This window comes from Oryx dammah, unplaced genomic scaffold, assembly GCF_014754425.2.
Source record: "Oryx dammah isolate SB20612 unplaced genomic scaffold, SCBI_Odam_1.1 HiC_scaffold_15, whole genome shotgun sequence".
NCBI classification, from domain to species: Eukaryota; Metazoa; Chordata; class Mammalia; order Artiodactyla; family Bovidae; genus Oryx; species Oryx dammah.
Genome location: NW_024070199.1, coordinates 38966085 through 39035163, shown reverse-complemented (window position 1 = coordinate 39035163; position 69079 = coordinate 38966085). Strand labels below are relative to the sequence as shown.

General features: G+C 51.2%; 3 protein-coding genes across 5 annotated transcripts; 2 read left to right on the top strand and 1 right to left on the bottom strand.

Annotated features, from left to right (window-relative positions):
- Window positions 1-2965: 2965 nt before the first annotated feature.
- Window positions 2966-7038, top strand: FTH1 (ferritin heavy chain 1). The gene is made up of 4 exons (XM_040256001.1): window positions 2966-4657; window positions 6060-6206; window positions 6496-6621; window positions 6718-7038. The coding sequence occupies exons 1-4, from the start codon at window positions 4544-4546 to the stop codon at window positions 6874-6876; spliced, it is 546 nt and encodes a 181-aa protein (XP_040111935.1). The 5' UTR covers window positions 2966-4543; the 3' UTR covers window positions 6877-7038.
- Window positions 7039-7306: 268 nt separating this feature from the next.
- On the bottom strand, window positions 7307-16122 carry BEST1 (bestrophin 1). 2 transcript variants are annotated; one of them, XM_040256003.1, is made up of 10 exons: window positions 15953-16122; window positions 14455-14549; window positions 13744-13977; window positions 12987-13141; window positions 12524-12601; window positions 11885-12037; window positions 11580-11660; window positions 10964-11115; window positions 8489-9127; window positions 7307-7510 (listed from the first exon to the last, which is right to left on the bottom strand). In XM_040256003.1, the coding sequence occupies exons 1-10, from the start codon at window positions 16102-16104 to the stop codon at window positions 7492-7494; spliced, it is 1758 nt and encodes a 585-aa protein (XP_040111937.1). In that variant the 5' UTR covers window positions 16105-16122; the 3' UTR covers window positions 7307-7491. The 2 variants fall into 2 exon arrangements, with proteins under 2 accessions (XP_040111937.1, XP_040111936.1); XM_040256002.1 differs by having other exon boundaries at window positions 7307-9127.
- Window positions 16123-50103: 33981 nt separating this feature from the next.
- RAB3IL1 (RAB3A interacting protein like 1) lies at window positions 50104-68327 on the top strand. 2 transcript variants are annotated; one of them, XM_040255999.1, is made up of 11 exons: window positions 50105-50264; window positions 58426-58678; window positions 59029-59124; window positions 59210-59287; window positions 60183-60401; window positions 61729-61857; window positions 61953-62065; window positions 62353-62376; window positions 63712-63811; window positions 66428-66494; window positions 67341-68327. In XM_040255999.1, the coding sequence occupies exons 1-11, from the start codon at window positions 50254-50256 to the stop codon at window positions 67421-67423; spliced, it is 1173 nt and encodes a 390-aa protein (XP_040111933.1). In that variant the 5' UTR covers window positions 50105-50253; the 3' UTR covers window positions 67424-68327. The 2 variants fall into 2 exon arrangements, with proteins under 2 accessions (XP_040111934.1, XP_040111933.1); XM_040256000.1 differs by lacking the exon at window positions 62353-62376 and having other exon boundaries at window positions 50104-50264.
- Window positions 68328-69079: the final 752 nt, after the last annotated feature.

Here is a 69079-nt window from a genome sequence, read left to right as displayed (position 1 = left end):
CTGCATTTTATTTATGTTAATTATACCTTAATTTTTTAAAAATGAAAAATCACTCATTTTTGCAAAGAAAAGAATTTTGTTGGCTACCTGCTTGGTACCAGTCAGCTTCATATTCCTAGATTCAGAATATTTTTCTAGGTATGCCTCCTCAAAGATATAACTCCACATATTTTGAATTCATCAGGCTTTGGTGGGATCACACCCTTTGTTCTCTTTCCCTGGGTGCTTGGTCCAACTGAAAGAACTTCCTTGCAGCTACCTTAATCCGTTCAAGACATTTTACCAAACTATGTGACAGCCATGACCTTGATTTGGTCACTGCCAGGAGGATTCATCTTAATCAGCCTTTGTTACTCAAAGTATTTCTTGATTTTATTTTTTACTAATTGAAAAACAGAGATCTATCTTAAATACTACAAGTCCCAGAAAATTTGGAATTGCTTCTTTCCCCTTCACTCTTGCTTGCAGAGGCCAATTTGGATCTGAATTAATCTCTTTCCTGTAATTAAATGCACCTGATAACCAAGGCATTCTTGTAACCTTCTGCTTTGCAACCCTGTTACTATTTGAAGCTCTTTTGGGAACTTGAGTGTCATTGCTTTCTCTAGTTTGGCAGATTCTTTCTTTTCCGAAAACTTGGTCTTTTTGCTTTGGGTTCAATAGTTGGTCCTTCTTCCTCTGTCATCGTCATCGCCTCTCTGTGGAGGCTGGGGTGAGGTGCGGTGAGAGTGGGGGTGACCTCGGCCCCCCTATAGCCTAGAATATCCCACCATCCACGTCACCAAACCAGCCAGCCGCCCAGATTTTCATTTTTAAGTAGTCAAATCTGCCAACTGGCTTCTTTTTTATGACAGCCTCAGAACACTCCCTACGCCCAAGTTCTAAATGATAATCCTCTATATAGTCTTCTGGTAACGTTATAGGGTTTGTTTTGTTTTGTTTAAGGCTTGGATCTCTAATCAATCTAGAACATATTTTGAAATACTGAGTCATTTTCCCCCACATGACTATCAATTGTTTCAACATCATTTGAACCCATTCTTGCCCTCCCTCCCAATTGAAATGCCACTTTGCTGCTAAGTCGCTTCAGCCGTGTCTGACTCTGTGCGACCCCATAGACGGCAGCCCACCAGGCTTCGCTATTCCTGGGATTCTCCAGGCAAGAACACTGGGGTGGGTTGCCATTTCCTTCTCCAATGCATGAAAGTGAAAAGTGAAAGTGAAGTCGCTCAGTCCTGTCTGACTCAGCGACCCCATGGACTGCAGCCCACCAGGCTCCTCCGTCCATGGGATTTTCCAGGCAAGAGTACTGGAGTGGGGTGCCATCAATTCCCATTCCTATGAGGTAGGACCGTTTAGTAGTGTTGATCTACGCATCTCTTCCTGCTCCAGTACCAACTCGTTTATAGTATATTATACTACTTTTTTTATATATCAGGGAGGGCAAATCTAACCTTGTCACATTTCCCCCCTAAAATGCTTGTCAGCTTTTCTATACACTCTTCCGAATGAACTTTAGAATCATTTTGTCAAGGTTCCAAAAGACTACTGAGTTTTACAGAAGTGAAGTGAAGTGTAGTCGCTCAGTCGTGTCCAACCCCGTGGACTGTAGCTTACCAGGCTTCTCGGGTCTCCCGCATTGGAGGCAGACGCTTTAACCTCTGAGCCACCAGGGAAGCCCCTGAGTTTTACAGAAACTGGCCCTGAATTTATAGGTTTATTTGGGGGAGAATTGACAGCTTTGCAAAACTTAGGTTGGCTATCTAGAAACATGGTGTCTCTTCATTTATGAAGTTTTATCTTCTGTCCAGCAGTAAACATACATAGTTTTCTTCACATATTTGATAATTTTATTCCTAGGTACTTTGAGCTTTTGTTGCCACTATAAATGAAAGCAATGCTTTTCCTTCATTATGTTTTCTAACTGGTGGTGACTGTTACATAGGAAAACTCCATCTGGTGACTTAACCATACTCTTATCCTACTAGTTTTTCTGTTAATTCAGTATAAGTTTTCTTAAAATTAACACATTATTTCTCTGGACAGAAATCCTTTAGTGTCTCCATGTTCTTCAGGATAAAATTGAACCCCTTTTTACAGCACACCACCTTTCCTAACTTGGCCCCTATCCTACCCTTCCAGCCTTCTCCAACACTCTTGGACAGGCCATGTATTTCCACACCTTATACCCTTGAATATATAGAGGCTTCCCAGGTGGCTAAAGAAAAGGTAAAGAAAAAAAAGGTAAAGAAATTCGCCTGCCAACAAAGGATATTCTGGTTTGGGAAGCATCTGGATTGGGAAGATGCTCTGGAAAAGGAAATGGCAACCCACTCCAGTATTCTTGCCTGGGAAATCTCATAGAGGAGCCTGGCAAGCTACAGTCAGTCCATGGGGTCTCAAAAGAGTTGGTCACAGCTCAGCAACTCAACAACTGCTTGGAATTCTCTCCCCACCTCCCTCTTTACCTTTCCTTCAGACTTTGCTCCCGTGTCACTTTCTTAAGGAAGCTTTCCCTGACTTCTTATCCCAGACTGGGTAAAGCCCCCCTCGTCTGTAATCTCCTACTATCCTTCTGCTTACTTGTACCGGGCTCTTGTCCCATTGAAAACTTTTTCCCTGAAACTAGCGAATGATGGTAAAGCTGAAACTCCAGTACTTTGGCCACCTCATGCGAAGACTTGACTCATTGGAAAAGACTCTGATGCTGGGAGGGATTGGGGGCAGGAGGAAAAGGGATGACAGAGGATGAGATGGCTGGATGGCATCACCGACTTGATCAATGGACGTGAGTTTGAGTGAATTCCGGGAGTTGGTGATGGACAGGGAGGCCTGGCATGCTGCGGTTCACGGAGTCGTAGAGTCAGACACGACTGACTGAATTGAACTGAACATGTGTTCATTTTGAAATGAATACTCAAGAGAAACCCTTATAATTTAATCAGCAACTTAGTATTTTAGTAAACTTCTTTAAAAAACACTATGATGGAAACAGTTTGTGCTAATCTCTGCTGCATAGCAAAGTGATTCAGTTACAGAGATATATCTTTTTTATTTTTTTGTCTTTTTAATTTAAAAAAATTTTTTAAGGATTTTTAAAAAAAGTTTGGAGGTTAAACTTCTAGTTGCACGTTTGTTAATATCCTGCAAAATGTTCTTGGGTAGGTCCTCCAACCCTGTGTTTCAGAACCCGGAGGGTAGCCGACTGGGAGCAGGGGCTTGGTGGGGCTCCATTTCTGCCATCCACGAACTCACACCCACTCCATGCACAGCTGCAAGCCACACCCACTGCCCCCTCCCCCAGGGTCCCTGGCATCTGTCACGCAGTGCCATCAGCTTCTCTCCAAGGACAAGCCGGGGGTGGCTCCCTGTAAGGCCTCCTCAGCCGGAGGCTCCTGGGACTGGGGCCGATAAAACAGGCCATTTCAAAATGGCCTCGAGGTATCCTTTCAAGATCCAAGTGGCTTCGTCCCTTTTTTCTAACCCCGGCCTCTGTGTTTTAAGTTACCGGAGATTTTCCCACAGACCAGTGCACGGGGTCACAGGGTCGGACACAACTTAAAAACTGAACAACAGTGGCTTAGCCCCACCGTTCTCTCGGGAAGGCGGTCTCCGCCGTCTCTCAGGAAACACAGCCCGCCCAGTCTTTGTTGTATCAAATGCACGAGGAGCCATGTTTGCTTTGCGCAAAAGGCGGACAGGGTCGCCGGAGCCGAAAGCGGGCGGGGGGTGGGGGGCCGACCTGCGAAGGGCGTTGGACCCCCACCCCGCCTGCATTCGGCGCCTTTCTAGGCTTTGAGGAAGAGAAAGCGAGCCCCACTCACTCGGCCTCCCCGGGCCCACGGTCACCCTGCCAGGTTCCCTATTCGCATTAAAAGGTAACCACCTTGGGCTGTGGGGGTGGCAACTGCGGCTCTAGGGCTCGGAATTTTCAATGCCCTTGGCCAAGAGTCTCGGGGAGCCCTTTGGGACCTCGGATTCGCCCCGACGCCCCTGGGATCAGTGGCAGTTTCCCGTCGTTTCCTAGACCCCAGGACGCCATCGGAGTCAGGGCTCCGAGCTGGGCTTCCTGCCCCCCGCCCCACTTAGGTCTTCTCCAACCCCTTGAAACGTGCCCAACGCTGCAAACAACAAGCAGCTCCCTTCAGGGTCCCCAGGCCCCCCCATCGCCCCCCCCACCCCGCCTCTGTCCCTCCCCTCCCCCAGCCCAACATCCCAGCTGGTCGGAGCCGCGCTTGCACCGGAAGGGGCGGGGCTCGGCGGGCGGGCAGCGTGATTGGCCGCGGCGGGGCTGACGCCCGCTCCGGCTATAAGAGGCGGGCGACGGCCACCTGCGCCACAGTCTTCGCGGAGAGTCGCCGCGGTTTCCTGCTTCAACAGTGCTTGAACGGAACCCGGCTGCTCGTCCTCCCCCCTACCCCGGCCGGCCACTCAGAGCCAGCCCTCGTCACCACTTGACAGCGCCCTCCGACCGGCCCAACGTCCCCGCCGCCGCTCAGCCGTCGCCGCCGCCACCACCACCGCCCCTTTTCAGCCGCCCACCATGACGACCGCATCCCCCTCGCAGGTGCGCCAGAACTACCACCAGGACTCGGAGGCCGCCATCAACCGCCAGATCAACCTGGAGCTCTACGCCTCCTATGTCTACCTGTCCATGGTGAGCGCTGGCTGGCCGGCGGGCGCGGCCTCCCCGGGCGGCGGGGCGGGGTGGGGGTGGGGGTGTGGCTCCGGCTCCCGGGCGGGCCCTCGCGTCTCCAGCTAGCTTCCCGCCTCCAGTCTCCCGCCTCCTTGCGCCCTTCCTGGAAAATGGAGGTTGCTTCAAATCCCCGAGGACTTCTGCGCAGAAATTCTGAGCAGTTGTCTCCTGGGAGTGCTCCTCATAGGCCAAGGTAGCTTCTGCGCACCGTTTTTTGTTTAAAGGGAGCTGAGTTTCCTTACGGGGTTGCTACGCCTGCCACCAGTACGATCCTGCAGTTTGGAAAGTGGACTTTAGCATTTCCATCCCTTCTTGTGCCTCCGGCCACGTGATCAGGGGAGGAGGGGTGGGTTGGGTGGCGTTAGGAGGTTAAGCTCCCACCCTTCTGAGCGCGGCGGAGCCTTCTGGGTAATGGTGTCCAGCCAGCTCTGGGGGTTGGCGCGAAGTGGTTTATCTCTTGGGCCGAAGAACTGGCCGCACCTCTCTTCTCTGCTTATCTCTTAAGTCCCACTTAAATGGAAGCATATCTAGAAATCTCCCCTTCTGCCGACACTGGTGCTAAGTCACCCGTCCTTGCGCCCGGCTAGTTAATTTACCTTTTTTGTGTGTAAGGGTTGTGGCGTAATTGAACCCTTAGTTCTTGGATAAAGTCCACCAACAGTTACGGGGCCAGATATTTTTCCATGCAGTAATGCGTGGAATCGGTTTTCCAAAATCCTTGTTTTAGGCAGTGTGATAGGAGTTTTAGAATTGTCTTGACCGCCAGCGTTGTGCAAATCATCCAAGAATAGACATGTTGCAGATGGGTTTGGAACAGACCTGGATCTCTGTGACTGTCATTCCATTTTAGGAACACCTGAATACAGCAAGGATGTAAAACGGAATCAAATTTTTGTTTTCTACTGGTAATATATTTAGCATTAAATGTGCAGTAGCGGTTTCGGTAACTGTTACCTTGCCTACGTGGGATAATTTTAGAAATCCATCAGCCTGCTGTAAGCTGACAGCTCAAGTTTGAACAAGGATTGTTCAAAGAAAAGGCACTAATAGTGCAGGGTAAATACTCCAACGTCTCTTTGAGCAAATTTGACACTGGTTGTAAAAACTTTACTTTGCACAAACAGAAATGTTTAAAGAGTTCCATGGTAGAGACAGTTCCCATGATATTCTACAGGAAGCAAACTTCCAGTTTCAAGGACCAAGTTTGATTTTTGTGTGGCAGAGTAAAAATGAATTATTGTTCAATCCGGGAACACACCCTCCTCCAGTCTCCTTAGGCTCAGACCCTTGCTGGGTTTTCAGAAACCAGCTGACAGACTGCCTTCTTTGGGGACTGTCTAACATGTTCATGTTCTACTTTCAGTCGTACTATTTTGACCGTGATGATGTGGCTTTGAAGAACTTTGCCAAATACTTTCTTCACCAATCTCATGAGGAGAGGGAACATGCTGAGAGACTGATGAAGCTGCAGAACCAGCGAGGCGGCCGAATCTTCCTTCAGGATATCAAGGTAAACGAAAGATCCTTGGGTTGTCTTGGCAATCCTCACGTATCAGAAATCCCTGATGCCAGCAGTTGTCATTGTTAGATGAGACATTGGGCTTTAGTTCTTTGTGCTTTTTCAAGCTTAGCATTTAAGCTAAAGAGGGCCAGGATATTAAATTGGAAACCATTGTCAGGGGGACCTCGGCGCTCTTCGTTCTGCCAGTCGCAGTTGTTTGTTACACACTAGATGCTTGCTGGCTTGGCGTTCTTATGTAGAGGTTGCAGGTGCACTGACCTAAGCTCCTCTCGTTCAGAAACCAGACCGCGATGACTGGGAGAATGGGCTGAATGCAATGGAATGTGCGCTGTGCTTGGAAAGAAGTGTGAATCAATCACTACTGGAACTGCACAAACTGGCCACTGAAAAAAATGATCCCCATGTGAGTACACTGACACCTGGGAGTAGATGGAGGAAATAATTGCCTGAGGGGCTGGGGAGGCTTACCAATAACTTTCTTGCCTGTTCTCTTTTTTAGCTGTGTGATTTCATTGAGACTCATTACCTGAATGAGCAGGTGGAAGCCATCAAAGAATTGGGTGACCACATAACCAACCTGCGCAAGATGGGGGCGCCTGGATCGGGCATGGCAGAGTACCTCTTTGACAAGCACACCCTGGGACACAGTGAGAGCTAAGCCTCAGGCTGGCTTCCCACAGCCACACGGGTGACTTCCCTGGTCACCAAGGCAGTGCATGCATATTTGGGTTACCTTCATCTTTTCTATAAGTTGTAACAAAACATCTACTTAAGTTCTTTCTTTAGTACCATTCCTTCAAATAAAGTAATTTGGTACCCAGCTGTTGTCTCCTGAGTTTTTGGGATGGGGTGGAAAAGTATCTAGGTCATCTTAATTGAATGTGTAAGTACCACCATGGTTTAATCATGCTAATCAAAATGGAACACCAAGGAGGATTTGTATTTATTAAATTCCTTAGTTTGGGAAAGATGCCAAGGCTTGAGTGTATTGAATTCACACAGAACTTAAGGACTCCTGATTCTGAATTAGGTGTTATATGTTTCCAGCACCTCTAGCTTTAACAATTTATATGTACAAAAGGCATTTTAAGGCTTAAAGTAGAATTGCAACTACTGATTTTTGTTATCCATGAAGCTAACCATTTATTTCAGGCTGTCATAGAAACATACTCTTCGGTGTGGACAGCTGTATGCCTATGACTGGATCAGTGTCCTGCTGGTGTACACGCAGGTAGGACCAGGCTGGTGGAGCATCCCCTTTGGAGGAAGCAGGCTAGGAATGTGCTTCATCCCTAGTGAGAATTTGAGAAAGTTTACATGAGTATAGAAAGATACCTTCATTTCAGTACGATAGTAGCTGCAATAGGGCAAACATTGAGACATCTTAAATATTCACCAGTGAATAGTGTTGGAAGACAGCAGAGTCCTTCCTATCCAGCTCTATTATCCTCTCAACCAGCTGCAGTGATTTGTTAAATGTTCTCAAAGCTATGTATTATGACCACAGAAGAACTGCTTTGAGAATCCAGAAATGGGAAGTTACACTTCCTCTCACATGGTGATTGGGGGTGGGGTAGTGTGGATCTAACTGGGTGAGTGGATGTCCAGGAAATCTGGAATAAAGGGAAACCTCTGGTGGTATTGCAACAGCTTAAGGTTGACCTCAAAACAGGAAGAGCTCATCTAAGTTCAGAAGTCTTTAGTGAGGTCCCCAAAGCATAAGATGCCCCCACTTTATCTGCCATTTCCCAGGGTTGTGGATGGTATACTCAGAAGTGCTTCAGGACCCCTGTTAATGGTTAGGGGGCAGAGCTCATGTGACTTCCCAGCTAAGCCTGGGCAGTAAGTTGAATTCTTGGGCTACAGCTCAGAGTCCTGAATTCTGCCCCATGTGCGTGTTTGCCACCTCTGCTTAAAGTGAGTTGGGTCCACTGGTAGCATCTACCTGTCTAAACCTGGCCTCATGGCCCTTTGACATCATTCCTGTCAGTACCACCTCACCTTCCTATACCTGGGCCTCAGAGAAGTCCTGGTGATGCCAACCTCTTGGGTAAAGTAACCAAAAGTTGCCCAACACTTTTCCATGGGCCTGCTGTGGCAGCTAGGTGTGTATCCCAAGCCAGTGCTGGGCATAGGGCCAGCATGCCCTGGCCACCACAGGACCACAAGAGAATTGTGAACAAAAGGTGGGATTCAGAGCAAGGGAAGCTGGTGAGGGTCACCCCTGGGGAGTGGGGGGTTAGTGACGCTGGTTTGAGTAGAGGACAGACCTGTTTTCCAAGTCCCAATAAGGATCTCCATGATCTTTGAGTATAGTGTGTATGTTGCTTGTCGATTGTCCCAAATGTGGTTCTCTGAGATGTTCAGGGGCCTCTGACATGTCCATCAGGTTAAACTCGACAGTTTTCCTTCTCATGTGAATAACTTCTGGGTGCTCCGTCGAGGCCCCAGCATTCTCTGGGAGCAATTCAAAACTCTTCTTGGACCTGGGGGTTGCAGGCTGAAGGCTTTGATCTTTGACAGGGTCATCTATGCCTGAGATTCTGCGAAGACTTGAGGGTGCTGACTGTCCAGGTGGAAAGACCATAGGGGTGTGGCTGAGGGGTGTCTGTGGGGCACTGTGGTAGCCTGACCTTCCGTAGAGCACCACGGACTTGAAAACATCTTCCCCCTTCCAGGCCTTGCTGTCTTCCTGGTCACTAGTGTTCTGCCCGGCCCCTCCAAGGTTCTTGGGCTGGCTTTCATGTGAAAGGACTTCTTTCTTGGGCCACAGTAGTTTGGTCTTTGAGTTTGTCCTAGGGGACTGGCGGTCGTGGGATTGCAGCCCTAGGAAGCGGCCAATGATGCCAGTGTGAGCACCCTCTTGCTCTTCTAGATCTGGCTGAAACTCCATGTCTTCCTTATCCAGACTGGAAAGAAGCAGAAGACTCAGGAGTTAGTGGAGGGTCAATGGCCTGAAGCCTGATGTGACTTCTTTAACTTCCCATCTCCCTCCTGGCCCCAGGCCCAGAATACGGTCTTCCTCACCTCACCTTAGACTCGCCTCTCTGCTGATTCATCTTGTGCCTCTCAATCCCTCCTGGCTGAGCTCACCTCTTGTCCCTGTTAACATCCAAACTTCCCAGCCAGGAATTTAAGGACTTCCTCTTCAGCACCCACATTTTCCTTTTAAAACCCATTACTCCAGGCAATCAACTGCCAGTCGCCAGGTATGGGTAAAAACCTGACTTCCTGGGAACCCAAAGCCTTTACTCTGCAAGGGAAAACCTACCTACCCCAGAATGTGGCTGCCCTGGCCCATGTCCAGATTCTCCCCATGCTTCAGGGTCCAGCTCCTAGTCCAGCTGGAGGCCACCTCTCAGGTGGCCAAAGGTGATCTCTGTTCTACACTCTATCCCTTATCCAGGCAGCCAGTACTTTGTACCTTGTATCAGAGACTGGACCCTGGATTTGAGCTCCCTCACTAAACTGCTTCTTGTAGGCAAGTCTATGTGTTATTAGTCTGTTATCCACCTTCCCCAGCTGCTGGAGTACAGTCCATGGAGAACTCAGAGGCAACCTCCAGCAACATTTCTGACCTAAGCAAGCCTCCATCCTTAATCATTTGATCACTTATCCAAACCTTCCTTACACAAACTGGACTCTAGCTAATTCTAATGACAGCTTAATAGGATATTCGGTTCTTAGAGAACAGTGCTTTTAATCCTGTGGCAGAAAACCTTGATGGGATGGACCCTGAGATGCAGCAAACACTCTCCAAAGTGCCCCACCCCCCCGACACACACACTCTGTCATTCTGGGGAGACAGCTGTCTGGGGTGGCCCCTTGGCCCACTGTGGCCCAGGTACAACTCTAGAGGTTCTAACCAAATCAGGGAAACAGGACCCATGCAGGATGAAGTGTGGCTGCTGTGGATGACATGAGGCCTATATTCTGTAGCAAGAAGTCTACTCAGACGGTGCCTGTGATGACCCAACCTCCTGCTTGCTCCCTTGCACAGGGAACCCCACTCCCACTCTTCATTCCACCCCAGCTTATTAGAAAACAAGAGTTCTAAGCCAGACTCAGGAACCAGGCCCTGACATAGCTGCATCACTAACCACTGACTGCCCTTGAGTAAGTCTCTTCTCTCTCTGAGCCTCAGTTTCCAACTCGGGACACAGAGGGGTTTGATTGGAGGTACCTAAGGGCCCTTATAGCTTTAAGAGTCCTTACACAGCACAAGATAAGTGTTAAGGGTATGGAGTTGGAACCAGACATAGCTGGCTCACCGGTGCTGCTTGCTAGCTATGTGACCTTGGGTTGGGCAACTGATTTAAACTCTCTGAACCTGGACTTAATCATCTAAAAACTAGAGATAACAAACCAAGGTTAGTGGAACACCACCAAATAGCTTATATATATAAAGAGCATAGTACAATGCCCAGCACTTTGTAAGACACCCAATATGCATTAAGTGGCTTCCCTGGTGGCTCAGTGGCAAAGAGCCAGTGCAGGAGACATGGGTTCAATCCCTGGGTCTGGAAGATCCCCCTGGAGGAGGAAATGGCAATCCACTCCAGTATTCTTGCCTGGAAAATGCCATGGACAGAGGAGCTTGACGGGCCACAGTCCATGGGATCACAAAGAGTTGGGCATGACTGAGCAACTGAGCATGCACGTGTATTAACTGAAAGTTCTAAATTAAGCAGACACTTGCATGTGGGGTTTTACACCCACTGAAGTGGCTCCCTGGCACTTCCCACCTGATGTTGAAAGTGGAGCCAAAAAAGGAGGGTCGACGAGACTGGGCAGAAGCAGCTGTGTAGGGGGGATGCGGTTCTGGCTCATTCCAGTACATATCTCTCTCCATCGGCGGCAAGTCCTGGTGCATCTCGTCTACAGCCAACAGGGACACCTGGTCATGAGGGACAGAAGAAGTGCAACCGAAAGGTAAGCCCTAACTGACCATGAATTTGCCAGGTGACCCGGAGAGGTCACTGGTGGCTCAGATGGTAAAGAATCTGCCTGCAATGTGGGAGACCCAGGTTTGATCCCTGGGTTGGGACGATCCCCTGGAGAAGGGAATGGCAATCCACTCCAGTATTCTTGCCTGGAGAATTCCATGGACAGAGGAGCCTGGCGGGCTACAGTCCTTGGGGTTGCAGAGTCAGACACAAGTGAGCAACTAACAGTTTGGAGGGGTCACTTCTCTCTCTTTGGGCCTCAGATGCCCTTCTTCTGAAATGAAGAGACTGATGCTACCTATAGCCTCAAAAGTTAGACTGAGAATCCTGGGAGTGAATGGTTGGAGGGCAATTCACAGAACTGTGGGGCCCCCTCTCTGGGTCCAGGGGACAGGTTCTCTTCCTCCCCTCATACCTGCAAGCTCCTGTCGACAATCCAGTTGGTCTCAAAGTCATCGTCATCCTCTCCGAATGGGTTGATGAGCTGCTCTGCCACCTCAAGGGTAAATGAGGTTCCGGAAATCCTCAGGTAGAACCCCCTGCTGCCTTGCTCCCTTGCTCCCACCCTAAACGGGGGCTCCTGCCATTTCCACCCCTCCGTCCCCTCCATGATGTCCTTCCTGCCTGGCTACTGTCTCCAAAGCCACAATGTAGGGACCCTCCTCTCCTAGTTGGCTATGACCCTTGGGCCACAGCCAGCTTTGTCCCAGGGAGGCTCACTTTCAACCAGCCGGCATAAAAGAAGAACTGCAGGAACGTGAAGAGGGGTACAACAAGGTCCATCTCGTGGCCAGGGTAGGCCTTGGCTGGGTTCAGAAACTGCCGCCCAATCAGGCAAGCCAGGAAGAAGCTGTATACCGCCACGGTCACCACCTGGGAGGGAAGGGAGGGAGCGGCAGATATGGGCTGGGTGGGGACTGTGGGATCAGGCGGCTCCCTAGGCTGGGAGGACAGGCCTTGCCCTGATGTGCACACTCCTGTGATTTTGGGTCTCCGTGATCTCCTCTTTAAAATGGGGAGGGGATTCCCTGGCAGTCCAGTGGTTAGGATTCCAGGTTCTTACTGCTGCTGGGTTCATTCCTGGACAGGGAACTAATATCCCACAGTCCTCTCGGCACAGTCAAAAAAATTTTTTTTAGTTAATTAAATCAAATGGGGGTAATCACGTTGCCTCCATTGCCTGGACCAGGCAGGGGCCCGAACTCTTTGAACTTGGTGCTAAAAAGACCCTGCAGAGTCCATGCGTGACTCCCAGAGGAAGCTTCTTCTTCAGGCTCTAAGTGAGCCCTTCCCATCATAGGCTGCTCCCTGAGTCTTCTCAGTTTCCCAAAGGGGCAGCTTCACCAGTCCAGTCCTCACCTGAGTGTACACCAGTGGGATACTGATCCAGTCGTAGGCATACAGCTGTCCACACTGAGTACGCAAGGTGTTCATTTCCTAGGGGAGCAGGAAGAAGGGTTGGAGTCTTGACCACCACCTGCTCTCCAGGCTCAGCCCCCAGCTCGTCCCCAGATACCAGGGCATGGACCTCAGACCCTGGCTGTGTGGTCATGGACAGCTCACTTAACCTCTCTATGTCTCAGCCTCCTCAACTATCAAAAAGGAGCCAGGATCTTGGAGGTCCACTTTAGAGAGGGATGGGAGGGGAAATTGAAAAGGGCCACCTTGGGCTATGGAATCCTGTTGGAAGAGAGCTTACAGTCCCAAGGCAGGCTCTGGGAAGACCCTCAGGGGCTCAAGCCTTCTCTTTGTAGGAAACCTGTTCCTCATGGGGCAGGACCCTGCCCGCTCTGCAGCAGCCCCATCAATGTAATGGGCTCACGTTGAGCAGGCTCTGAAGCAGGATAGGGTCCCGAATTCGACCTCCAATCCATGCCTTTGTTGACAAGTTGGCAAACCACACCCAGGGCATCCAGAACGAGTTGTGTGGCAAGCTCAGTTTTTGCAAGTGTTTGTGTTCCAAGGGTGTCATGAAGCCTGCAGGAGAGAGTGGAGAAGACAGTGGGTAGGAGAAGCTGCAGAAGGGGTGGCTGGCCAGGCCCTGCCTGGTGGGGTCCAGAGTTCAAGACCAAGTCCCTGCTGAGCCCACAGGGACCTCAGAGCTTCTTTGCCATTCTCTCTCAACAAATAATCACTGAATTCTACTCTGTGATACTCTGGGCTGAAGACGTGAGAGGGATCTGTCTTATTAATCAGGATCTGGTCAGGCAAGCCAGAGACAGAGGTTGCTGACATACAGGCTGGACGCTGGACACCAGTAAGCCAAAGAGCAGACGGAGGTAGACTCTGCTTCCTCACTAGTTCCCGAAGCCCCGCTGGGGCCCTCAACCCTCACTCTTCGAAGCTTCATCCCTCCATGAGTCCTTAGCCCTGTCTCAAACCCCTGTCCTCTGAGAGTCGGGTTCCTGGCCTGTACCCACTTTCAGACCCCTGAGTCCGCCCCGCCCAATTCAGGTCCCCGCCTACCAGATCTCGACCCCATCCCACCCCTGGTCCCACCCAATCCTGAGCCCAGGGACCTCTGATTCCACCCATCTTCAGCTGCGGCTCCGCCCCTATCACCCTTTGGCCCCGCCCACCTGCTTTCACTAGGTGCTGCGGGCTGGGAAAGCGTTTGTAGACCGCAGCGCTGACGCTGCGCAGGATGAGCACGTTTCCTAGGTTGACATAGCGCATGAGCGTGCGCCGCAGCATCCGGCCTTGCTCGTCCTTGCCCTCAACGAAGGACGACACCAGGTTCATGAGGCGGTCGGGCCACGGTAGGTTCTCATACTGGTTCCACCAGCGGGTCACGACTAGCGTCACGTAGAAGCCTGGGCAGAGGGGTGTGGGGGGCGAGGGGCGAAGGCCCACGCTGCGGCCGAAGCCCAGCGAGGGCGATGCCTTGGTTTCTCCATCCTTCTAATTGGCTGAACCCAGCCCCAACCCTGCTGGAAGGCACTCGGGAAGGAGAGACCATCAGAGCCTTGTGTGAAAGCACGAGAGCCAGGAGTTCTCTCTGTGGCCCCACTGGCTTTCCCGGAAATCCACCAGATCCCTCCCCTCCTGCGTAAGGCTCCAGAGACTACTATAATGTCAGCACTACCCTCAGAAAGTGGGATCTCAAGTGCTCTTAGCCGGACATCCTTCCTAATGCCTAATGTCAGTCCCTCTGGCTGCAGGCTCTCCATTTCCCTGAACCACCGAGAGGCACTGACGTGCAACTGGCCTTCCCAGGAGCTCCTCGTGATCTGCCTGTCTGGAGCCTGGAGAAGCCACCGGGACCCCCACGCGCAGAAAGGGGGGCTCACCCAGCACGAAGGAGATGGGGATGAGCTGGATGTAGCTATCGCAATACAGAGTCAGCTTCTCAAAAATGACCTGCTGTTCTTCCGTGAGGGCCATCCTGGGGGAGGGAGGGGTTGGGGTAAAGATGTGTAGACACTAGGAGGAGATGGCTGAGACCTGTCCCAGGTCCAGCCAGTCCCGTGATAGCCTCATTTCCTCCCTGTCTCTCATTGGCCTGCCTGGGGCCCCTCCTCTGGCCTGAGCCAGGTCCCTCTTCTTTCTCCCACAGCCCCCAAACCCCAAAGGGGCCTCTACTCCATGCCTGGAGGAGAAACCCTCAGGGGGTTTTCTGTGAGGTCAAGGAAGGCAGGTCCTGCTGAAGGAGTCCGTTTTAGGCACTGCCAACCCTTTTAAAGGATCCAAAAGACAGTTGTTTGAAAGCAGGTTGAGAGACTTCCCTGGTGGTCCAGTGGCTAAGACTTCCACTCCCAATACAGGGGCCGGGGTTCGATCCCTGGTCAGGGAGCTAGATCCCACATGCCACAACTAAAGATATAGCATGCCACAACTAAGGCCCAGTGCAGCCAAATGAATAAAAATAATATATTAAAAAATGTTGAAATAAAGTGTTTTGTCTTTTAAAAAAATGTCTGGTGAGGGGATGAATCAGTAGAACACAGAGGGGGTTTTGGGGTTTAGGGCAATGAAATTATTCTGTACAACACTGTAATGGTGGATGCAAGTCATTACACATTTGTCCAAACCCATAGAGTGTATATCACCAAGGAGGAACCCTAACGTAAACTATGGACTTTGGGTGATAATGAGGTGTCAGTGTGAGTTCCTCTATTATCACAGACATCCCACTCTCTGGTAGGATGTTGATAGTGCGGAAGGCTGTGTGTGTGGCAGGAGGGGGTGGGGTACATGTGAATTCTCTGTACCTTCTGCTCAGTCTTGCTACTATCGTAAAACTGCTCTAAAAAATAAAGCCTAATTTTCTAAAGTATATTGGTGCCCTAGTAACAACCAAAGAAAACAAATGTGCTCTGTTATTAGTATAATCCTTATGAACTCGAGAAATTTATGTATTTGATATTTTTCAATTCATTGTCATCATTAATGCATTTTCATTAAAAATGCTATTATATATTCTGTAGTTTTATTGACCACAGAATATATTGCTATATTGCTTAAATAAACGTTTGTATTGGGGAAAACAAACAGCATGGTCTGTGAGAGAAACCATGTGGGGTTCAGGAGAACAGGCTAACTGGATGGGACCAGAGAAGGGCCCTCCCTGGGATGGAGGAAAGGGTTTCTGAGACGCTCCGATCTGTACTGCATTCCCCTCCCAGGCTGTCTCCTTTCTTCTCCCCAGCCCTCAGGTCCCCAGCCCCTGGCTCTAGGGCTTTTCCACAAGCTTAATGCAGCCTTATAGGTGTCTGTGCATTGGCCTCCTAGATCACCGAGGCCCTCAGAGCTCCAAGCCTTGGAGCTGTCCCCCCTGTTCCTCCGAACCTGTAAATGAAGCGGATGGTGTAGTAGCAGAGCAAAAAGATGAGAAACTCGCCGTAGAGCAGTTTGTAGATGCTGCCTCGCCAGCACAGCAGCAGGCGGGAGAAGGAGCCTAAACGGGCGTTGGCCACTTGGCTCGAGTAGGTGACAGTCATGGCCAGGCACTGGGCTGCAGCAGGTGGGCTTGGGTCCTGGTGGACAGACAGGGCGGGATGCTGGTGGGGGTGGGCAGGAGGGAGCAGGGACCTCTTCAGAGTCTGTCCAGGACTCATGAGTGACCCTTCCCTGCTCTGGGCCTCAGTTTTCTCATCTGGACTCTGGGAAGTACCCTCCAAGAAGCTAGGGAATTGAGCTCAGGCGCTGTCCTTAGCCTTGGCATGGAGGACACACGGAAGTCTGTACCCTTTAATTGTGCTACAAAGGCAGCAAAACAAGTGTCCAAAAACCTAAGTGTGGGCTCCTTCCTGTGTTCTAAGCCCATCATGTTCAGTGCCCACCCCCCCCAAGCTCTGCCAGCCACCCTGGAGTGAGAACTGGTAAGGGGCATGGTCAGCCTTGGCCACCACCCTGTCCCCAATGCCCAGAACAGAGCTTGGATGGTAGAGACATCACTGAATGGTGACCCCAGGGCCTTTCCACCTGCTGATCCTCGTTCCTGGGGGATGCTCTTCCTAATCTAACTGTACAGCCCACTCCCACTTTAGATCATTTCCTCAGAAAGGATGTCCCCAGCCACCCTACCTGGAAATAACACCCTAGTACCCCCAGCCCTCTCTTCTCCTCACCTTGCTCGATTTTTCTACATAACACTTATTGGTTACACTCGCAGTTATATTTTGCAGGCTATCTGCATGTTTACTGCTTATTCTCTCCTGGGAATGGAAGTTCTCATAGTTGGTGCTCAAAAAAAATTTTCTGAAGCAATGATTGGCCACCATCCCCTTACCTGTTATGGTGCAGCCGCACTGGCTGTCCCTGTGCCTGGTGTTCCCTAAGCTAGTTACTCCCACCTCAGGGCCTTTGCACAGACACACAGGTGCACATGTGCAGGGTCAGCCACCCCGGTGGCCCCCAGAGCCCCAGCCCAGCCTGCTGGGATAACCCCTTACTTACAGTTGCGGCTCCTGGCTGGTCAGGCGATCCCACAAAAGGTCTGGCCACAGGACTGTTGGGACTCTCTGGGTTCCTAGGGCCAGTGCCCCTGCCCACACTTAGGGGTTGGCACTGCCCACGTGTGTGTTATATGGTCACTTGACTCCCTAAGCCAGAGGCCCTCCACAAAGGAGCCCTTGTCTTGGCCCCCTCCTCGTAATCTCCCCTTAAACAGCAGGCATCACAGTCCAGCCAGGTCCTCTCTAATTCCTTCCGGAGGATGCGGGGTGGGGGTTGGGTTGAGACCAGGGCTGGAATTGAGGGCAACCCCTTCCACCTTGGGCCCTGATGATCCTGCCATTTCTTCTGGGCCCTAAATTGAGGGGTCTGTTTCTGATCCTTGAGGTCTTACGGGGAGAGCAAGATGTTGGGAAGAGGAGGCCTTGGGCCTTATCTCCAATGCCAGGAGCCGTCAAGAGAGGGGAGACTTTGCCCAGGCCCTGTGGGCTTGTGCAGCACTTTGGGTACCAGAAAGAACGCTGGACCAGTCAGAAGTTCTGGCTTCTAGCCCTGGCTCTGCCACCTGAGGAGGTGACCCTGGGTGGCCCTCTGCTCCTCCCTAGGCCTCAGTGTCCCTCTCTGAAAAGGATGGCGTTGCTTTAGAACTCCAGTCCCTCAGGGAGATGACAAAATTCTGCATATACTCATGAGGAGCTCTGATTGGCTGCTGGTGACATCATAGATTATTCGGGCTGTGATTGGCTGGCAGGGCCCAGTTGGTAGGTTGCTTTGGAACCATGGTAGGAGAAGGCGGGGCAAGGGGGCTGCTGTGTGGGGACAGGGCCTGGTGCGGGATGACACAGCAGTGCTCATGCTGTTGGCTCCCAGCCAGCCAGTGCAATAGGGGAGTGGTGCCCAGGTCCCCAAGGAAGGCTGGTTAATATCTCAACAGCTGGTTCTGCGCATTTTAATACACCAATCCATACGTGGGAACTCTAAGCCGCTGGAAGTGATGGGGTCTAGGAGGTATCTCCTCTTGTATTAAGTGAACGCTTGAAGCAGCAGTGGCTCTTGGTCTTCGGTGGCTGTAAGAATAATCTGGAATGTTTGTTAAATATGTGGCTTCTCAGGATCTTTCTCCAGAGCCTGATTCTGAGACCTGAGGGATGCTGTGTGTCTAACAAGCACTGGGGGAATTATCATGCCAGTGGGCTTCCAACCACACATTCCGAAGCCCTGATTTACAATGTGACCTTGAGCCTTGAAATAAACCCACTCCTTCCTGCCCCCTCCCTCTCTCCTTCACTTTCCCCTTCCCTCCCCACCCCCACACCCCGCCCCAGTGTTAACGCTGCTGAGACTGCAGGTGATTTTTGTGCACGGCATTCTGGCCTTTATAATTCTCTGCTTGGAAAAAGAAACAATTCCACAGCGACCTTGGGTGCTCTTCTAATCACAGCAAACAATCGTGCCATTACTATTATAAGGGAGTCTCTTCAGAGATCAGGGACCCTCTTCCAGGAGTATTTGCTGCATCTCTGCTGCCTGTGCTGTGGGAGACATCTTTCCCATCGCTGTCCTTAACTGAACTGGGGAAAGGGGCAGGTTTACCTGAGCCTCAATCTCCTCACCTGTGAAGTGGGACAATAATGCCAACCTCAGCAGCCAGGTGAGAGAATGTTGGATGTGAAAGAGAGTCCTTGTGTCTGTTAACTCTCCCTGGGAAACATCCACAAATCTCTGGCGCCTCTGCCCCGCCCTCCAGAGTCAGCTGGTCTGGGCGGGGTCCAGTGGGTGGTATTTTCCAAGTTCCCCAGGTGAGTCTAGTGTTTGCTGTGGGTTGAGGATCACTGCTTTGAGATAATTTTTTTCCTTCCTTGTATTCCCTCTTCTCCCACCAACACATGACAACACTCAAGAGGGAGAGCTTTCCATTCAGCACATGATTAATAAACATTTAAAAGTAAAATAGAAACATACGCCTGCCTCCACACTTGGCCTGAGGACGCTCTCTCGGTGCTGGAATAAATGGACCATTTTGCCTTTGTGCAATCAGGTTCCTGCCTCTAACTGTGGTGGCCACTGGAGGGCGCCCTTGACCAGCTGGCTTTGGCCCGGGAAGGCTGGTTCACTGGTCTGTGTGGATGGTGAAACTCGCGCTGGATGACACTTTCATCTCCTTGACCCTGACCAGCAGCCACAGAGCCAGGAGAGGCAGTCGGGAGACACTGGAGTCCTCCCTTCCTTTCCCTGAATCTCGGGTTCGTTGGCAGTGTGTCCCAGATCCCAGCAGGACCAGTTGACTGAGTTGCCCCAGGACACCCCGAGAGACACCCCATGAGCAGCTGCTCTTGGTCACACCCCACTCCTAAGACAGGCACACCCCAGGCATAAGTCATGGTCTTTCCCACCGGGTCCCAGTCATGTAAATGTCCCCAGCCAGGCAGACATGGCTTGGGCACACAGAAAGGCCACCATGAGCAGTGACTGACCCAAGCCATCCTCGACGAAGGTCCCAGGATCGGCCCCGGCAAGGATGGGGCCCAAACGCATCTGTGGCAGTCTCTTCTGCTTTCCTTTCCACAATCAGCCAACAAACCACTTCTGGAGCCAGAACTGAGCCTAATCCAATTCCTGCCTTCAGGAATTCATGACTGGACTTCCCTGGTGGCCCAGTGGTTAAGAATTCACCAGCCAATGCAAGGGGTATGAGTTCAATCCCTGGTCCAGGAAGATTCCCCATGCCACGGGGCAACTAAGCCTGAGTGCCACAACCACTGAGCCCACACAACCTAGAGCCCATGCTCTGCAACAAGAGAAGCCACCGCAATAAGAAACCCGTGCACCATGACAAAGAGTAGCCCCCGCTCCAGCAACTAGAGAAAGCCTGCATGCAGCAATGAAGACCCAGCACAGCCAAAAATAAACAAATGATTTTTAAAAAAATTCACGGTTAATAAAAACCAGGATAATGCTTAAATAGCTCTAACACAGAGGGACAAGGCCTAATATCTATGCCGTGTTCATGGAGCTCAGAGAAAGTTTTACAGAGATGAGAGCATTTGAGCTGGGTCTTGAAGTATGAGTAGGGGCTTGTCTGAGTTGAGAAGAATGAAAATGCATTACATATCAGGGGAACAGCCCATGAAAAGTCACAGAGGCATTACTGAGAATAGTTAAGTAAGGCATCGTTATCCAACTTGTACACAGAAAAGGACACTGAAGTTCAAAGCCTGCTTTGTCCAAGGTAGCATGGTTATAAAGAGCTAGGCTGGGATTGGAAACTGGGTCTTCTGATTTTAAATCCTGTGCCTTTTCCACCAACCTGTTGTCATCTTTCCAGTGGAGGTTGGTTTCTGAGCGGTGAGGTCTCACTGGTTAGGGTAGTGGGGTTGAAAAGAGGTCTGAGGGATGGGGGATGCACAGAGGGGCACACAGAGGGGGACTCTAACTGCAATAGAGATCATGCCTTCGAATCCCCCCAGCAGAGAGCCATCTCTGGGGGCAGACGTAGCAGAGCTGGGCAGATGCATGGAGATTCCAGAGGTGGAATGCCATGGCTTTCTCATCTAGGATCACCATGGCAACAGGAGCATCACAGAGGGCCTGCCACTGTGCCCTTCCAGGCCCTGTCTCAGCTGGGCAGGAAGGAGGGGACCCAGCTTGGCTGGGGGCACTGGCAGGGGGCCCTGAGGTGGGTCAGCCAGGCCTGGATGCTGCCTCCAGGCTCTGTGTAGGGCACCTGCCAGCCCATACCCCTCTCTTGGGCCAATCACTGTACGAACAGGGCAGAAGCCAACAAAGAAGAGGAGACACAGCTGGACAGGGGAGCGGAGGGATCCTGCCAGCCCGGGGCCTGGAAGCAAGACAGTTGACAACACCTCTACCCTGGAGCCAGCAGCCTTGATCCCTGAAGGGTCAAACAGACTCCACAGTCACAGATATGAACACATGAGCTCTGGCTACTGCAGGAAGACAACAGGGACCAGGAGAGGCAGAGAGGCTGGGACACACTCAGATCCAGCTTTACCAAGCCCAGTCCTGCCAATGACAATGGAATAGTGTGGAACAGGCCAGAGCCGGCTCAACTACTGATGTAAATCGAGAGGACTCATCACAGCCTTGGGGAGAACCCTGGGATCTCCAAGGTACCCCATCCCCATGGACTCTGTCCCCCTGAGGTCAGCCAGCTGAGGCACAGACCCCATCCACACTCCTCAACCCACCAGCTCAGGATTGAGGCTAATTGGCAGGGGAGGGGGAAGAGGAACCTCGCAGGGGGACTGCACTGGGTGTGAGAGCACAAGGTGCTGTTAGGCATTCCCCACGAGTCAGGAGCCTCAGTTTTCTCATCTGTCAAATGGGCATGTAAACAGTTTCACAGGCTGTAGACGAAGAAACCAAAGTGTAGAGGCAGAAACTGACTTGCCTTGAGTCATAGAGAATTAGAGTCAGAGCTGAGATGTATGGGCAGGTCAGAGAAGTGTGTCTCCACTGTTCCAGCAGATTCCTGAGGTTCAGCTCCGCAAGCAAGCACTAACTGTTGGCTGAAATTGGTGTTGTTATGGGCATTGTAGGAGGAAAAAAGAATAGGTCACGATGGTTTCTTCCGCGTCTTCAGCACTTACTGGGTGCCAGGCAGTGTGTGTGTGCGCTGTCCCCTCAGTTGTGTCCAACCCTTTGTGACCCCATGGACTGTATGAAGCCTTACCAGGCTCCTTTGTCCATGGGATTCTCTAGGCAAGAACACTGGAATGGGTTGCCATGCCCTGCTCCAGGGGGATCTTCCCAGTCAGTGCACTAAACACTTTTTAGCAATGATCTCAGCTCATCATCAGAACTGGGGAATAGGAAGCATTGTCCACCTGTGACAGGTGGATGTCAAGCCCAGAGAGAAGGTAAGTAACCTGCCTGTCTCCATTCAAACCCCAGCCTGGCTGGTCCCAAGCCCTTGCAGTAATGCCTGTGTAAGCTGCCTCCTATTTGGACCAGCCTGCTCTGAGTCTGTGTAAGGCTTTGAGGCAAGCCTTCCTCAGGAGGTGGCCAGACCCAAGAGCAGTGGGAGTGGATGACACAAGGGCAGGTAAGAGTAAGCCATGGGGACCATCAGGACCACTAAGCGAGCTGCCTTGAGTAGCCTTGACCGGCCTCAGACACAGGTTGCCTGGTAACCCCAGGTCCATTCCCTCTCCAACGCAGGCCAGGGCTCCAGAGTCAGCAAGTAAAACTACAGGACAGTCAGTGGCATATGAATTTTAGATAAACAGTGAATAACTTTTTAGTGTAAATATGTCCTGGGGGAAGGCATCTGGAAGCAATGGCCCTTTCTATGTTAGCATCTAGCTGCAGTGAATTGCTCCATCCGTCGCCCCCTCCTTCCTACTGTTGACTTCTGGAGCCTGGCTCCTCAAAGGAAGGAGGGGTTGTCTGCAGTCCAGGTGTAACAATATCATTTAGAAGTTTTATTATTTTTTTGAAGATATTTTTCTAGATGAGATTAACTTTTATTTATTTTTGGCTGTGCTGATTCTTTGCTGCTGTGTGGGTTTTTCTCTTATTACAGGGAGTTATTATTATTATCCACAAGGGAAGCCCAAGAATACTCAAGTGGGTAGCCTGTCCCTTCTCCAGCAGATCTTCCAGACCCAGGAATCGAACCAGGGTCTCACCTGCATTGCAGGCGGATTCTTTACCAACTGAGTTATCAGGGAAGCCCCTTATTACAGGGAGCAGCAGCTATTCTCTGGTTGTGGTGCACGGGCTTCTCATTGCAGTGACTTCACTTGTGGAGCACATGATCTAGGGCTTGTGGGCTTCAGGGGTCTCAGTTCCCAGGCTCTAGAGTGCAAGCTCAATAGTTGTGGCACACGGGCTTCGTTGCTCCATGGCATGTGGGATCTTCCCAGATCGGGAATCAAACCTGCGTCTCTTGCATTGGCAGACCGATTCTTTACCACTGAGCCACTAGGGAATCCCTGGAAGCTTTTTTCAGAAATGCAAACTCCCAGGCCCCATCCTAGACCTATTCAATTCGAATCAGTATTTGAACAGGGTCACAGGAGATCTGTGTGGACATGAAAGTGTGAGAGGCTAGCTTTGGACAACGACAAGAGAGATAAGGGAGATTTATTACTGTACTACATGCTTATTGTAAACAGGAAAATATAGAGCAGCAAAAACACAAAAATCGCCAAAGGTATCATTTTGATGTATTTCATTCGAGTCTTTTCAGCAGCTTTTAGTTGATTCAACCATTACTAGTATCTAATTCCAGAACATTTCTGTCATCCCTAATGGAAAGTTATTCTCATTACACAGTCACTTCCCATTCATTAGCAACCAATCCCTACCAACCATTAATCTGCTTTCTATCTCTGTGGATTTGCCTATTCTTGACATTTTATATAAATGGAATCATATAGCGCTTGTTCTTTTATGTTTGGCTTCTTTCACTTACCCTGGTGGCTCAGAGGGTAAAGCGTCTGCCTGCAATGCGGGAGACCTGGGTTCAGTCCCTGCGGTGGGAAGATCCCTGGAGAAGGAAATGGCAACCCACGCCAGTACTCTTGCCTGGAGAATCCCATGGATGGAGGATCCTGGTGGGCTACAGTCCACAGAGTCGCAGAGAGTCAGACACAACTTCACTTTTCACTTTTCACTCTCACTTTTCTTTCACTTGGTATAATGTTTTCAAGACTCATCCATTTTGTTGCATGGATCAGTACAGCCCTTTTTGGGTTGAGTGATATTTAACTGTATGGATGTTCCACAGTTTTTTTTACTCATTCATCACTTGATGGATATTTGAATGGTTCTGATTCTTTGTCTATTATGCATATTCATATACAAGCTTTTTCTTTTTACTTCTGTCTTCTATGGACCCAAGAGTGAAACTGATGGGTCATATGGCAATTCCATGGTTACCTTTTCAAGGAACTACCAAACTGTTTTCCATAGTGACTATGCCATTTTACACTCCTACCAGCACTGCATGAGGATTCTAACTTCCCCACATCCTCTCCAACACTTTATTTTTTGTTGTTGTTGTTTGGTCGCTAAGTTGTGTCCGATTTTTTGTGACCCCATGGACTGCAGTATGCCAAGGCTCCCCTGTCCTTCACTGTCTCCTGGAGTTTTCTCAGATTCATGTTGAGAAGTCGGTGATACTATCTAACCATCTCATCCTTTGTCTGCATTCTCCTTTTGCCTTCCATCTTTCCTAGCATCAGAGTCTTTTCCAAAGAGTTTACTCTTCACATCAGGTAGCCAAAGTATTGAAACTTCAGATCCAGCATCAGTCCTTCCAATGAATATTCAGGACTGATTTCCTTTAGGATTAATTGATTTCATCTCCTTGCTGTCCAAGGGACTCTCAAGAGTCTTTTCCAGCACCAAAATTCAAAAGCATCAATTCTTCAGTGCTCAACCTTCTTGATGGTCCAACTCTCACATCTGTACATGGCTACCAGACTACTGACTACTTTAGAAGAAATGTATATATACTAGTGGGTGTGCAGCGGTACCTTACTGTGGTTTTCGTTCACACTTCTTTAATGACAAATGACATTGAACATCTCATTCTCTCACTCTTGGTTGTCTTTTAACCTTCATGAGAGCTTCCTCTGATGCACAAAATTTTTAAAATTTTGAGCAAGTCTCAGTTCAGTTCAGTTCCTCAGTCGTGTCTGACTCTTTGTGACCCCATGGACTGCAGCACACCAGGCCTCCCTGTCCAATACCAACTCCCAGTGTTTACTCAAACTCATGTCCGTTGAGTTGGTGATGCCATTCAACCATCTCATCCTCTGTCATCCCCTTCTCCTCCTGCCTTCAATCTCTCCCAGCATCAGGGTCTTTTCAAATGAGTCAATTCTTCACACCAGGTGGCCAAAGTATTGGAGTTTCAGCTTCAGCATCAGTCCTTCCAATGAATATTCAGGACTGATCTCCTTTAGGATGGACTGGTTAGATCTCCTTGCTGTCCAAGGGACTCTCAAGAGCCTTCTCCAACACTACAGTTCAGAAGCATCAGTTCTTTGGTGCTCAGCTTTATAGTCCAACTCTCACAGCTATAAATGGCTACTGAAAAAACCATAGCTTTGACTAGATGGACCTTTGTTGGCAAAGTAATGCCTCTGGTTTCTAATATGCTGTCTAGGTTAGTCATAACTTTTCTTCCAAAGAGCAAGCATCTTTTCATTTCATCGCTGCAATCACCATCTGCAGTGATTTTGGACACCCCCAAAATAAAGTCTGTCACTGTTTCCACTGTTTCCCCATCTATTTCCCATGAAGTGATGGCACCAGATGTCATGATCTTAGTTTTCTGAATGTTGAGCTTTAAGCCAACTTTTTCACTCTTCTTTCATTTTCATCAAGAGGCTCTTTAGTTCTTCTTCACTTTCTGCCATAAGGGTGGTGTCATCTGCATATCTGAGGTTATTGATATTTCTCCTGGAAATCTTGATTCCAGCTTGTGCTTCATCCAGCCCAGCATTTCACATGATGTACTCTGCATAGAAGTTAAATAAGAGAGTGACAATATACAGCCTTGACGTACTCCTTTCCCGATTTGGAACCAGTCTGTTGTTCCATGTCCAGTTCTAACTGTTGCTTCCTGGCCTGCATACAGATTTCTCAAGAGGCAGGTCAGGTGGTCTGGTATTCCCATCTCTTTCAGAATTTTCCACAGTTTGTTGTGATCCACACAGTCAAAGGCTGTGGCATAGTCAATAAAACAGAAATAGATGTTTTTCTGGAACTCTCTTGTCTTTTCGATGATCCAGCTGATGTTGGCAATTTGATCTCTGGTTCCTCTGCCTTTTCTAAAAACAGCTTGAACATCTGGAAGTTCACGGTTCACATACTGTTGAAGCCTGGCTTGGAGAATTTTGAGCACTACTTTGCTAGCATGTGAGATGAGTGTAACTGTGTGGTAGTTTGAGCATTCTTTGGCATTGCCTTTCTTTGGGATTGGAATAAAAATTGACCTTTTCCAGTCCTGTGGCCATTGCTGAGTTTTTCAAATTTGCTGGCATATTGAGTAAAGCACTCTTTCACAGCGTCATCCTTTAGGATTTGAAATAGCTCAACTGGAATTCCATCACCTTTACTAGCTTTGTTCATAGTGATGCTTCTTAACGCCTACTTGACTTCACATTCCAGGATGTCTGGCTCTAGGTGAGTGATCATACCATCGTGATTATCTGGGTTATGATGATCTTTTTTGTACAGTTCTTCTGTGTATTCTTGCCACCTCTTCTTAATATCTTCTGCTTCTGTTAGGTCCAGACCATTTCTGTCCTTTATCGAGCCCATGTTTGCATGAAATGTTCCCTTGGTATCTCTAATTTTCTTGAAGAGATTTCTGGTCTTTCCCATTCTATTGTTTTCCTCTATTTCTTTGCATTGATCACTGAGGAAGGCTTTCTTATCTCTCCTTGCTATTCTTTGGAACTCTGCATTCAGATGGCTATATCTTTCCTTTTGTCCTTTGCCTTTCACTTCTCTTCTTTTCACAGCTATTTGTAAGGCCTCCTCAGACAACCATTTTGCGTTTTTGCATTTCTTTTTCTTGGGGATGGTCTTGATCCCTGTCTCCTGCACAATGTCACGAACCTCCATCCATAGCTCATCAGGCGGTCTGTCTATCAGATCTAGTCCCTTAAATCTATTTCTCACTTCCACTGTATAATCATAAGGGATTTGATTTAGGTCATACCTGAGTGGTCTAGTGGTTTTCCCTACTTTCTTCAATTTAAGTCTGAATTTGGCAATAAGGAATTCATGATCTGAGCCACAGTCAGCCCCTGGTCTTGTTTTTGCTGACTGTATAGAGCTTCTCCATCTTTGGCAGCAAAGAATATAATCAATCTGATTTCAGTATTGACCATCTTATGATGTCCATGTGTAGAGACTTCTCTTGTGTTGTTGGAAGAGGGTGTTTGCTATGACCAGTGCATTTTCTTTGCAAAACTGTTAGACTCTTCCCTGCTTCATTCCGTACTCCAAGGCCAAATTTGCCTGTTACTCCAGGTTATTTCTTGACTTCCTACTTTTGCATTCCAGTCCCCTATAATGAAAAGGACATCTTTTTTGGGTGTTAGTTCTAGAAGGTCTTGTAGGTCTTCATAGAACCATTCAACTTCAGCTTCTTCAGCATTACTGGTTGGGGCATAGACTTGAATTACTGTGATATTGAATGGTTTGCCTTGGAAATGAACAGAGATCATTCTGTTGCTTCTGAGATTGCATCCAAGTACTGCATTTTGGGCTCTTTGGTTGACTATGATGGCTACTCCGTTTCTTCTAAGGGATTCGTGAACACAGTAGCAGATATAATGGTCATCTGAGTTAAATTCACCCATTCTGGTCCATTTTAGTTCACTTATTCCTAAAATGTCGATGTTCACTCTTGCCATCTCCTGTTTGACCACTTCCAATTTGCCTTGATTCATGGATCTAACGTTCCAGGTTCCTATGCAATATTGCTGTTTATAGCATCGGACTTTGTTTCCATCACCAGTCACATCCACAACTGGGTGTTGTTTTTGCTTTGGCTCCGTCTCTTCAGTCTTTTTGGAGTTATTTCTCCACTGATCTCCAGCAGCATATTGGGCACCTACCGACCTGGGGAAGTCTGCTGCTGCTGCTAAGTCGTTTCAGTCGTGTCTGACTCTGTGCGACCCCATAGACGGCAGCCCACCAGGCTCCCCCGTCCCTGGGATTCTCCAGGCAAGAACACTGGAGTGGGTTGCCATTTCCTTCTCCAATGCATGAAAGTGAAAAGTGAAAGTGAAGTCACTCAGTCGTGTCTGACTAGTGGTGACCCCATGGACTGAAGCCTACCAGGCTCCTCTGTCCATGGGATTTTCCAGGCAAGAGTACTGGAGTGGGGTGTCATTGCCTTCTCCATGGGGAAGTCTAGTTTACCTATTTTTTCTTTTGTTGCTTGTGTGCTTGGTGTCGTGTCTAAGAAACCATTGCTAAATCCAAGATTATAAAAATTTACCCTTAGGGACTTTCCTGGCAGTCCAGTAGTTAAGACTTCATGCATCCACTGCAGAGGGTAAGGGTTCAACCCCTGGCTGGGGAAAAAAGCTGCAATCCCGCATCCCGCATGCCTCATGGTTCGGCCAAAAATTAATTCAAAGGACTTCCCTGGTGTCCCAGTGCTGCAACTACCGAGCCCAGGCACTATGGAACTCCTGCAGCACAACTAGAGACAAGCCCAGGCACTGCAAATGAAAGAGCCTGCATACTGCAGTGAAGATGCAGTGCAACCAAAAATAAATAAATTTTTTTCAAAAAAGAAAAATATGATTTAAAAAAATAAGAAAAAGAAAGACCCCCTGTACCACAAGTAAGGCCTGACACAGCCGAATTAATTAATTTCTTCATCTTATTAATATGGTATATTACATTGATTAATTTTCATATGTTGAACCACACTTGTTTTCCTGGGATTAGTATCAGTTGGTTATTTGGGGCAATATGGGGCTATGGGAAAAAAGGAGGTATTGTGGAATTATAAGAAACCATTAGTGGGAAAGTTTTGAAAACTGTAACACACTTTAGAATTTAAGGAATCTTTTGTTTAATTTAAAAAAAAAAGAGGGAAAATTTTTTTCTAGTATTTTGTTGAGGAGTTTTAAATCTATATTCATAAGGGATATTGGCTTATAAATTTCTTTCCTTATGAGGTCTTTGGCTTTAGTATCAAAGTAATACTGGCATAAACTAGGAAACACACTCCTTTATTTTTTTGGAAGAGTTTGAGAAGGATTGGTATTAATTCTTTTTTAAATGTTTGAGAGAATTCACCAATAAAGGAGTCTGATCCTATCCTTTTCTTTATTGGACTTTCTTTTTTTGGTTACTGATTTAATCTCTTCTTATAGGCTTCTTCCGATTTTTTATTTCTTCTTGAGTCAGTATTAGTAGTTTGTTTGTACCTAGGAATTTGTCCTTTTCATCTAGGTAATCTGATTTGTTGATAAATGATTATTCATAGTATTCTGTTATAATCCTTTTTATACTTTTACTATCCTTTTACTATCATCCATAAGGGTGATAGTAATGTACCTCTGTTTATTTCTGATCTTAGTGATTTGAGTTTTTTTTCCCTTGCTCTAACAAAAGTTTCATCAATTTTGTTGCTCTTTTCAAAGAAGTGCTTCTGTTTTCACTGGTTCTCTCTGCTGCTTTTCTATTCTGTATTTCCTTTCTTTCCACTCTAATCTTTATTATTTTCTTCCCTGGTAGTTCAGCTGGTAAAGAATCCACCTGCAATGCAGGAGACCCCAATTCAATTTCTGGGTCAGAAAGATCTGCTGGAGAAGGGATAAGCTACTCACTCCAGTATTCTTGGGCTTCCCTTGTGACTCAGCTGGGAAAGAATCCGCCTGCTGTGCAGGAGACCTGGGTTTGATTCCTGGGTTGGGAAGATCCCCTGGAGAAGGGAAAGGCTACCCACTCCAGTATTCCAGCTTAGAGAATTCAGTGCATGGGGGTCGCAAAGAGTCGGACACGACTGAGTGACTTTCACTTTCCTTTTGCTCACTTTGGTGTTGTTTTGTTCTTCCCTTTCTAGTTCCTTAACTTGGAAATTTAGGGCTGGACTTGAGTAAGAGATATGAGTTTGGAGACTCCATAGCCATCTTGCTGCCAAGAAGGAGCACCAATCTGAGAATATAGTCAAGCCAGGATGCGGACAAGAAAGACACTAGATCTTAAGGACAGCGCTTAGCCCCTGAATCCTCCACGTCTGAAGCAAGTTCTGTTGCCAGACATTCAGTTACATGATTCAGTAAATATTCCTTGTGCTCATAAAAAAATGTTGGAAGTTCAGATCATTGATCTGAAATCTTCTTCTTTTTAATATAGATGTTTATTTGGAGCTATAACTTTCCTCTGAGAACTGCTTTTACTGCAGTTCTTGTAAGTTTTGGTATGCTGAGTTTTCATTTATCCCATATAATTTCCCTTGTGATTTCATTTTTATCCATTGGGCATTTAAGAAAGGTTTTCTAGTTTGTTTTTTTTTTCTGTGCTGTGCAGCACATGAGACCTTCGATCAGGGATTGAACCCATACCCCCCGCTGTGAAAGTGTGAAGTCTTAACCGCTGGACCGCCAGGGTTGCAAAAGATATTAACAATAATTTCCACATATATTCCACAAAAGTTTCCATTTTCCTTCTTATTAATTTCTAGTTTAATTTCATGCTGGTCAGAGAAAATACTTCATATGAGTTCAGTATTTTTAAATTTACTGAGACTTGTTTTGTTTAATAAATATGGTCTCTTTGAGGGAATGTTTCTTGTGCTCTTGAAAAGAATGTGTATTCTGCTGTCTGGGGTAGAGTTAGGTCTATTTGCTTTGTAGCATTGTTCAAATCTTCTATTTTCTTGTTTATCTTTTGTATAGTACAGCTGACCCTTGGACAATGCTAGGGTTGGGGCACCAATTCTCCATGCAGTTTGTAAATATATAGTTGGGCCTCTGTAAAAGCAGAAACATCACTTTGCCAATGAAGGTCCATACAGACAAAGCTGTAGTTTTGCCGGCAGTCATGTATAGGTGTAAGAGCTGGACCATAAAGAAGGTCAGCACCAGCTCTGAGGACTGAGGCTTTTGAACTGTGGTGCTGGAGAAGACTCTTGAGAGTCCCTGGAACTGCAAGGAGATCAACCCTGAATATTCACTGGAAGGACTGATACTGAAGCTGAAACTCCAATATTTGGCCGCCTGATGCTGAGAGCAGACTCATTAGAAAAGTCCCTGTGTTGGGAAAGATTGAAGGCAGGAGGAGAAGGCGGCGACAGAAGATGAGATGGTTGGATGGCATCAATGACTCCATGGACATGAGTTTGAGCAAACTCTGGGAGATAGTGAAGGATAGGGAAGCCTGGTGTGCTGTGGTCCATGGGGTTGCAAAGAGTTGGACATGACTTCCAATTGAACCACAACAATTGTATCCACCGATAAAACCAACATATGTTGTGTAGTACCATAGTATGCATTTATTTTAAAAAGTCCACACACAGTGGACCCATGCACTACAAACCCATATTGTTTATGGATCAACTGTAGTCCTACCCATTATTGAAAGTGAAATACTGAAGTCTTTACTATTGTCGAACTATTTCTCCCTTTAATTCTGTCAAGTTTTGCCTCAGATATTTTGGGACTCTGAAATTAAATGAATATATGTTTATAATTATTACATTTTTTGGTAGATTGAGCCTTCTTTCTTTATATGATGCCTCTCATAATAATTTTGGCCTTAAAGTCTATTTTTTCTATTACAGTCACTTCATCTCTTTTTTTGTTGTTGTTGTTAGTCTCTGGAATATATTTTCCTTCATTTCACTTTCAACCTACTTGAGCTAAAGAAAGTCTTATAGACAGCATATTGTTAGATTATATGTGTTTTTATTTAATTAATTAATTTATTTGGCCATACCACACAGCTTGTGGGATTTCAGTTCCCTGACCAGGGATTGAACGCGGACCCTCAGTAGTGAAAGCACAAAGTCCTATCCACTGGACCAGCAGAAAGCTGTGTGGCCTTTCTCTAGTTGTGATGAACAGGGCTACTCTTCTTTGCTATGCATGGGTTTCTCATTTCAGTGGCTTCTCTTGTTGTGGAACCCAGGCTTGGTTGCACAGGCTTTAGTATTTGTGGAGCATGGGCTCGGTAGTTAAGGCACACAGGCTTACTTGCCCCCAAGGTATTTGTGATCTTCCTGGAGTAAGGATCGAACTCATGTCCTTTGCATTGATAGGTGGATTCTTAACCATTGAACCACTAGGGAAGTCCTGGGAATGTGTTCTTAATTCCTGAAGGATAGTTTCACAAAATACAGAATTCCTCATTAACCTTTTCACCCCTCCTTTCAAAACTTATCCCACTACCTTCTGACCTCTAAGGTTCCTGATGAAAAATATGAGTCCTATGGAGATTCCCTTGCATGTGATCAGTCACTTTTCTATTGCTGCTTTAAGGATTCTCTTTTTGGTTTGGGCCTTTTACCATGAATAGAGCCTAATCTGTGAAACATCACCAAGAATAGAAGGAGAGGTAGAAGAGAAATTGGGGAAAAGAATATTTGAAGGAAAAAATGGATGAAAATCTCAGTTCAATGCAAGATAAAATCTACACATCCAAGAAACTCAATTAACCCCTATTATGATAAACTCCAAACAGTTTATTTCCAGAGTTCAGATAAAACTGATTCTGACAGTTTTGCCAGTGTATTAGCTGTTTTTGTGAAGGAATGGACTCTTGGAGTTCCCTACTCCAATTTCACTGACATCCTCAGATTTTTATTTTTTTAAACACAGAATTTTTTAACATAATAATTATTTCATATATAAACTTTGCATTTTTCACTTAATATTATACAACAAGCATTTTTATTTGCCTGCATATTCTTCATATTATCCATTTTAATAGTTCATTTAGCAAATATTTATTGGATACCATAGACCTGATGGTCACTCTACAGAGACTGAGTATATAGCAATGAATAAAACAAGACTCTGGCTTTAAGGAGTTTACATTCTAGAAGGTAGAGAAATGGGAGTCACATAAATATCCATTCCTTTTTACTGCTGTATAATATTCCAGCATAAGAATATAACTTTGATAGGATGAAAAATATCCCTCCAGAGATATTGAGTCCTAATTCCAGAATGTTATCTTATATGGAATGTCTTTGCAGATATGATTAAGGTAAGGATTTTGGTATGTGGAGGTTATCAGGATTATCGGAGTGGGCCTTAAATGCAATCAAATGTGTCCTTCTAAGAGGGAGGAAGAGGGACTTCCCTGGTGGTCCAGTGGCTAAGAATCGACCTTGCAATGCAGGGGATGTGGGTTTGATCCCTGGTTGGGAGTCTAGGATCCCATCTGCCTTGGGGCAACTAAAGAAACCTCATTTGATGCAACTAACACCCAACCCAGCCAAATAAATAAAGAGGGAGTATGGGGGAATTTGACTTGTGCAGAAGAGGAAAAGGCAATGTGATAATGGGGGCAGAAATTGGAGTGAAGCCAACAAGTGCCTGCAGCCACTTCCAGAAGTTGCAAGAAATAAGGAACAGATTCTCCTCTAGACCCTCCAGAGAAACACAGACCTAGCAACATTTTGATTTTGGCCCACTCATGCTAATTTTGGAATTTCGGCCTCCAAAATGGTGAAAAATAAATTTCTGTTGCTTAAAACCACCTAGTTTGTGGTAATTTGTTACAGTTACCATAGAAACTAATACAGATTTCTGGAACTGAGAGTGGGGTGCTGCCTGCTGTAACAGACAACTAAACATGTGGAGATGGCCTTGGAATTGGATAATGGGTAGAGACTGGGAGAATTTTGAGAAGCAGGATAGAACAGAGCCTGTATTGCCTTGAACAGACTGTTGGTAGAAGGATGAATGTTGGAGGCTCTGCCAGTGCATGCTAAGTCACTTCACTCATGTCCAGCTCTTTGGCACCCCAAGGACTGTAGCCCCCCAGGCTCCTCTGTCCATGGGGATTCTCCAGGCAAAAATACTGGAGTAGGTTTCCATGCTCTCCTCCAGGGGATCTTCCCGACCCAGGGATTGAACCCATGTTTCTTATGTCTCCTGAATTGGCAGGCGGATTCTTTACAAAATGAGGGAAATGTAACTGCCAGCTGAAGGAGAGGTGATCTCTGCTATAGAGTAGCAAAAGTCTAGATGAATTGTGTCTTGCAGTGGTGGAAAGCAGCACTTTTAAGTGATGAACTTGAATTTTAGCTGAGGCCATCTTGAAGCAAAACTTTAAAGATGTGGCCTGGTTTCTTTTTGCTGGTTATAGTAAAATGTGACAAGGAAAAGATATTGAGAAGAGAACTGTTATGCAAAAAGGAACCAGTACATCATGATTTTCGGAAACTTGGAGCCTATCCAGGTTACAAAAAATGCTAAAATTAGGTGATTTACTGTTAGAAAACTGCTCTAGAGAGCAGGCCATAGAGATGGTTGGACAGCTTTCTGCTAGTGTTGAGAATATTAGGTTTATGACCCATGTATCCTCTCAATAATCTCAGCAGAAGTCAGAAATAAGAGATGATATTTTCCAGGAAAGATCTGTGGGGGACCCTTATTTAATGATGTGAGTCTCTGTGACATACAAAGGAGACATACGAGTCCTTGAAGAATGTTATACCAGCAGAAATGCTGCCAGCTTGAACTGAAAGGAACAATGAAATTAAAGGAAGGCTGTTGTACTCCCCAAATTCTACTGGCAGGAAATAGGTTTACAGGACCTATCAGCTTCAGGCATGCACTTACCATTAAGAAAAAGGAAGAATGACTCAAAAACAAGAGCCTCAGGCTGAGAAATCTGAGCCAAGGATGTCCTAAGCTTTGGGAAAAACGAATGAAATTTGCCCTTTGTCTCTTCCATTTCCTCTCTTTTGGAATAGGAATGCCTATAGCTGTTATACTGTGCCTGTCCCACTACTGTACTTTGGGAACAGACAACTTATTTCTTAGTTTCATATTTTCAGAGATGGAGAGGAATTTTCTCCCCACAATAGATCATACCCAGAGACTCACCTGTGCCTGGTTTAGATGATGAGATTAGGGATTTTGAACTGATTATATATCTAGAATTTGGACTTGAGTTGATATTTTGATGGGTTAAGACTTTTGAAGATGTTGAGATGGGGTAAATGTATTTTGCTTGTGTAAAACAAGAACTTTGGGGGCCAGAGGGCAGATTCTGCAAGAGTCATAAATGCCTCCCTTTCCCCAAAGATTCTAATTCCTGAAACTTATTAGTGTTACATTATGTGAAGTAACATATAACGAGTCTTTACAAATGTGATTCAGTTAAGGATCTTGAGAGGTGAAGATTATCTTGGGTTATCAAGGTGAACTCTAAATGCAATCACGTGTGTCAAAAGAGGGAGGAAGAAGGAGGCTTGACACAGACAAGAGAAGGCAACGAGAAGATGATGGAGAAATGGTGAGGTCACAAGAGAAGAAATGCCAGCCACGCCCATAAACTTTCAAACTGTGGAGCTGGAGAAAACTCTTGTGAGTCCCTTGGACAGCAAGGAGATCAAACCAGTCAATCCCAAAGGAAATCAACACCGAATATTCATCGGAAGGACTAAAACTCCAATACTTTGGCAACGTCATGCAAAGAGCAGACTCATTGGAAAAGACCTTGATGCTGGGAAAGATGGAGGGCAGGAGGAAAAGAGGGCAACAGAGGATGAGATGGTTGGATGGCATCACCGGCTCAATGGACATGAGTCTGAGCAAACTCCAGGAGATAGTGAAGGACAGAGGAGCCTGGGGTGCTGCAGTCCATGAGGTCGCAAAGAGTTGGACACGACTGAGCAACTGAACAACAACAGCCAGAAGCCAGAAGAAGCAAGGAGCAAGTTCTCCCCTACAACCTCCAGAGGAAGCACAGACCTACTGCCACCTTGATTTTGGTCCAGAGATACTAATTTTGGGCTTCCTGCATTCAGAATGGTGGAAGAACAAATTTCTGTTATTTTAAGCCTCTGGAGCTTGTTATAGTTGCTATAGGATGCTAATATGATAACACAATGCGTTTATCCAGTCTCTGCTCATTGGGCATTTGGATTGCTATTATGAACAGTCTTGTACTGATACATGTTTCCTGGTGCAAATGTGTTTGAGTTGTACCAGTTTACACTCCTATCAACACTATAGTTTCTGTGGATTCACATTTGTTCATCATTTGGTAGAATTAGATTTCTTCATTGTTACCAATCCTATTGAGTATAAGGTAGTGCTTCATTGTGATTTTGTTTGAATTTCCCTGATTACTGATGATTTGGCTTGAGTATCTTTTCAAAGTCTTATTGGCCATTTGTACCTCTTCCTTGAAAGGCACGTTCATGTCTTTCTTATTTTTCTAAGAAATGATTTTATGTATTGTCTTTTCGCTAGCTGTTACTTCTGGAATTTACATATTTTCATATTGCTAAATAACATGTGTATCCTGACAGCTTTTTATTGATTGTTTAATCAATCTTTTGACTTCTTATTTAATAGTGCTTGGTGTGTGCCTGCTCAGCCGTGTCTGACTCTTTGCAGCCCCGTGGACTGTAGCCCGCCAGGCTGCTCTGTCCATGGGATTCTCCAGGAAAGAACACTGAAGTAGGCTGACATTTCCTCTTCCAGGGGATCTTCCCGACCCAGGATGGAAACCACATCTCCGGCATCTCCTATGTTGGCTGGCGGATTCTTTACCACTAAGCCACCTGGGAAGCCCCCTTATTTAACAGAGAAGAATTTAATTCTTTGATATCACCATGGGTTAAAAAAAATAGCATTTAGATGAAGATTTGGCATTAATATTTTTATGCCTACTCAAATATTATTCAGAGCTGAGCACTAACACAATTATATTTAGTGCTGTTAGTTTTCCCTAAAGTTAGTAGTTGTCATTTAAAAATTTTTTTCAGATTTCTTTGTAGCTATTGCTAATTCTTCCTACACCTTTCACTATTTTCAATCACATCAGTTAATCTATCCATTCCAGTGATTTTTGCCTGGAGACATTATTCCTAGTGACCGTTTTTCACCTCTTCCTAGGCTGGTTACTCTCCATATTGGCCCATAGCCGTTGTCCTGGGATCTTGCTGTTGTCCTTGGAATAGTCTCACGCATTCTCCTGGTTGGAGTCCTTGTTTTCCTGTATCCTCTGTATTTCTTTCTTATGGCTTTACTCTTCTGTTTTAACGCCACATACCCTGTAAGAGTTCTTGAGTTCAAAGTGGTGGGACAGTGGCAGAAGGCATGCAATGACTACTTTTAACATACCAGTTTGGGATCTTCTTTCTTCCAGTTTGGTCTGATTGCCATCTTTGCTTTCACAAGATCCCGGCATCTGTCCTCAAGATCACCTGAAGATTCTCTTCCCTTCAGCCCTGTGCTGGCTTTCCAGTCTCCTGACCTATAGGATTTTTTTCTTGGTTTTCCCCTCATTTTATTGGAGTGCATCCTTCAGTGGTTTTTTCTTTTTTAAAAAATGCTTATTTGGCTGTGCCAGGTCGTCAGCACACAAGATGTTCAACCCTTCTTGCAGTATGTGGGCTCAGTTCCCTGATCAGGGATTGAACCTGGGACTGTGGAGTGTTAGCCACTGGACCACCAGGGAAGTCCCCTTCAGGGGTTCTTGAGAAAGAGTACGTGAAAGTTAAATTTTTTAAGACCTTGTATATGCAGAATGATAATTTAGTTGGCATAGAATTCTAAGTTGGAAGTAATATTCCTTCAGACTTTTGAGGGCTTCCCTGCTGGCTCAGATGATAAAGAATCGGCCTGCAATGTGGAGACCTGGGTTCGATTCCTGGGTTGGGAAGATCCCCTGGAGGAGGGAATGGCAATCCATTCCAATATCCGTGCCTGGAGAGTCCCCATGGACAGAGGAACCTGGCAGGCTACAGTCCATAGGGTTGCAAAGAGCCAGACACGACTGAGCGACTAAGCACGCATAGACTTTTGAAGGCATTTTTCTCCCTTGTTCCCTCGCTTCTGGTATTGCCATTGAGAAGTCAAAATCCATTCTGAGTCTAGGTTCTTTGTTGGGATTATTTTTGTGTTTCTGGAAATTTGTAGGATTTTCTTTTTGTCCTCAGTTTCCTGAAAATGTACACTGATGTATCTTAGTATTTTCATTGACTCTACTAGGCACAGTGTGGGCCTTTTTGAAAAATCATATACTTCAGTTTGGGAAATGATTTTAAATTATTCATTTCATTCTTTATCTCCATTTTCTTCTTTTCTGTCTTTTTGGAATCCTCGTAATGCAGATGTTGAGCTTCCTAAATTTCTCCCTGAATTTTCTAATATTTTCAACTTCTTTATTATTCAACTCTTCAGAATTTTTAATTTCTGCCATCATATTTTTAAAACACTATTAATTTCCAAGATTTCTTTTTGTTCTCTCAATGTTCATTTCTATAAATTTGTGTTCTTGTCTCATGAGTGCAATACCTTTTTCTTTCTCTGAGGGATATTAATGAAGGGTTTTGCTTTCTGTGTTTTTGTTTGTTTTGTTTTCCTTCTCAGAGTCTCTGTTTCTTACAAGTGCTTTCTTTTTGCTTTTTAGGTTTGATTTCCTTCATGTTGGAGGTTCTCCTTCATTGTCTAAGAGTTCTTGGCTGTCTGCTCATTATTAAGAATGAGAGCTTAAAAATTGACGGGAAGCTCTAAGCATGTTGACTTTGACCTTCCCAGTATGGTGTTCTGATGGGGCAGTTCATGGATAACACTAATCTTAGGGTCTTTAGTCCTCTTTTAGGTTGGCCTGAGTTCCAAGGGAAGGCTTATCCAACCTGCTGCCTGGAGGGTAAAAATCTGACTGCCACAGTTCTGACTGCCAGGTAAGCGAGGAGGATTGGGGAAGTGGGAGGTGGGGTATCAGTTTTCAACTTCTATGCAGTCACTTAATCCCGTTAGTCAGTTACTCATGCAGTGTCTCTGTTTTATCATCTCTAGAAAACAAATTTCCAGTCTTAGCTAGACGTAGAAAGGAGAATTTGCCCAGTGGCATGAAGTAAGGGAGGGGATACAGCCGCCTAATTGCTTCGCAATCAGCTTTGTTCTAGAGTTTCATGTTTTAGCCTTTACTACCAACGCTAGGGGGCTTCCCAGGTGGTGTTAGTGGTAAAGAAACCCACCTGCCAATGCAGGAGACTAAGAGAAGTGGATTTGATTCCTGCGTGGGGAAGATCCCCTGGAGGAGGGCAAGGCAACCCACTCTAGTATTCTTGCCTGGAGAATCCCATGGACAGAGGAGCCTGGTGGGCTATAGCTCATAGGGTTGCAAACAGTCAGACATGACTGAAGCGACTTAGTATGCACGCACGCATACATATCTAGACTTCCTCTCATCATTCAAAAATCTGTTTAGTTCTCTTTGATGATCTCTTGTTTATCTGAGGTTCATACACAACCTTTCTATTCTGTATGTAAGACCTCAATATCTGGAGTTCCATAGTATCTAACTCTGTTGCGTTGTTTCTTCTGATTCTCACTCTTAGCACTAGCCTCCTTCTGTGCTGGTGATCGCTGATCCTGAGCTCATTGCTTGATATTAACCAATAGATCCTTCATACTTAAAACTGGACACTTTCCTCCGAAGGGGATTTGCGTCTGCTTCTGCCAGGAGCCAGAGGGTGCCACCAACTTCAGTCCTCTTTGTCTGGGATCCAGCTCCCCTGCCTCTCCCGAGCCTCCTTACTTTAACTTTCTTTTGGGGTCAGGGAGTGGATTTTGGAGATCATGGAAGACAACAGGGCCTCAAGGAATCATGGCCTCTCTTTGCAGAATATTCTTCTGTAGCAAGAAAGTTCCTCACTGCTCTAAGTCCACCATATGAGAAGAAGCAGAAATCCTCCAATCCATTCCACACACATCCATAGGAGCCATCTTTTGGACTTGTAGATCTGATCACATCACACTCTTGCTTAAACCCTTTGATGACTCCCTTTTTTCCTGAAGTATAAAGCTTGAACTCCTTAGGAATTCCTTGGTGGTCTAGTGATTAGGACTCGGTGCTTTCACTGCCAGGGCCTGGGTTCAATCCTTGGTCAGGGAACTAAAATAACACAAACTCCTTGGTGAGGTCAATTAAAAAAAAAAAAAAAACACATAAAGTTTGAACTCCTTGCCCAGCTTACAAGGCCCTGTGTGATCTGGCGTCTGACTCCCTTACCAGATTCATCTCTTTTAATAGCCCTCACTCCCATTTGCAAACTCTTTCCCAAGCCCCAAGTCTAGGAGTTCTTCAATGTACTTTCCGTCTTTGTACCCGTCACATAGTGTCTAAAAAACTTAGATATGTGAATCACCCTACACACCATCCCCAAACTGTATACTCTGCTTGAGTGCAGAAACTTTATACATCCACTTATATCTCCCCAGTGTCCACCACAAGTGCTTATTAAATATTTGTTGAAGTGAATGAACACATTTACCAAGTTCCCAGTGTTTTTCTTTACTTTTCTTGGATGTAGACAGTTTTTAAAATTTTAAAGTTTATTTATTTATTTTTGGCTGCCCTGGGTCTTCGTTGCTTCGTGCGAGCTTTCTCAGTTGAAGCGAGTGGGGGCTACTCTTCGCTGCCGTGCTGGGGCTTCTCATTGCGGCGGCTTCTCTTGTTACGGAGCACAGCCTCTAGAGTGCGTGGGTCTCAGGAGTTGTCACGCAGACTCAGCAGTTGTGACACATGGGCTTAGTTGCTGTACAGTGTGGACAGTTTTTAAAGTCTTTATGGAATTTGCTACAATATTGCTTCTGTTTTCTGTTTTGTTTTGGTTTGGTTTTTTGGTTGCAAGGCATATGGGATCTTAGATCCCCGACAAGCGAGCCTGTGCCCAATACGTGGGGAGCTCAGAGTCTTAACCATAGGACCACCAGGGAAGTCTCAGATCATGAGCTTTTGGAACCAGACAAATTGGGATGAAAACCCTAGCTCCTCCCCTTGTTCACTATGGCCAAACCCTTTAACCTTTCCAGATCTTGGTTCCTCATCTTTAAAATGTGAAAGTTGCTCAGTCACATGCAACTCTTTGCAACCCCATGGACTGTAGCCCACCAGGCTCCTCTGTCCGTGGGATCTCCAGGCAAGAATGCTGGAGTGGGTTGCCATTTCCTTCTCTAGGATCTTCTTCTTCCCCACCCAGGGATCAAACCTGACTCTCCAGCATTGCAGGAAGATTCTTTACCATCTGAGCCACCAGGGAGTGCTCTTTAAAATGCAGAGAGAATGCAGTGAAAGGACTGCAAAGGTGGCTGCCAGGATGAGCTAAGTCTGATATCATGAAGTCAAAGATCCAAGCATAGTCCTCATCTTCAGCTCAGTCCAGTCGCTCAGTCGAGTCCGACTCTTTGTGACCCCATGAATCGCAGCACGCCGGGCCTCCCTGTCCATCACCAACTCCCGGAGCTCACTCAGACCCACGTCCGTCGAGTCAGTGATGCCATCCAGCCATCTCATCCTCTGTTGTCCCCTTCTTCTCCTGCCCCCCCATCCCTCCCAGCATCAAAGTCTTTTCCAATGAGTCAACTCTTCGCATGAGGTGGCCAAAGTACTGGAGTTTCAGCTTTAGCATCATTCCTTCCAAAGAAATCTCAGGGTTGATCTCCTTCAGAATGGACTGGTTGGATCTCCTTGCAGTCCAAGGGACTCTCAAGAGTCTTCTCCAACACCACAGTTCAAAAGCATCAATTCTTTGGCACTCAGCCTTCTTCACAGTCCAACTCTTACATCCATACATGACCACAGGAAAAACCATAGCCTTGACTAGACGGACCTTAGTTGGCAAAGTAATGTCTCTGCTTTTGAATATGCTATCTAGGTTGGTCATAACTTTTCTTCCAAGGAGCAAGCGTCTTTTAATTTCATGGCTGCAGTCACCATCTGCAGTGATTTTGGAGCCCCAAAAAATAAAGTCTGACACTGTTTCCACTGTTTCCCCTTCTACGATGGGGCCGGATGCCATGATCTTCATTTTCTGAATGTTGAGCTTTAAGCCAACTTTTTCACTCTTCTTTCATTTTCATCAAGAGGCTCCTTAGTTCTTCTTCACTTTCTGCCATAAGGGTGGTGTCATCTGCATATCTGAGGTTATTGATATGTCTCCCGGCAGTCTTGATTCCAGCTTGTGTTTCTTCCAGTCCAGCATTTCTCATGATGTAATCTGCATATAAGTTAAATAAGCAGGGTGACAATATACAGCCTCGATGTACTTCTTTCCCAATTTGGAACCAGTCTGTTGTTCCATGTCCAGTTTTAACTGTTGCTTCCTGACCTGCATACAGATTTCTCAAGAGGCAGGTCAGGTGGTCTGGTATTCCCATCTCTTTCAGAATTTTCCACAGTTTGTTGTGATCCACACAGTCAAAGGCTTTGGCAGTCAATAAAGCAGAAATAGATGTTTTTCTGGAACTTTCTTGCTTTTTCCATGATCCAGTGGATGTTGGCAATTTGATCTCTGGTTCCTCTGCCTTTTCTAAAACCAGCTTGTCCCCATCTTACATGCAGCCATTTCAGAAAGGAGTCACCAGCTGCCCTGGGGTCATACTCTCTCTCAATCATATTTGTCCATCAAGTTTGGTGGTAGTGGCGGTGATTTAGTCACTAAGTCATGTCTGACCCTTGCAAACCAGCATCTCCTGCATTGATTGCATGTGGATTCTTTACCGCTGAGCCAGCGGGAAAGCCCTCAAGGTTTGGCTGGTTTTAATTCCATTAGGTAGCCTGAGCTTTCCTGCTCTGGAGCATGGAGTGGGCAAACAGGTTCCACCTCAAGTAATCCAGCTCAGGCCTCCAGGCACTTTGGTAGGACTTGTGAATTTTAGTGGTTTTATCCCTGGGAAATGTTTAAGTCTCGAAAGAGACCCCCCACTCCAGTGCACTCTGCCCCTCACCATCAGCACCTGAGATGATGCTGGGTCAAGCAGAGCAAGGGCAATCCTCCCAATTTTAAGGTGGGTAAACTAGCTCAGACGGTAAAGCCTCTGTCTACAATGTGAGAGACCTGGGTTCGATCCCTGGGTTGGGAAGATTCCCTGGAGAAGGAAATGGCAACCCACTCCAATACTCTTGCCTTGAAAATCCCATGGACGGAGGAGCTTGGTGCAGGCTACTATATATGGGGTCACAAAGAGTCGGGCTCGACTGAGCGACTGAGCGACTTCACTTTCACTTTCAAACTGAGGTTCAGACTATCTTCCAGACAGTTGGGTCTAGAACTTGTGTGTCTTCTCAAGGGGCTCTGGGAGGCCTGGCCGGCTGCAGTGGGAGACCTGGGGGGAGGTCTAGCCCCAGGGCAGGAGGTGGCCCAGGAACCCTGGTTCTCAAGCCCTCCACCCCTTGATCACAATGGGTTAGTGCCACTCCCGGCTGATGGGGAGCTCTGTGTATTCTTCGTGAACCTACAGGACTGTGCTCAAGTAGGTTATTTTGCCTGTGTTGTTTGGGGAGAGCAAGGATGACAATTCACTGGCTGGGGTGTGTGTGTGTGCTGGGAGTTGGGGGTGAGGATGGGGATAATCTGGACAGTGAGAAGAGCAAGCTTAGGGTCAGGAGCCCTGGGTTCCAGCCCAGTTCTATACCCAGCATGTTGAGTCCCTTGGGACGAGTGCCTCTGCTGTTGGGCCCCAACTGCTCTGTTAAGTGGGAGTGGTGGTAGACGGACTGATCGTGGGGGATCAAAACGCTGTCCTGGTCCGGCCACTCCCTAAGCCCAGACTGTCCCCTGGGCCTGACTTCACCCAACTGGCCCCAGCAAACCTCTGACACCATTCTGCTCCCTCCACCCTCTGTCCTGTCCTTCCCCCAGGGGCCTGACTCCAGCTCACCACCACAACAGGGGGCTGGGCGGGCGGCGGTATTGGTTAGGCCTGGCCGAGGGGCCTCCAAGCCCACAAATGACCTCTTGAGCCTCTTTCTGGAGCCAGCATCCTCTCTTTCCCCTCCTCTTGAAATCTGAGCTCAGAGATCCGGGGAGGACTCTCCCTGCCAAATATTCCATCCAGTTGTCCAAACACTCTGCACAGCTGGCGGAGGGAGGGGCCAGAGCCCGGCTCTCAGGGAGCCCTTGGGCGGTTGTTTTCATGGAAATGGCTGCATTCTCACTTGGAGGGCCAGCCCGTGGGTTGTTTTAAGGGGGTTCACCAGGACCAAGAGGATCAAGAGCCCCCAACATGCCCTCCTGCTACACTGGAAAGAAGAAGTCAGGCAATGGTCTTCCCCTGGTGGGGAGGGTCCAGGTGCGTGTGGCCCTCTCACCCTGGGAGGTGACAGCGGGCGCTGGCAGCCTCGTGAGCGTCCCCTCGTGACTGGGCTTGGCGAGGTGGCCGGGGGAAGGGCAGGCGGTAATGACACCGAGAGAACAGCCCGAGAGCTGACTTTGGACAACAGCTTTTCCGGGCAAGCAGCCCCAGACCTGGCTGCCTTGTGGGTCTGACCCACCAGTGACCCGGGACGAGTCTCCGAGCCTCAGTTTCCTCACTTCCAACAGGAGAGGATTTTGGGCTTCTTCTGCCTCTGATTTTCCTAAGTCACAGCCAAGGACAAAGTCCTCATAGCTCCTCCCTGCAGTGCCAGCTGTGCCTAAAAGTCCAGAAAGTGGCAAGACTTTTCTCGACAATCCCCAGAACAACTCTGACTCAGTTTCCCCTCAGAGAGGATGGCAGAGCAGGACCATCGCCTGTATACTCTGTCACCAGCCAGGCTCAGCCCCTTCGTCCCCTGCCGTGTCAGGGTGATGGAGAGGCAACCCCCTCCCCTTCCTTCACACATCCTGTTTTTCATTAATTGTTTCCAGGTGGGCCCAGAGGTTGCCCTGCAGAGGAAGGTGGAGGCACAGGAGAATTTAGCAGGGGGATCAGTGAGGAGCAAAAACAGGAAGGGGTTGGGAGCAGGCCATGGAAAATTCATTGCCAGGAAAGAAAGGCCAGCATCTGGTTTGCATTAAGCTGAGAGAGCTTCGAAGCCCAGAGCTTGAGTGGGAGATATTGTTATCCATCCACAGGGCGGGCGGGGTGTGACTGCTAGTCAGGAACTGGCAGCTTCTCCCTGCAGGAACTCAGGGGCTAACAGGAAAGAAGAGGGGAAGCAAGGAAGAAGGCAACAGGAAACTCAGTCTCCACTGTGGCTGACATCTCATGAATGTTATCTTCTTCATTTTCTTGGCTGCACCATACAGCATGCAGTATCTTAGTTCCCCCACCAGGGATTGAACCCACCACCACCGCCCCCTGCCCCCCGCCCCCTGTAGTGGAAGCTTGATGTCTTAGCCACTGGACCACCAGGGAAGTTATCTGAATGTTATCTTATTTGATATTCACAACTTCACAGGGGAGAATTGTCCTCATTTTATAGCTATGAGAACTGAGTCCCAGAGACGTTAAGTGACTTGCCCAAGGTCACACAGCCAGGGAATGGCAGAACTCCAGATTAGAATTCAGGCCAAATGAGATAAGATGGAACATTCACACCATCACACGGGTGGATTGAGGCTGACTGTGTACCAGGCAAGAGGCCACTGAGGATTTAGTGATGAGTGGAGCCCAGCCTCTGCCCATGGGGTCACTCAGCTCGTGTGGGGGCATCTGATGGTGCTATGGGGCACTCGTCAGGACACCAGATGGACCATGTGACTGAGGGCTTCAATCCAGTGCCTGCAGAGGAAAAAGCAATCCAGAGGGGAAGGCTTCCTGGAGGAGGGGATATGAGCAAAAGAAAGAAGTTTATCAGAGAGGGGTGTGATGGAGTGGAGGCTGCAGAGAAGGGGATACTGTGAGGATAGTGGGAAGGAGGGGCATACGGGCCATGTCTAGGCAATAGCAGCTGGCCTGGTGTGCCTTAGAGGGTGATGGTTCATTTCATAGTTGGGGAAACAGAGGCACCGTGAGCCTACAGTGCCCAAACGTCTGGAAGTGGTTGAACCCCGTCTGTCTGACTCTAGGTCTGTCTTCCTCCTAACTGCTACATTGACTGGTCCCTTTTGTTGGTAGTTAAATCTGCCCACAATGCAGATGACACCACCCTTATGGCAGAAAGTGAAGCAGAACTAAAGAGCCTCTTGACAAAAGTGAAAGATGAGAGTGAAAAAGTTGGCTTAAAACTCAACATTCAAAAAACGAAGAACATGGCATCATCCGGTCCCATTACTTCATGGCAAATAGATGGGGAAACAATGAAAACAGTGACAGACTTTATTTTTTTTTTGGCTCCAAAATCACTGCAGATGGTGACTGCAGCCATGAAATGAAAAGACGCTTGCTCCTTGGAAGAAAAGCTATGACCAACCTAGATAGCATATTCAAAAGCAGAGACATTACTTTGCTGACTAAGGTCCGTGTAGTCAAGGCTATGGTTTTTCCAATAGTCATGTATGGATGTGAGAGTTGGACTATAAAGAAAGCTGAGCATCAAAGAATTGATGCTTTTGAACTGTGGTGTTGGAGAAGACTCTTGAGAGTCCCTTGGACTGCAAGGAGATCCAACCAGTCAATCCTAAAGGAGATCAGTCCTGTATATTCATTGGAAGGACCGATGCTGAAGCTGAAACTCCAATACTTTGGCCACCTGATGTGAAGAACTGACTCACTGGAAAAGACCCTGATGCTGGGAAAGATTGAAGGTGGGAGGAGAAGGGGATGACAGAGGATAAGATGGTTGGATGGCATCACCGACTTGATGGACATGAGTTTGAACAAGCTTCAGGAGATAGTGAAGGACAGGGAGGTCTGGCATGCTGCAGTCCATGGGGTCGCAAAGAGCTGGACACGACTGAGCAAATGAACTGAACTGAACTGAATGCAGTAAATCTGGGTTTGATCTCTGGGTTGGGAAGATCCCCTGGAGAAGGGAATGGCAACCCACTCCAGTATTCTCGCCTGGAGTATCCCATGGACTGAGGAGCCTGGTGGCAACAGTCCATGGGGTCACAACTGAGTGACTAACACACAAAAGTTTTAAGGGGATATTGAGGGCAGGGACCACAGGGAGGCCAGGGTGGCAGTGGTGTTACATGAGGCCATAGAGCCAGCCAGCGACAGGGCCAGGGCTGGACAAGCTCTTTCCAACTTGCCAACCTGGGCAGGGAGGGGACAGACTGCCCTAACCATGGGCCTTGGAAAAGCCTGAGGCCTTGGGCACGCTAGAGCAAGGCTCCCGCCCCCCTTTGAGGTATCTCATCTTCCCTGGGAGGAGAGCCCGGCATCGTCCGCTGCCCGCTGAGCCATGGGAGTTAATAATTACTGGGTTTAAGGAGATAGAGGCCTGTCAGAGAGACGCCTCCCTCACAGGCCGCTGCTCCTCAGAGATAGCAAAGGTTAGTGTGAGCCTCAGCCTGGGGGTGGGGAGAAGGCTCCTGCCACCTCCCTGCCTGGCTGACTCCAGAGGGACCCTGGGTCTGGCCCTCCAGCCATGGACCCTGCAGAGAAGCCTGCTGAGTGCCCAGCCCGAGGAAAATGTCCTGTGTTCCTGGCAGTGAGCTCAGGGACTGTCCGCTATGCTCCATCAGGTCTGGGCCCTGCACTCAAGGGGAACTTAGGAGAGCAGCCCTGGGACACAGACAGGTGAGCTAGAGACCTGGGGAAGGGGGAGTCTCACCACTCGGCAGGGGCCTTGGGGGAGGGGGAGAGGCGGGGCTCCAGACCGGGGCTGCTGCTAAGCCGCTTCAGTTGTGTCTGACTCTTCGCGACCCTATAGACTGTAGCCCGCCAGGCTCCTCTGTCCATGGGATTTTCCAGGCAAGAATACCGGAGTGGGTTGCCACGCCCTCCTCCAGGGGATCTTCCCGACCCGACCCGGGGAATGAACCCCCGTCTCTTACACTGGCAGGCGGGGTCTTTACCACTACTGCCACCTGGGAAGCATAGAACTAGGAAGAACTTCAGGAGCCTTCTACAAGGTCAGCCACCAGGGAGGGCCCTGATTTGTCTCCTCCGACTTGGTGGTTGTACAGATGTAGCATCTGAGGCTCAGAGAGGTCAAGACACTCATCTTTGGTCACACAGTGAACTGAAGTCTAGATCCAGGGCCTAGGTCATCCAGGCTGGCAAGTCTCTCCCAGATGGGGTCTGTGGTCAGGGCTGCCAGGCTGGGGATGGCAGGGGTGAGAGGGGGCGTTTGGGGAAGGTGGTGACTTGGGGGGCAGAGGACACACCTTTTATTTTCCTTCTCCACTAGCTGCCAGGCATCTAATGGGCTCCCCTTATTGCCCAACAGCATGGAGCTGCTGCTTCCAGAGAGCCCTCTGGTTTCTGGGCTGTCTTTTCAGGAAACTGGCATAAGGGGCCACAGCCCTTCCTTCCCTGGCTATGTGACATCCAGAAGGTTCCTTAAACTTCTCTGAGCCCATGGTTGTCAACCGAGGAGCATTTGTGGGAGGAGCTAGTGAGGCCTTGGGAGTCCTAAGCAGCTGCTTAGATCATGGGATATTTTTGGTTAGTAATTAGGGTCATGACAGTGACTCCTCACTTGTCCTTCAAAACCTCGCTCAAGGGTCTCCCTGGCTGAAGACTCTTCCCCTGGGGCTGTAGCCCTGGGCTGACACCCCTTCCATCCGTTATCTCCTACCAGTCTGGGTTACCAGGACTTGGACCAGGTCTTATCTCCTGCTGGGGCTTGTGAAGACTTGGAGGGTAAGCTCCCTGTCCTGAGCTCCTTTTGTGCTATTCTTCCCGCTCCCCCAAAGAGTGAGCAGAGCAAGGTCCAGGGAGACAGCAGTTGCTCAAGACTTATTTGGTGAAGGATTTGTCAACAAACATGACAACTGCTTTGGGCGAGACCCTGGGCTGGACTGCAGTGGGTGGAGAAACACAGACCCAAGGAGGTCGCTGCCCTTGAGAAACCACAGTTGTGGAAACAAATGTGCTACAGAATGAAGGAGAGAGATCTGGGCAGAATGAAAAGAAAGTCATGGAGGACTGCACACGTCAGGTTCACTGCACAAGGTGCCAGGGGGCGTGAGAGCAAGGCATCAAGTCTGGCTTGCCCTCCACTCACCAAGTCCTGTTCCTGTTCCTTCCTAGTCCTGCCCACCTAGGAAAGGAAGACTGCTCTCTCTCTTTTTTTCATTTTGGCCCAGCCAGACAACATGCAGGATCCTAGTTCCCGGACCAGGGATGAAACCCATGACCCCTGCAGTGGAAGTGCAGAGTCTTAACCACTGGGCCATTGTTCCAGTGGTCCATTGTTCTCTATTTTGAAGTAAGACACTATCCACTTTGCAAGGTGTGCCCTGGGCGTTGCAGTCCCCCCTATCTATCTTGCCACAATACTGGAGCCCCGGGAGGACATAGCCTGTGTCTATGCAGTTTCCTTTTGGATCCCCAGCCCATGGTTTGTGTTCAGAAGAGGTGGCTGAACACATTGTCGTCGTTCAGTCGCAAAGTAGTGTCCATCTCTGCAACTCTGTGAACTGTCGCACACCAGGCTTCCCTGTCCCTCACTGTCTCCCGGAGTTTCGATGCCATCCATCTCATCCTCTGTTGTGCCCTTCTCCTCTTGCCCTCAATCTATCTCAGCATCAGGGTCTTTTCCGCTGAGTCCAATGAGTTGAATGCATGCATGAACAACATGTGTGTCCCCAGATGAAGACCCAACAAAACTCAAGCCTGGGGCCCCGGCCCCAGCTCCAGGTCTAAGGGTAGTGCCCCAAGTTCTAGCAATATGAAAGAGAAATAGCTCCTCCCAGTCTCCCAGGCCTCCTCTAGACAAGGAGGGTGGGAGCCACAGTCCCTGGCAGGAGAAGTGGGGTTATGCTCTCACTGAATCAGCCCCAGGCTGGAGTTGAGGCAGATGATCAGGGCTCCAGATAAGTGACAGACGGACAGAGGGGTTGAGGGACAGGACAGACCAGTGTTTAGGGAATTTGCAGCTGTGGGTCCTGACAGGTGTATGTGTTGGGGGACGGGTGGGTGGGTGCGAGTCCCCCAGAAAGTAGGTGGTGGGCAAAGGCAGGGGTGGGTAGAATCTGTTCAGAACAAGAAAGGAGGGCCCCTAGTTTGGGGGTGGGGTGGGGTGTGGAGGTAGTTGGGGACTTGGATCAAAGGTGAGGCCTCCCTCAGAAGAAGCACTCAATAGGAGGGAGAAAACTGGTTTTGGGGTGAGCCCCCTTTCTCACCAGGAAGGATGTTGCTGCAGAGCAGTAGCCCAGGGAAGGAGAGATGGCCAGAGGGCCAGGTGAGAGGGAGGGGGTGGGAGGGCGTCCTCTAAGAATCCGGGAGCTGAAAGCTTGGAGCCATGGTAGGTGCTTGAGAAAGGGTGGTCTTGCTAGGGTGCTGCGGGGCGCTGGGCGGAGCGGAGTCAGTTGGGAGCATCCGAGAGCCGCGCGGGCCGCGGGGTGCTGTAAGTCCGGGGCGGGCGGCCCGAGCCGGGCTGGGCCGGGAGCGCGCGCGAGTTCTCCGCATCGGCCGCCAGAGGGGCGGGGCCGGGCACGTGTCCTCGGGCCACCCCTCGGCCACGTGACCGCCGAGGGCAGGGTCGCGGCGGGACCCGGGGCCGGGGCCGCGCAGACCCACAGGCAGCGGGCAGGACTGACAGGCGGCGGGGCAGCCCGGCGGGCCCCGGGCGGAGTCGGCGGCGGGCGGGGACTGCGCGAGGAGCTAGCGGGAAGATCGCCGCGGCGGCGCAGGGAACCGACGCCCGGCGGGCCCCCAGGCGCCGGGATGTGGAGCGGGTAGGTCCCCGCTGGGTTGGGCCGCGGCTGCCTCCGGGGATGGGACAGTGCCGGGGGGGCGGGGAGGCGTCCCTGCCGTGTGTGCACCCTGACCGGGAGGTGCTCTGCGCCCCATCCCTGCCCGCGACTGGGGATGGAAGGACACCCGGCCCGGAGCGATCAGGGGCTTTCTCTGCGGGGCAGGGAGTGTGAAGGGTGGGCTGCAGACCGTCCTGAAGTGACAGCATCCACTCCTCAGAGCTGGTCGGGAGCGCAAGTGAGACTGGGGGAAGGGTGTGGGCGGTGGAATGCGCGCCGGAGGAAGCCTGGGAAAAGACCTCGGAAGGACGCCCCCCTCAGGCTGGGTGAACCCTTGAAACAGTACATTTGGGAAGCGGGGGACTGGGTCTGTGTTAAGTTGGCTTGCAAGCTGGTGAACCTCCGTCTGGGGCTCCTAGAGCGTGCTGGGCTCAGAGGTGTGGGGTGGGACCTACCTGCAGGCTGGCAGCCGGCAGCACGGACTCTGGGCCCTAGGCAGTGGCTCTGGTACCCATATCTGTTCACTGATGCTTCAGGGTCCCTGGGCGACTTGATGTGGGATCCCTTCCCTGTATGTGCAGAAAGGCTGCTGTCTTCTCACCGTGTGGGGTAAACACTTCTTCTTCCTCATGAGCCTGGAGAGACCAGGTCCTGGCCGAGATGTGGCCAGATGGGGGTGGGGGTGGGTGGGTGGTATTCCTGGGTGGAACCAGCCAGATGGGTGGTCCCAGGACAGGGCTTCTCCCAGCTGCAGCTGGGGAGTGAGGGAAGCCCCAGAGGAGAGGCTGGCGGGCTGGGAGTCTGATGCAGGCCGGATCCACTTTACTTCGTGGCACCTAGCAAAGCTGGAGCTGAGATGCTAGGGGAGGGGGGAGTCATTTCCAGCAAGGGGCTCGGAGAGAATGGGCTCCCAGTAGGGGTGAGGTGTGGGGAGGCATGAGAACTCTTAAAGGGAGAGAATTAGGCAGAGCGTGGATTCTTTTGGAATTGTGCCCTGGGGGAAGGAGACTGAGCTTAGGGAGAAGGAGGTTGAGGTGGGCTGGTGACAGCTGGAGAGGTTAGAGTGATCCTGCTGGGGTTTAACCACGTTTGAAGAGCTTGGGTGGAGGGAGCTCATGACCCCTTGTGTTGGGTACACCCAGGCACACATACAGCCACCAAGTTGTGTGATCCTGAGCATATGGCCTCACTTCTCTGAGCCTCTAGGTTGTGTGGTGGGACTAATCCAGGTGTGTGTCCTTTCCCGCAGGCATCCAGGCTGGGCCTGCCAAACAAGTCTGGGACCTCTCAGTAGATGGATGCTCATTTTAAAGACAGAATCAGAGTCCCAGGACCCTCTGGATGGACCAGGCTTTTCCAGCTGATCCTCACTTGATGCTCAGTGTGGCTCACTTGGATTCCCCAGGGCTTAGCTGGGAGCAGAGCACATACTAGGTGCTTCATAGATGAAGACGGAAAGCATGAGACAGAATGTGTTTTGGGATCGAGAGGCAGAGTTTAGGGGTCACCGTGAGCACTGCCTTCTCATGGACTCTTCACTCGGGCATTGGAGGCAAGGACTGAAGGATCAGGAGCCAAGCTACCAGCACTGGGGGCCTGCTGTGCTGGGAGATCACAGACCCCGGCAGCAGTGGGGAGGGGTACTGCTCGGGCCATGCTTGCCCAGGTAACTGAGCTGCTGTGACAATTCTGGGCAAGTACCTGGGATCCTTCCTCCTAGACTAGGGGGGTGGTGAGGAGTCGATGACTCTGGCTAAGCCACTGATGTCTCTGGGGCTTGGTTTCCCCAGTCTTGAAGATAACTGAGATGCATGTCTTGGGTGACTGCTCTGTTAATGGCCAGGTCATGGTGCCAGTTCACCTTCTTGGCCCTGGACCCAGGACCGCTCCCCCAGGGTGGGTGGCAGTGACGGGACTCTACAGGAGCTCGAGTGGACCCTCTTCCTCAGGACTCCTTGAGTGTGGGCCCTGACCTCAGAACTCAGAGGTGGCTCCCCGAAACAGCGGCTGTCCCCCTCCCACAGAGTCCCATGCCTATAGTCTTGGATGCCCAGCCAGTTCCGAGGTGGTGGGGTGAGGATGGTGACTGGGGCACTTCTGCTGCTAACACAGCACTAGGCACTTGAGACTTGGTCATCAGAGGCCAGAGTTCAGGTTCTGGGCTAGTTTCCTGCGACTAACATGGGTGTAGCCCCTCAATTTCCCCATCTGCCAGATGGGGGTAATCATACCCATCCCTGGGGGAGGACAGGCTCTGATGCATTGCCCAGGGATGAGAGAGACCACCCCAGCCTCCCAGGGATGGGGGACTGTGTTTTTGCTCCAGGCCTACAGATGGGCTGTGTGATCTTGAGAAAGTCACCTAACTGCTCTGGGGCTTGGCTACCCTAAGGAGATTGGATCTGTGAGGTCCTGCTTTAAGGTGTCACAGGGAGCTCCGGGCTCTGAAGTGGCATCAGGGGATCCAGGAGTAAGCCTGGATGGCCTAGGGGATCCAGGGTCGAGAGCAGGTGGAAAGGGTACAACTGTCTCTATCACCTCCTCCTGGAAGCCCTCCATGATTTACCTACCTCCCCCTTCAACAGGTGGAGATAGCTTTCCTGCCATTAATCAGCCCACACTGGTCCGTGGGGCTCAGACACTCAAGAGAGTCCTGTTTGTCCTAGACTGTCCTCACATCTGCAAGGGATTTGTGCCCAACAGGGTGGGGGAAGGGAAGCAAAATGAATTCAGCTGTGATGAGAAGGGGGTGTGGTGATGTTGCTGCCAGAATCTGTGCCGATTGCGTGAGGGCGGGCTGGTGGCGTGCCCAGCACACAATAGGTGCTCGTATATATGCATCACATCTCTGAGGTCTTGGGGTATCCGTTTCCTCTAGGACAGGACAGGCAAGTGTGCGGCACGTGCTGTGTGCCCTGCTCTGCCCCAGTCGTTGAGGGAGCCCTCCATCCCCTCAGGCCTTTGCCAGCTCCCAGTGGAGACATCCAGGCTGGGCTGGGCGGGCAGTCCTAGAGCTGTGGCCGGGAGAGGCTTGGCCTGGCCCACCTGCCTCAGGTGTTCTGAGCGCCCTGCTGACCATCCCGAAGCTGTCCCTGCCCTCCTCCTCCTCCCTCCTGCTCCCTACCAAGTACACACCTGCTTCCCCTTCCCAGAGTGGTGCGGGCCCACCCCCTCCTGCCCCAGGGGTCCCTCTTGCCTCAGTCCTCTGCAGTCCTCTGTTCCCGTCTATGACTGTGTTCTCATTCCTTCTGCAGCCCTTCTGTCCTGGCCCTCAGCTCCTCTGCCACTCCTCCCCTCATCCAGGCTCAGGGCTGCAGCTGCTTCCTCTGGGCTGGTGCCGCCCCTCAGCCACCACTTCCCAAATGCCTCAGCTCCCCCTTTTCCTTCCCTGAAAGACCCCCTCCCCGATCCTCTTTCCCTTCCCGGACACCACTGTTGTCATTCACCTCGTCCTTGGTGTTTAATTATATTAATTACTGTTAACTTTTTCGGTCCCCCTCTCCAGCCCCTGGGCCTCCACTGATTTCCTCCGCACCGCCCAGAAGTCTTTTGTCTCTGTGTGTCCCCTTTGCGTGTCCCCTCCTAGCCTGCAGCCTGCCTGGCTAGAACAGCAGCCTTGGGTGGAACCCCCCACCACTACCACCATCTCCAGCACCGCTCGGGCACTGGCTCCAACTTCCTCAAAACCTGACTGCATCCTGCCTCACTTCTCCGAAACCACCATTCATCCCCTTTCCTCCCGTCCTGACTCTTCCGGGTGACAGGTCACATGACGCATTGGTGCCTGGGCTCTGGGTTCAGTACTCCCGTTGCCGCTTCCTTGCTGTGTGTGTCCAGCCAGCTCACCGTCCCTCTCTGAGCCTCGGGTACCTCGTCGTTCACCCGAACTGGGGAGAGCCTCTCGCTGTGGCAGCATCGTAAGTTCACACGTGGAGACACAGAGTAGTGGGCTGGCGTGGACGTGAGCAGGAGCTTGGGAATCTGATCTGGGTCTGGAGCTGAAGACTTGGCCAACACGTGAGACCTTTCCCGGGACCCCCTGGACCCCTGGACTGGAGTCACTTGGCTGTCAGCCTTAGTGTCCTCAGAGCAGACCTCCTAACCGGGTCGCTCTTCCCTGGGTTGGGATTCCTGCGGACCAGAGATGCTGCAGCCACCCTGCATCCTGGGCTTGGTGGTCCCAGGCAGAAGGCAAGGGTCCCAACTCTCTCCCTCGCCTGGTTTTCAGCGCTTCTCTCGCTGACTCCACTGCTTGTTTAAATGAACCCACTGTGCCCTGTTAGTTTTTAACTCACAGAGGTGACCTGGACACTGGTGGGCAGAGAGGGGGACGGCAGAAGGACCGCATGGCAGGCTGGCCCGGTGGGGCTTGCTGGGTGACTGGGGACCATAGCCTCTAGGGTTGCTCCTCATTTGGCCTTTTTTTTTTTCTGGTTGGGGATGAAAGCCCTGCTGGCCCCCTAGGGCTGGCCTGGGGGCTGAGGATTGCAGTTACTGCTCCCCCTTTCCCGCCACCATTGCCTGTATGCTTCCTGGGGAAGTGACCCAGCGGGGCCTTTCCTGTAAGACCTCCCTGGCCTCTAGGCTGCAGAGCTGGCTTGGGGATGGGGGATGTTGGCCGCCCCTACCTACCCCTGACCTTGACTCATTATCTCCCTCCCCCTCCCCGGAGCAGACCCCTTCCCAGTGGCCCTCGCGGCGTGTCCTGGACACTGAATTCTGTTTCTGCAGGAATGGGGGCTGAGAAGGTTTGAGGAGAAGGCCATGGACCTGGACTGGGGGCAGAGAGGCGGGGCGGAAGGGCTTAAGTGGTAACCCGTGCTGTCCAAGGAGTGAGCTCCCCACCCCCACAGGGGCTCGCACCTGAGTTTTTGGCCTTCCCGTGCTGATGTGTATGGATGATAGCGGATTCCGGCTTGGGTAGACCTGAGGGGCTTGGGGTCCCTCCTTCATCTGAATTTTGAGTCACAGGAGCTGGCCCCGGCCCCAAGTGTGAGGGGGAGAGTCTGCAGACTCCAGTGCAGAGTGGACCCCCCTCTTCTGTTGCTCCTGCACCCCTGACCCAGGCACAGGGAAGTTGGTGGCCATGGCGTGGTCCTGCTATCCCTACGCTTTCTGCCATGAGGATTTGCTCATGGGCTTTTCCACTGGGGAGAGTGGGGTGGGTATCACAGATGCTCTGTCTCAGGCCTCCCTGAGACACTTTCCTTTGGCTGCAAAATAAGGGCCCATCCCCCCAGGAGCAGGCCAAGTGAACTCTTTAGAAAAATGCTGGGGGAGGGGGACTTCTGGACACATCCCCAGCCCGTGGCCGGAGACCCAGACCACACCGGTGGATGAAGTTCAGGCCTCGTGGGAGAGGCTGGCGGCCTGTGTCCCCTCCATCTCCATTGTGCGTTCTCAGTTCTTTCTGACTCTGTGACCCCATGGCTTATAGCCCACCAGGCTCCTCTGATTTCCCAGGCAAGAATACTGGAGTGGGTTGCCATTTCCTTCTCTTTGTCCCCTAGGCAGGGGGTATGGGCGTGGCAGGGTGATCCTTGCTGTGGGGCTAGGTGTCTTGAGAGCTGAGATCATGCCCTGTGCCCTGTGCTGTCCCTCCAAGTCACCCCCTGCCCTTGGCCTATCGTTCTTGCTCATTCTAGTGTAGTGGGCAGCCCTGAGGTGGGGTCCCCAGAAAGCCTGACTGATTATGGCCATCCTCTCAACCGAGGAAGTGGAAGGTCTCCAGGCTCCCCGCCATGGGTGCATCCTCAAGGTCTGGGGTTTCAGGTGCAGGACACAGCCTGGGCAGGGATGGTGAGGGCGGTGGGGTGCCTGACAAACATGGGTGCAGACAGCCCCACTGTTTCCCTGGGAACATGGCCAGTGACTTCTTCACTAGATTCTCGGTGAGGCCCCTGCAGGTTTTATCCCCATCCCACAGGCAAGGAAGCAGGTTGAAAGAATTTCAGTGACTTTCCCAGGGGCTCGTGCGGACCCCAGGTCGGAGCCTGGCGTGGACCCGGCCATGCCCAACCAGCCTGTGCACTCAGCCACAGCTCCCCAAGTCCTGGACTCCCTTCTGGGAGGCAGTTTGAGCTAAAAATGAGTCAGCTCTCTTTGTCACAGCCAAGGTGGAGTCTCCTGGCTGCCTGGGGGCCCAGTGGCCCTTGATCCCCAAGCAGATACATGTTTCTGCCGCCCACTCCCCACCCTCCTGTCCACTGTGGCTGGATAGCTTTGGGCCGGGGCTGAAGACCTAGCTGTCTGTCCCACAGTGCCCCCGACTAGCTGTGTGACCCTGGGCAAGTCCCATCATCTCTCTGAGCATCTGTCCCACAAGTGTAGAATGGGGACAATACAACGAATGCTATCAAGAGTTTTAAATAAGATAACATGGATGGAGCACCCCTTGATAAGTCCCCTGGGTACAGCTCCCAGCCTGGGCCTCCATAGCACTGCCACAGCCCATTTAAGCTTCCTGGACCCCCTTGCCAATGAGGACCCCCCCACACACACACAAGGGTACTAGGAGAGACCCCATCTGGCATAAACACTGTGGGTGGAGTGGCGGGTGTGCATTCCCACTTTATTCATCAAAGCCCCCTGTCCCTAGAAGGCAGGACCCAGAGCCAGGAACCTTGGGGCCAGTTCCAGCATATGGCAGGCCAGGCTGGGCAGCTGGAGGAGGCCATGTGGAGGGATGGGAACGGGCTCATTGCTAGGGTCCCTGGGTGCCTGGTGTTCCTAAGGGGAAACTGAGGCTTGGGGACTGCCTAGTAACTGTCCCAGGGTCCAGGAGACAGACCCCAGCCTTGCCTTACTTCTCTGCAGTCCTGAATTTTTATGACCCTGGGCCTTCCTCTCTCCTGTGTGTGGGCCCCTCTTGGCCTCCTTCCCTTGCACTTCCCCACTGCTATCAGCAGCCCAGCCCCCCACCCCAGGCCCGTCAGGGCCGCTCAGAAGCTGCTGGCTCAGGCACCGCCAGCTTGTGCTGAGTGAGCAAGTCCGGAGGTGCTGTCTTGGCACAAACCGCCACTGTCGGGGCCTCTCCTTTCCTCCGTCCTCAGGGTCTGCTGTGAAGGGGCAGCGTGGAAGGGAGGGGAGGGGGGCTGCAGGGGTCATAGCCTGGTGGCCCCCACCTCCCACTGCCTCTAGGGTCTTCAGCTTCAGGGAGAGGAGGGTCCTGAGGGTGGGGGTGGGGGAGAGCAGAGGGAGGGGGCTGTTTGCCTGAGGTCACAAGGCAGACCAAGCGGAGAGCTGGGAGTGCCCTCTACACCGTCCAGAAGGCAGGAAGTGGGGCTGCCATTCCCAAGCCGTTTGCACAATCTTCCTGTCTTGGCCCTGCCTGCCCTGGCTGGGTCCTTCGTCTGTGGTCCACTCTAAATGGGACTGAATCTGCATAAAATTTGTATGAGCGCTAGCAGTGAAGGCAGTTCCCACTTAAAGGTCTCGTGTGCTGAGGCGGATCCATTCAGAGTGTCCCTTGGAGACTCAAGGAGATCCAACCAGTCCATCCTGAAGGAAATCAGTCCTGAATATTCACTGGAAGGACTGATGCTGAAGCTGAAACTCCAATACTTTGGCCACCTGATGCGAAGAACTGACTCCTTGGAAAAGCCCCTATGCTGGGAAAGATTGAAGGCAGGAGGAGAAGGGGACGACAGAGGATGAGGTGGCTGGATGGCATCACCAACTCGATGGACAGGAGTTTGAGCAAGCTCTGAGAGTTGGTGATGGACAGGGAAGCCTGGCGTGCTGTCATCCACGGGGTCACAGAGTCAGACAGGACTGAGCGACTGAACTGAACTGATCCATTCAGTGCCCTTGAGGTAGGGCCATTGGGATTGTCCCAGTTTTGTAGGAGAAACTCAGGCTGTCAACATGGATGCATTTATAGTGTCTGCTGGGCAAACAAGTACTTGCTATGTGCTGAGCGCTTATGTAGTCCTGGGCTGGAGGAGGTGGTTGATAAAGGTGAATGAGTCCTGTCCTTGTCCCCAGGAGACGCTATACTTGGTCATTCTGCCCTTGTGATCACCCCAATGATGGCCCATTTTACAGATGGGGAGACTGAGGCCCAGCGTTGCAGGTGCATGGTCCCTGGGCTCAGTTCTCCAGGCCTCAGGACCCAGCCCTGTATCTGCTCTTTGCCTTGCAGCCAGCCTCACCCGGAGGAGGGCCACCCGTCGCCCCTTGAAGCTGTCCCAGTCCCCTGGAAGAGCGTGGGCCCCTACAAAAGCCACAGGGAGTCCCTGGGAGGCCTACCGGAGACCCCTGCAGGGGAGGAGGCCCAAGGCGAGGAGGGCCCTGCAGCCACCCAGCTGGACGTGTCACGCCTGCGCAGCTCTTCCATGGAGATCCGAGAGAAGGGCTCGGAGTTCCTGAAGGAGGAGCTGCACAAAGCCCAGAAGGTGGGCACTGAGGGCCTGGCGAGACATGAGGTGGGGGTGGGGTGGGGCAAACAAGGGGCGTGGGGTGGGGTGGGGTGGGGGGAGACAAGTGTCTGGCCTGGGAGCCGCGGGCTCTCACCCAACACCCAGAGATGTCACCCTCCTATCAAGGCCACCTGCATGCCAGGCCTGTGCTGGGTGTGAGGGCAGGGCAGTTCCTGTGACTTTTAAATGACTTTTATAAGTCTTGACATCCCTGAAAACTGGTCCCAAGCTCTAACAAACTGACGGCTGGGGTTCAAAGAGGAAGCAAGCTCGGGCCCCTAGGCCTGTGTGAGATGCCCCCTAGGCACGGCGCCTCGTTTCCCCAGGAGCTGAAGCTCAAGGATGAGGAGTGTGAGCGGCTGTCCAAGGTGCGGGAACAGCTGGAGCAGGAGCTGGAGGAGCTGACAGCCAGTCTGTTCGAGGTGCGGGCCCAGGGCACAGTAGGGAGTGGGTCTGCTGGGCGTCCATCGCGCCCCCCAACTCACGCAGAGCCTGCCCTCTTCCCAGGAGGCCCACAGGATGGTGCGGGACGCCAACATGAAGCAGGCAGCGTCAGAAAAGCAGCTGAAGGAGGCCCGGGGCAAGGTGAGGCCTCCTCAGCCCGGACCTCCTGCCCACCTCCCAGCCCTGCACGCGCTGGCCTTTGAGACCTAGTCGGACCCTGGCGTGACCTGGGGGGCCAGCAGGGATGGGCCAGCAGAGGCCCAGCAGGGAGGGGCAGAGGTCTGAGACAATCCTGCTGAAATGTGCCAACTGGTATGGGAGCCCAGCGATCCGAGCCTCTAGTTGAGCTTCCAGTGGACCACGGAGACCTTCTCAGGGGCTGGGAAGATCCTGTTAGCCCGTAATTTCCTCTCCCTCCTCCCATACCCCCTTTACAGAGCAGCAACATCAGCAACATCAGTCTGGCTGTTTGAGCCTGGACAAGTAGCTTTATCCCTTGGAACCTGTTTGCCCATCTGCAAAAGTGTAAGGGCCAGGCTTGTTTCTGACTCCTGGGGACCCATCAGTGGGAGGCCCAGCTGACTCCCAGACCTGTGCACCTCAAGAGTCCTGGTTTTGAGGACGACCTTCGCCAGGCTGTATCTCCTCTTTGAGCCTCAGTTTCCCCATCTGTGGTGGCCCCGATGGTAGAGAATCTGCCTGCAATGCAGGAGACCTGGGTTCAGTCCCTGGGTCGGGAAGATGCCCTGAGAAGGAAATGGCAACCCGCTCCAGTATTCTTTCCTGGAGAATTTCATGGACAGGGGAGCCTGGCAGGCTACCGTCCTTGGGGACGTGAAGACTCAGATACGACTGTGCGACTAACACTTTCACTTTACTTTCTCTATCTGTAAAATGGGTATCTCAGCCCCTACCTCAGAGGCTGTTCCAAGGGTCACAGGTGGGGTTAGGTGCGGGTCACAGTTCTGAGCTGGGATAGGGCAGCCGGGATGGTGTCAGCCTTGGGCTAACATTACGGCCGTCCCATCCTGGCCAGATTGACATGCTGCAGGCAGAGGTGACAGCCTTGAAGACACTGGTCATCACGTCCACACCAGCCTCTCCCAACCGTGAGCTCCACCCGCAGCTGCTCAGCCCCACCAAGGCCGGACCTCGCAAGGGCCACCTGCGCCACAAGAGCACCAGCAGCGCCCTCTGCCCCGCGGTGTGCCCCGTTGCAGGGCACATCCTCACGCCGGACAAGGAGGGCAAAGAGGTGAGGGGCGTTGGGCGGGCAGTGGGTGCGGTAAAGGAAGCCAGCGCCCCCTGTCAGGCAGACAGCAGTGCCAAGTGGGGACCCGCCTGCCCCCCACTGTGGGACCAGGAGCCTGTCCTGCCCTCTCTGGGCCTCTGTGTCCTCTGGTCATGAGGGCCGAGTGAGTTCCTTGTGGTATGAGGTGTCTGACCCTCAGGAGGGCATAGGGGGTCCCTGTCCAGGCAGGACAGTGGCTGTGATGTCCTTGGTTGTGGGTTTTGGGCACCTTAGTCTCCTCGCGTAAATGCAGATTCCTGGGGCCACAGGAGCTCAGTTCCGGGCTGCACCCAGCAAACGCCCTGCATGCCCACGAGGACTGAAGTGGGATTCGGGTTCCTGGGGTCTCTGAAGCCTAGGTGGCCCCAGCTCCGTCCTGCCCCAGGCCTCTAGAGAGGAGGCCCAGGCCAAGCCTCTCCACCCCCTTCTGAGCTCTCAGCTGCTGACTGGCCTCTAACGTCTCCTTCCTCTGTCTTTCTCCTTGCATCCGTCTGTCTGTCTGTCTTGCCGGCCCAGCCGGGGCTGCCTCCCCTCCTCTCCCTGCTCCTCTGCGTGGTCCCCAGCAAGGCGGCTCACCTCACCTACGAGCCGGCCTGGCAGCTCCCGCCTGGGGAGCTGCCCATGGGCCTCACCTCTGCTACTTCCCTCTCCTTTTCCCGACAGGTAATGGCTCTGGAGAGGGGCCGGCCCCGTCCCCACCCCCTCCCAGTGTCTCACTCTGCATGTGCCCTGGGGCAGCCGGCAAGTTGTGCATGTCCCCTCCGTGTGCACACACCTGTGTGTGCTGTGGGTCCCAGCTGGTCCCCACGTGTACTGGTGGGTGCCTGCAGGGTCACTCTTCAACTGTCCCTCCTCAAGGAGGCAGCGAGGGTCTTCGGGGTGAGACCCCAGAGTGAGAGAAAGTCGCTCAGTTGTGTCCAACTCTTTGCAACCCCTCCAGGGGGATCTTCCCAACCCAGGGATCGAACCCAGGTCTCCTACAGTACAGGCGGATTCTTTACCAGCTGAGCCACACGGGAAGCGCAAGACCCTGGGCCCACGTCTAATTCTCTAGTGCCAGGAAACTAAAAACACACCCGGAAGTGAAACTTGGGAGTTCGATTCTCAATCCTGCAGTGCAAAGGGAAGAGAAGAGTTCTCTAGGACTTGGCTCCCCTGCTTGGCCTCAGGCCCAGCGGGCCCTGAGCTTCATCCTCCCTGGCTCCCCACCTCCTTGGGCCCTGCCTGCCTCTGCCACGCTGGCCACCCCCTCAGCGCCCTGACCCCCACCCGGCTCTCCCTGCCCCCACAGGTGGACACGACCCTGTTCGCAGAGTTCCAGGCCTGGAGGGAATCACCCACCCTGGACAAGACCTCCCCGTTCCTGGAAAGGGTGTACCGGGAGGATGTGGGCCCCTGCCTGGACTTCACCATGCAGGAGGTGAGGCGGGCAGAGGGCGGCCTGCTGGAGGGCCCGGCCCCGTGGCCGGAGGCCAGCCCCTCATCGCCTCCTTCTGCCTCCCTGCTCCGCCACAGCTCTCGGCCCTAGTCCGGGCAGCCGTGGAGGACAACACGCTCACCATCGAGCCTGTGGCTTCGCAAACCCTGCCCACGGTGAAGGTGGCCGCCGTTGACTGCAGTCACACAAAGTAAGCTTAGTGCCCTGCACCCTTCCTGCCCCCTGGGAAAGGCCCGCGTAGCTTTGGGCTGCCATCAAGGGGGTAGCCAGGGAGGGCTGAACCTCAGGGCTGCCTGCTGGGTCCTGCAGGAGGACCCCAGGGTGGGCAGGGCCACCTGACCAGAGCGGGACAGTGGCTGCCCCCATGCAAGGCGAGGAGGCATCTGTGGCCGAGATGCCGCCTCTAGTGCTGGGGCTGGGGTCTCCCTCTCCTGACTGGCCTGACCTGCTTACCTCTCCACTCCCTCTCTCCCGCAGTGGGTTCCGGGCCCCGATTGACACGTAAGTGATGTCATTTGTTGACTCCACCTCCTGACAATGACCTAAGGGCCCTGGGATCTGGTCCTCCTTGCTTCTTAGCTGGCATTGGGCAGGGGCAGCGTCAGAGCTAAGCTGCCAGCATGGAGCGAGGGCAGGCACTGGAGCCTGAGAGGGAGGCCCACAGTGGGAGCCTTGTCATGGAAGGGAACACTTGAGCCGGGTTTTGAAGGATGAATAAGTTTGCCAAGCAGGGAAGCGAGCTTCCCTGATGACTCAAGGGGGTTAAAGAATCTGCCTGCAATGCAGGAGATGTGGGTTCAATCCCTGGGTCATGAAGATCCCCAGGAGAAGGAGATGGTTACCCATCTCCAGTATTCTTGCCTGGAGAATTTTGTGGACTGAGGAGCCTGGCAGGCTACAATCCATGGGTTTGCAAAGAATCAGATATGACTGAGCACTAAGCATGTACGCATGCAAGCAGGGAAGGGTCTTTGAGACAGAGGTAACAGAATGAGTAAAGGTATGAGAAGCCGGAATATTAATGGAAAACACCATTGGGTGGATAGTCACAGAGTCGGGGCTCAGGCCACAGAGCGCATATGGGGCCAGTGTGTGAAGGCCCTCAAATGAGGTTTGGGCTTTAACCCACTAAAGCCAGCATTTCACAGATCATCAATTAACATTGCCTGAAAAGAGGATTCCCTGTTTGGATCCTGGAGGCAGCAATCCAGCAGCCAAGGAGCCTATTTAACCTCCCTTTACTTGGGATTCTCCATAACTATTTCCTGGGCAGTAGAGAATGATAGGGGGCTAGATGTGGGTTTGGGGAGTAGCCCTGGGCTGTCACATGGAGAAGAAGGGTAGAGATGAGGCAGAGAGCTGTTGGAATGAGTGAAGGCATCCAGGCCAAAGGCCCTACTGGCAGGACCTAGGACTTGGTGACCTAAGTGGAAAAGAGAGAAGACTCCTGCTTAGTTGGAGGAAGGGGCGACTGGGTCTCAGGGCTCCAAGAAAGAGGGGGGTGTGCATTTTTAGGGGGTGCAGAGGATGGAGCTTTGGTATACCTGGCCTGCGGTTGACTAACCCCTCCTGTCCAACATGGGTGAGGTGAGGGGGCCAGAGATGGGGTCCAGCTTGGCTTAAAAGTCTCATCCAGGGACTTCTGGGATTGCCCCCCTCCTTGTCTGGGCTCCAGGCTCCTTGGGAAGCTGGGGCTAGGGGAGAGGATGCCAGTCTCCACTCTGATGTCTGTCTGCCCGCCCTCTCCCTGCACCTTCTCTGGCTGCTGCTGCTTCCCTGTGTGGACGGGGTGGGCGAGCCCCAGCCAGCCCCACAGCCCCCTCTGCTTTTTCACAGAACGTGTGCCCTGAGTGGGCTGGCCTGCGCCTGTCGTCACCGAATCCGGCTTGGGGACTCTGAGGGTCACTACTACATCTCACCATCTTCCCGGGCCAGGGTGAGTCATCCGGTGGGAGAGTGTCCTGCTTCCTTAGGGGCTCCCTGGGCTGGGCCTCTGAACCCCAGGCTGCACAACCTACAATCTACAGATCAGGGCACAGGCTCAGAGAGGTGGGGAGACTGCCTTGGGCCACACAGCCAAGCCAGGTATATTTGTTTGCTGCTGCTGTGTAACAAGTTACTATAAACTTAGTGGAGTATCTGTTTATTATCTCACAGACTCCCTGGGTCAGGAATCCAGGCACAGCTTAGGGTCTTCTGCTCAGGGTCTCATGGGTTGTAGGCAGGGTGTCAGCAGCTGCGTCCTTTCTAGAGATCCTGGCCTTCTTCTGAGTTCATATGCTGTTGGCAAAAGTCAGTTCCTTGTGGTTGAAGGACTGAGGTAGCCATTTTCTTGCTTCTTGAAAAGTAATCATGGGCGTGATACCCATCACCTCTGTCATTCAATGTAACCTAATTAAGGGAGTGTGGTTAGTATGATTAATCACTCTAGTGACACTAGAGTTCAGGTGAAAGTTCCATGCTCCTGACCCCTGGCTCTAGCCCCAGGCTTTGGAGAAAGAAGGTTCTGAGGCTTGTCTGACAGTCAGCCATGGGCACCAACGGGCCTCCAGGAATCCCAGCTTCTGCCCTCACCTGCCGGGTGACCCAGGATGAGGTCACTGAGCTGGGATGAGGGTGGGATGGGTGGACCCCAGACAGTGAGGAAGACTGGGAAGAACAAAAGTATGGGAAACTCTGAAGCTTGATGTAAAGGTGACACAGTGTGGAAGGCCCTCTTGGAGGAGCCATCTCCTCCCCTTGACCTTCTAGAGGTGCCTCCTGGGACTAAAGTAGGCTGTTTGCCATCAACGGGCAGTGGGCCACTCAGCCTAGACCTCGGATCTCCCCATCCTGGATCCGGTCTCTTTCTGCTGCAGCCTTCACCCTCTGCATCTGTGACCAGAGTCTTGTTCAGTGGCCGTGGGCTCCCTCTGTGCTTTTTTGGCCACACCCCGTGGCTTGCAGGATCTTAGTTCCCCAACCAGGGATGGAACCCAGGCCCCCTGCAGTGGAAGCCCTAAGTCTCAACCACTGGACCATCAGGGAAGTCCCCTCTTTGTTCTTTCTGATCCCAAACCAGGAGATCCATACCAGATGCTCTCAGGCCTACAAAATTACGTCTAGAATATCGGTTCTCCCAGGCCTGTGTGTCTGCTGTGTTGGCCAGAGCTGGAGTGGGAAAAGAGAAGGGTGTGAAGTTTTAGGATGTGGTCCCCACCCTGAGGAGACCAAGGAGTGTGGAATCCATAGGAAGAAGAGAGTTCTGTCTCCAAATCACGGCCCTGGGGAGAGAGGACCACTGTTCTCCCCTTCCTACTCAGGGGTCCACTGGTGGGGCCCACTGGTCACTAGGGAACTCCACGGCCTGGGATTCAAGCTCCTGTGGCCCGCCCCACCCCATCCTGTGCAGCCTTCCCAGACAGCGCCTTGGCTACCCTGGGTTAAATCCCCTGACCTGGCCTCTCTCCCACCTCCTGCCTTTGCCAGGGCCACCAACCCAGACCACCGACTCTGTCCTCTTGCCAAGGGCTCTTGTGTGTCTGAGGGTCCAGCAGGAGCATCACCACTCCCACAACTTTCTCCACTCCCCAGGTGGTGGGCACCCCCCACCCCGACTTGATGTCCCTCCCGCAAAGCACTGGATATTCAGTAGAGGCGGTTGTGAGCACAACTGCCAGCTGTCTTCCACCCTGTCTTAGGTTGGGTTCCCTAGAAGCAGAGCCCAAGATGGAGAGTGGGTGCAATTCTCAGGAGGTGAGGGAGGGAGGCAGAAGCGGGGACAGGCAAAGGTGAGGCCTCCCCTGGAGTCTGCCTTCATCGCTCTGCAGCCCAGAGTGGGTTCTACTCTGAGGCAAGGCCGTGTCCTTTTATACTCCACACGCCAGTCATTGGCCCAGGTTTGTGAGGGTACTGGGGTGCTGTGGGGAGATGGAACCCCAGCCTGAGGGAGGGGGCCTGGGCGAGGCACCAACAGCACCCTCTCCAGGGTTTGAGTCTTTGTGACCAGGATCAGATCTGAGCCAGCCCAGGGTCCCCAGTGCCCCAGAGAGGGCCTGGCATGGAGCAGCCTTAGGCAAAGCTGGGGGTCTCAGGCCGGGATCCAGGGCAGCCAGGTGGGCAGCTTCTGATTCCTCATCTTTCCTGGCATCACGCATGGCACCTCCTAAGGCCTAGATGCCCTGGGGCCTCCAGCATCCAGACCTAGCAAGCCCCTCAAGGGAGCCTGGATTCTTGGCAGCCTGCCGGGGTTTCATCTTCCAGCTCAGCCGCTTCTTAGCTCCGTGGCCTCCACAGTTGTTGTCGGGTCGTTCTCGCAGCCTCCACTCCCCCGACGTGTGGAATGGGGATGGTAGGCACGTCGGCCTCTTCGGATCCGCGCACTTGATTACACTATAGTTGCCGGCATCGTTTTTTATTAGGAGGAATAATACTGCTCCTGTTAACTGTAACGTTAGAGCCCAGCGGTAATCTGACTCTGCCAGGACGTGGGACTTCCCAGTGTGGTCTCCGATCTTTCCTGGCTTTCGTGGCGGGCACCGAGAGGTTCACATCCTGTGCGTTCTGCCCGTAGATCACGGCCGTGTGCAACTTCTTCACCTACATCCGCTACATCCAGCAAGGCCTGGTGCGGCAGGACGGTGAGCGCCCCCTAGTGGCCGATCGGGGTGGCGCCCGGGAGCGGCGGCGCGGGGCGGGGCGGGTCAGCCGCGGCCGGGGCCAACCCCAGCACTTTGCTGCCCTCCTCGGAGGGAGGACTCAGCGAGAGGGGAAGGTAGTGAATTAGCATAAGGGCTCCTCGAAGCGTCTCTTGCTATGCCCTGTGGAGAGAAGAAGAGCGGGAAGGAGCCTCCTGGGAGTTGCCTCACTAGGAAAACCAGCTGGAGGCCCCTGCATACCTGGATCCCGCTGCTTTGTCCTTTCCAGAAACCTCTCCCAACCCCCGGGGCCTGAACGAACAGCATCCCTGTTACTGGCCTGGCTTCCGAGACCCTACACGGTGGGGCCTTCCCTGTGAATCAGCTCCCCGCCGCGTGGCCTCCAAGTGGTGGCTGAACACAGGCTCGCCCCACCTCCCTCTGTAGTCCCTCCCCTCCCCTTGTCCGACAAGTGCCCTGCCCACCCGTTGTGTCCCCTGCCCGCATTCTGCCAGGCCAGGGGATGGGCCCTGCTCAGGGTGGCTGGAGAGCATTTGCAGCCTGTCTGAGTGTGTGACAGTGTGTGCGTGCATGTCCGAGTCAGGCTATGAAAGTGACTGTTGTCACCTTCAAGCCTCCCAGGTGTTCAGCACTCAGCAGTTTGCAGGACCTCAGAGAGGAGCCTCTAAGAGGTCCGACCACTCACAGAGGTCATCTGTCCTGAAGGACTGGGGAGTCCTAGGGGTGCCTGCCAGCTGCTATACCCAAAACCAGGGGGAAGGGCCAGGCCATCTGCCTGAGGTGACCCTGAGGGTCACTGAGCTGTTCACCTTCTCTCTTTACCTACAGCGGAGCCCATGTTCTGGGAGATCACGAGACTGCGGAAGGAGATGTCACTGGCCAAGCTCGGCTTCTTCCCCCATGAGGCCTAGGGCATGGCCCAGGCCCGGAGGGCGGCTCTGAGCTGGAGATAACACCCGCCCCAAGACAGACTGACAGACGGGGTCCTGGAGCCAGTCCTGAGCCAGGGGCTGAATGGAGGAACAAATGGCCAGGCCTCGGAGGCGGCACTGAGCCAGCACCAAATGTCCAACCCTGGACAGGACCTCAGGAGGTGACCTCCTCTCCTTCTCAGTAGTACTACAGCCACCAGGAGACTTCCAAGAAAGCACCAAAGACCAAGGAGCTGGGAGCTCAGCCCTTAGCAGGGGACCCCTGGGGCAGCCAGCACCCCCTTGCTATCCCAGGAGCTGTTGCCTGCTGGTGCCTTGCTGGTCCCATCTCCAGGGTATCTTCCTCACCCTTCCAGTTTGCAAGCCCTGGGCACCAGCACCCCCTAGTGGCCATGCTTCACCCCATTCCCAGATGGCCTCCCCACCGAAGGCCTAGTGGACCTGCCATCCCAGGTGCCCACAGGGCAGCAGAGTTAGGACGGGCAGGGCCTCCCCGGCTGTCTTCCACTCCATCCTGTATCTGCCTGAGATGGATTAGGGCCCTCGTCCCCCTCCCTCCCTGCCGGCTGAGCCCTATGCTGCAGGGAGCCCTGCCTCCACCCCTGCTGGGAGGATGGGGTCACTGTCTTCCCAGAGTCAAACACAGATGGGCCACAGGACGCCCAGGCCTGTTTTCAGCTGGGCCTGGCCATTCAGACAACAGGGGCTGAGATCGCCCTGCTCTGCACGCAGGCCTGGGGTGGGGCGGGCAGGACCCGGGCCCCTCCTCACCCCACACGATGCCGGGGAGCCAACCTGGACACATCCCTCACCCTGTCCGATTTCCTCCTCTGAATGGAATGTAGCACGGTCTATTTAATAAAGGATGGCTTTGTTGGTAGAGGCTGGGCAGCCACGCGCCTTCACTCCTGCGCCCTGGGGCTTGGGCCAAGCCTTGGGCATCTGAAGGAATGAAACAAAATCCTTTCCTTGCCCGCCCTCGTGCTTGGGATTAAACCCAAATCCTGAAGGGATTGCTGCAGGCGGCATCCCCCAAAGTCCTCCCCAGTGTTCCGTGGGTTATTGGGGGCTGGGGGGGAAGGTGAGCCCAGCTCCCCCTCCCTGTGAGGAGGGGTCTGCTGTCAGGAGAACAGGGGAATCTGTCCTGGCCTCCCCAGGAATCCTGGGCAGTTCCCTTCGAGGCCCCCCTGCCCGGTGTCACGTGGAAGCCTGGAACTCAGAGTCAAGGCATCAAGGTCTTCCTGGAGCATGCAGGACGGAGGCAGGATTGATTGGTGATGTCTGTCAGCAGCACAGCAGGGGCTGTGGTCACTCTGGTTTTCCCCGCCCTGGTTAAAGGACAGTAGTAGTCAGAAGAAAGTAGGGGTGGCCTGGGCCTCTGAGCCTCCAAGTGGTCCTTGAGAGGTGTCTTCAGGTGCCTGGTCCCCTCCCTACTGGTAGGGATATTGGCCAAGGCCAGTGGGTGTCCTTCCTTGGCGGGGGCATGGCAGCTTCTGGGTCAGTATTTACTGAGGCTGGTGATCCCTCAAGGGGACTTCTCTGAGACCTTGGGGCCTCAGCTGGTAAGTCAAGGCTCCCCACTTTATCACTCGTTCCAGCCAGTAGCCTTTTCCCTCTTGCTCTCCTGCCTCCCAG

Bases quoted from the DNA above. Each gene is read 5' to 3' on its own strand.
- RAB3IL1 (XM_040255999.1), top strand. The intron at 58,679-59,028 runs GTGGGCACTGAG...TCGTTTCCCCAG, and splicing joins AGCTGCACAAAGCCCAGAAG to GAGCTGAAGCTCAAGGATGA. The intron at 63,812-66,427 runs GTGAGTCATCCG...TTCTGCCCGTAG, and splicing joins CACCATCTTCCCGGGCCAGG to ATCACGGCCGTGTGCAACTT.
- BEST1 (XM_040256002.1), bottom strand. From the start codon at position 16,104: ATGACTGTCACCTACTCGAGCCAAGTGGCCAACGCCCGTTTAGGCTCC. The intron at 14,550-15,952 runs GTTCGGAGGAAC...TCCCTCCCCCAG, and splicing joins ACCATCCGCTTCATTTACAG to GATGGCCCTCACGGAAGAAC. The intron at 12,602-12,986 runs GTGAGCCCATTA...CTGCTCCCCTAG, and splicing joins TGCTTCAGAGCCTGCTCAAC to GAAATGAACACCTTGCGTAC.
- FTH1 (XM_040256001.1), top strand. From the start codon at position 4,544: ATGACGACCGCATCCCCCTCGCAGGTGCGCCAGAACTACCACCAGGAC. The intron at 4,658-6,059 runs GTGAGCGCTGGC...TTCTACTTTCAG, and splicing joins CCTATGTCTACCTGTCCATG to TCGTACTATTTTGACCGTGA. The intron at 6,622-6,717 runs GTGAGTACACTG...TCTCTTTTTTAG, and splicing joins CTGAAAAAAATGATCCCCAT to CTGTGTGATTTCATTGAGAC.